Here is a 57,600-nt window from a genome sequence, read left to right as displayed (position 1 = left end):
CTTTAGGCCTGTTTGGATATGATTTGAAATCACTTATTTGAAGTTGAAATTTTATTTGGACATATCATTTAAATTTTTTAAGTTGTATTTTTTCTCATAAACATAAAAACCCCACAATTTTGTGAAAATTATATATAAAAAGAAAACTCCTACGTATTGTATAATCTTACCAAATGAGCAAATCATAGTTCATAAATCGGAATCTTAAGGTATCGCATTAATAAATCGCATATCTCCATGTTCTTTTTATAAATAAATGCTTGTGATTACATGTTATTACAAACTTTCAGATACACATAATTTTGCTGATCTAATTAATCAACCATAGTAGTAGTAATAGCTTTTCTTTAATATAATCCTCCTACATGGTCAGGGGCAGACTCACCTTGAAGGGTGGGGGGACACGTGCCCTCCCCCCCCCCCCCCCCCCCCTCGTAACTTCGAAAAAAACCCTATATACATATATTTATATACCTTGAAAAATTATCATATATTATAAAAGGATCCCTCAAACATAATTGCTAAAGTAGTTCAATTGGTAGGAGAGCCCCTGAGCTGATGCTCACCAGTTGCGATTCGAGTTCAAATCTCGGCTCCTACAATTATTATTTTTATAAATTTGTGCAGTAAATTGTTGTACAAACCTGCGTTTAATGCAGATTCTTAATTTTTTTTAAATCTTTTTATCTATAAGGCGGAATTTGGTGATTCAAAATGCTGTGAAAAGATAAGAAAATTACGCACAACTTTCGTGTTTTGCAAAAGTCTAATTCCTTTGTTTACTATGTCAAAAACGCACTGCAAGGCAGCATATAGCTGTTGTCCAGAATTTTTTCTACTTAAAACTTTGCAATAATGGTGACTTATTTAGTCCCGTTTTTGTTCGTCATGATTTAGCTTCTATATCGTTAAACTCTAGACCTTAAGTGAGTATTCCATTGTGTATTTAAGGTACAAGAGGCTCTTGTAAAAGCTAAGGAAGTCGATATAATGCTTGATCGTTGCCTTGGGAATTGTAACTTCTTGGTGTTTTTCTTTGAGCTTTAGAGGTACTAAAGCTCCAAGGTTTGCACATATTATTGAATTTCACATTTTATTTAGTTGAAGTATGTTGAATATCTTGAGCTTGGGTAAAACTTTTCTTTACTTTAATTTGCTATTCTATTCGGTTATTGCTAGTTAAATTCTTATTTCGCTATGTTTAATTGAGTATGAACACTTTGAGCCACTCGGCAACTTTGAATATCATTTGGTATCATGTGGAATGCTTTGTAAGACAAACTAACTCGCCCACATATACGGATTGCTTGAGCATTATCGCATTCTCGTTGGGACTTTGTCCTTCTTGTGATAGTGACTTGTCACTTATGTTTGCATGCCTCTTGAGATTTATTCGGATCTTGTCCCATCTTGACTGTGGATTCACATATCATTTTAATTATGGATCTTGGTCCATCTTAAGTATGAATGGGGAAGCCATTTTCAACATGATTCTTGATTCTCTTGATTATTGGGTGACGACCCTACTTGATTTGGGACTTCGGTCTTTCTTGTTATTCGATTATGCTTTGATGTGATTGCATGATATATGTGTTGGGCGAAATTAACAAAATGGTGAACTTTCTTGGATTTGCTTTGGAAAGCTTCTTGATATTTGAGATTTTAAATATTGATATCTTGAACTATTTTAATATTTGATATTTTATTTTCTTGAAAGGATTGTACCTTCATTTAGTTCTTGATGGTGATTTTGACAAGCTTATTCCTAGAATTTATTCTTGTACTCCTTACATTATATTTTTATTCTAAGCGTTAGTTAAGTTTATATGTCACTAAGCTTTATGCTTAGCGATAGTTAGTTACTTTCGTAGGTGATGTTTCGAAAGAGACTTGAGGATGGATATTTGAAGTAAACTCTTTGGATGCTTAGATGAATATCACATTTGCATGAGCACGTTCATTTTGTATACTTTTGGGGACTTGTACGTGATCCATGTGATACACTTAGATATGCACTTTTGAATGAAATTGGGATCATGATGCTAATATTTTGTAACTTGGTTTTAATGAATGACTTGACTATTTTGGGAGTGTCCATGCTCAAGTCTTGTAATGTATCAAATTTAGTACTTGTGTTAAACTTGGGAACTTAACTAGTTTGTATTTGAGATTGAGAGTTGAATTTCATGCTTGGTATGAGCCTTGGATGTTGTAGCATGAAAAATATCTCTCTACTAAATGTTTGATAAATTCTAAAGTGTTGATTTAGCTCAACATAGGTGTTGTCCATTTTTATGGTTGGATATTTCTATTTTGTTTTAGGAGGTTTCTTTTAGATCCTACTATGTTGAGATGTCGTTTTTGGAAACTTGTTCACATGGGCCTATTTTCACTACTAAATTATTGCGAATACCTTATTAAATAAATTTCTTCTGAACATTGTAAGTATGAAATTTGCTTTTGTTTCGTAAGTGGCATCCTCCCAAAGGGGGTGCTACACTGTCCATTCTGAAACCCTTCTTCCCTTATTCCATTATCAAGTTTCTCACTAATCACTAAGTTAGGAACGTCACCCATAGTCGAATCTATTGTCGATATTCATTAATTAATTTCTCCGGCAATCAAATTCGAGCCAATGATTGGACTTCTCTTACGGTAAAGCTTTCCCTTCTTTTTTAGTGATTAATATAGATTACTTATTATATAACTATATAGTAGTATTTAATTACTAGGAATTGAGGAATACATAACTTTATAGATTTAATTTAATAAAAATTTGTATTATCTTATACTAAGCCCTAAAATCTTATCATATTCTTAAATTTGGGATTTTGTACAATCAACTTAAAAGTCAGGTTTGTTTTTATTTTTCAAATGGATTTGGGAGAAGTTTATTGGTTATTTATCCTCTTTTTAATAATATAATGATGATAATGAGCTTAAGATGAATTACGTAATACTATTAGCTAGTGATTTTTTTTTTAAATAGTTGTTTAGTTTGTTACTTTGAAAAGTATTTGCAACTTTAAGCAATGATCCTATTATTGACCATTTTCAAAAAATGAAAATGCGTCGAGTTCAAGTATGAGTTGATGATGTACTTTTGTTATATTAGTATCAAATTAATTATATTTGATAATATTGAAGTTTGTACTTTGCTATTGTGATCAATAAGTTTTTTAAGAGTCGCACGTCTAACTTTATTGCTAGTAATTGACGCACTAAAGATAATGGTGCCCTCGTTGCGCTCAAATTCTGGGTCCGTCTCCGTACATGGTACAAACAATCTCTTCACGTTGAGCATGTGCTTTTTTTTTCTTTCTTTCTTTTTGCAAAATTTTAACATGACGAGTCTTTTTTTTTTTTTTTTACAAAGTATGAACTTATGAGTCAAGTTTTACATTTAAAAAAGTTGAAATCATAACTTCTACTTTTTGGAGAATTTAGAATTTCAAATCATGATTTGAATTGATGTTGAATTTTTTGTTCACATTTTATAAACAAACGCTTGAATTCAAACTAGTGAACTTACCGCGCTTCGCGCAGAGATGAAGAGATTGAATTTATAATCACAGGTCGATGGTCTCTTAAAAATGGGTAGATATAGGAGAAGAAGGATGTATCTAACCTAAAGTTTGAAGTAGGAGAATGATTTGTTAGTAAAGTTGAAGGGAATATGATTGCCACACATTTTAACTGTTTGATTTAAATTAAAAAAACACAATCCTATGAAACTGTTGCACGTTTCTTCTTTTCCTTCTTGAACAAATGCCTTTCTTTTTTAAATCGAATTATCCTGATCAATTTTTCCCTATACCTATGTTTTCTAAATTATATGTCCAACTCTAAGACTAGATATCTTAATTTGCATTAGTGGCCAGGCGATCAACCATATATATCAACCATAGAAGTTTTAATTTTTTTTACTAAATTGTTTATGGGAAGTTGAATTCATAAGTTGAAAAACAAGGTAACTGACATGTCATAACCCATAAATTCACGGTCACACTATAAATTATATAAAGTTAACTTACTCCTAGTTGTTTTAATCTGTTCAGGATTTGCAATTTGCAAAGTGAAACGAATTAATGTAGATTCATGAGCTGATGGCTTAAAAGATCATGTTATAAATATAATGTGCACATAACTACAATTGAGAAAAGAAAAAAAGAAAAAAGAAAAAAAAAGTGATAACGGAAATTAAAAACATGCAGTTTCAATTGTGGAGCAGCGTCCATCAACTTTAAAATGGAGATGGTGATCCATTAACTATTAGGTAAATGGTGGCGAGTCTGGCTGAGGCGGTAGCTCAAATGGCGGAATAACTTCAACTGGTGGCGCTTCCTGTTGTACTGGTGGTGCTGATACGAAGGGTTGTTGTGGTAATACTGAACTTTCTGGTACATCAGGAACCAATGGTGGTGCCATGAAAACAACAGGAGGTTGATCTGGGACCACCGGTGAAGGGACAAAAGTTTCTGGTGGTTGATCAGGTATTACTGGTGAAGGAAGGAAATTGAATGGTGCAGGTTGATCAGGAACCACCGGTGACGGCAGAAAATTACTTGGTGGTTGATCAGGAATCAATGGAGACGGCAGAAAACTACTTGGTGGTTGATCCGGAACCACCGGCGATGGCCGAAAAATATCTGGTGGTTGATCAGGAATCAATGGAGACGGCAAAAAACTATTTGGTGGTTGATCAGGAATCACTGGTGGATCGTCTGATGGTGGAAAAATCGGGACAAGTGGTGTAGCTGGCGGAGAAAATATGGGGACAAGTGGTGTAGGTGGAGGAAAATCTTGTTGTGGTGGAGAAAATATGGGGACAAGTGGAGTTTCTGGTGGAAAATCTGGTGGTTGATCAGGTGTTGGGATTGGGAAATTGGGTACTAATGGTGGAGGAGAAACTAGTGGGAAATTGGGAGTGTCGTCAGGGTCAGGAGGGGACAACCAAGGGAAGACAGGATCATCTGGTGGAGGTGGCGAAGACACTAGTGGTGGTGGGAAGATTATAAATGGTGGAGATTCTGGTGGAGGTGGAGATGGAACTAAAGGTGGTGGTGGAGAAGACGGTGGTGGCGGAGATGGAAATAAAGGAGGAGGTGGGGAGGCCGGTGGTGGGGAAGCTGGAGGGGAGGCTGGTGGTGGGGAAGCTGGAGGGGAGGCCGGTGGTGGTGATGGAGGCGGAGAAGCGACTACGGGTGGTGGTGATGGCGTTACGACTAGCGGAGGAGAGGAAACAACTGGTGGAGGTGATGGTGATGGTGTAACGACCGGTGGAGGAGATGGAGTTACTATTGGAGGTGAAGGTGTTACTGTTGGAGGTGTAGGAACGAGTGGTGGTGGAGAAGCGATAAGTGGTGGCGGTAGAACTGCTGGTGGAGGAGAGGGAATTAACGGAGGACGGAGAGGTGGAGTTGGGCGGCGAGGCGAGGGAGAAGGGGAAATTGGTCGTTGAAATGGGTTGTTTGGAGAATTACGAGGGAAAGGCCATTGACCACAATTTCCAAAGAGGTATGAATATAAAGGATCACAACCCGATGATGGTGATGAAGACCCTCCTCTTGATCTTCTTCTGCCACTGCTTCTTCTACTTCTTCCTACGCCCCTGCTTCTCCTTTGACTTCTTCTCTTCTCTTCTTCATTCCTAGTTCTTGCTTCAACTGATAAGATTGAAGTAATCAAAAGCAGGGCTAACAAACACAGTATAACAAGGTTTATTTTCATCTCAATCTACTAGTACTAGTTTAAATGGTGCTTGTTCTTATTAATTTCTCGAATAGTTCAATACGTGTCCTTCATTTTCTGTACAAAGTATTCGATATCATGCAGGTTCATATATATACGGGTTTGTAGTCTTATTCAGGAAATGGAATTTGTTAGTGGCACATAAGACTGATCATATCACTGCTTAAATGCGCCCCATGCAACAACTGAGCAACAGTAAATCAATGCATCACAAATATCGATAAAATGTGAATTTGGCCAAAGTCTATCCGATAAGGTTGGCATATTCAGGTTAAGCTTATGTTGAAGATGTTTTTTGAGGATGCTTAGGTAGAGTTTAGTGTCATTTAATTGTTGAACTTACTGCAAATGTGGGATTTGAAGGGATGATTGATCAATGAATATTCATGCAGGGGGTACATTTTGCTGTGTAAGAGTTGGCAGAAAAGGCGGCAATTGAATGTTAGAAATGTCTTGTTTTATGTGCCACCTTTCAGCAAACAGTTGACCAAAACCAGATTGAATGTAAAAGAGAGGAGTAACTGCTTACTAGAAACGTTATGTAATTAGTTTACCTTCCCGCGTGACATTTAATTTTCATGCAGGCTATGGCAGAGTAGAAGGATAAACCATGCCTTACTACAACTCGATAAGGATACAGCAGAAACAATCAAACAAGTGTTATTGTTGGTCTGGGTTGTTTCTCTACTATGTGTTGAGAGGCCTAGGCCTAGGCCTATGCCAATGTTAGGCCCAAGCAATTGGATTGGCAAAACCAAAAATTGAAACTTCAAACTGCTATCTGTTTAGCTCTCCAATTAGTCCTTGATGGACTGCTATTGTCATCAAGAAGCTTCCAACATATGTAACTACTAAATGAGCGCATTTTTCCTCTGTTTTGCCATAGTTGGAGTAAGATCTTAGCCTTTTAATTTGGGGGGATTTTCGCAGTGAATTTGCCCTTGATTTTTGTTAGAACGGCCTTAACCCATAGCTCCTGTAATAGGGAAAATAATGGATCTTTATTGTCTAGTGCGGACAAACACTAATACCAATTGCTAAAGACAAACTCACACATTATTCAAGTAGAACAGATAATTTGTATCCATTTATAATTCAATCTCTCATTTGTTAAGCTTGACAACAGTTTTTTGTTACCATGCGAGATTTATTGTATGAGCAGGATTTATATTGTTTGTGAAAAAACTTGTCTATAAGTCTATAACAAACACTTCAGCAGGCATTATAAGGAAAAGATGTATGGTGAAGAATGTGTATTACTGTACAAAAACATCTTATGGGCCCACCCGACTTGGAATGTACAGAAAAAGCCCAACACACCCAAATTGGACAAGGTAACCAAGCAAATGGAACAGTTGGGAGTTGTACAATGTGGGGATTAGACATTAATCGTCAGAAATGCGTGTGAGTGGGTCTGACTTCTTTTTCTTGTTGTTTTATGTTGAAATGTGCATTATTTGAATTTTGAATTTATCATGGAAGGTATAAAATTTCTAGAATCCAAGTTTAAGAATAAGAGCTTCAAACAGCTTATAAGTTAAAATAAATAAATTGGGGTAGTCTAATTTATTTTTTTAGCTTATAAGCTGTTTTAGATAAGTTAAGTCAAATGGGCCCAATTATTTTTTTGAGCTTATTTTAAGCACAAAATGACTTTAAGCTGACCAGTCAAACACTAAAAAAAGCTGAAAACAGCTTATAAGCAACTTATAAGCCAATCCAAACGGGCTCTAAGAAATGCTTTGACTTAACAAAACATTACCCAATACTTCACAAACCAATGTAGTAAGCTGACAAAATAACTGATACGCGCGTGGGAACAACACCAAACACAACGAGCATGCGTACCTCCAATGTTTGTTTTGTTTTGATTTGTTATATTAAGCTTTTTCTTTTCTTATTCTTTTTCTTCTTTAAAAGAAGGTCAAGATCTCATGTATCCAACTTGATTACTCCATCAGTTATTACTGTTACATTTTTGTCGCGTCACAACTATTGGTATAAAAACTGTACGTAATTGATTGGACAATTATGATTAAGTTATGAGGTCTAATTAATGTATGTAACGAATTTGAGAGTAAACAAGCGATGGCTCTATGTGAATCGCTCGGTCCAACAATTCAGTAAGTAGAAGAAAATAAGAGTGGGAGATAGTCCAGAATAATGTATGCATGCTTATTTATTTGTAGTTTGGTTAACTAATACACAGCACACATTTAAGTTGCCAGCAGTCATAAGCTGTTAGCCTGTTACTCTCGTGAGGATTATGAAAGGCTGCTTGTCGTCTTTCTCAAATTGCACTTACTGAGTAGCACACAATTTATCAATAATGCATCCCTTAAGTAGTCTTCCTTTTCTTTTTTTTTTTTCTGGAAGAGGAAAGGGGGCAAAGGTCAGTCAGCAAGGAAATGCGTGAAACTAAATTCTAAACATTTTTAAAAAAATTTAAACAAGCAACACTCATTCTTATCTTCCTAATTTTGGGGTCAACTTTTTCTTTTCTTACCCTCTCGTTCATGAAGAAAAGATTCATGTGAAACATTTCCCCAAGTGCACATCGAACTTTGAAAAGAAATAAAAAATAAATTTGTTTGACTCTGGGAAAAAAAATTTAATTCAATGAATAATGAAGAAATGGTATAAAATGATGGTTACAATTTAACTAGATAAGATTTAAACAATTCCATTTATTTTATAATATCAATCTCCTATCGTACCGCTAATGAAAGAACCGGTTAAGGGACTTTAGAAACGTATTAGTTGTAACAATATAGTAACATAAGTATACCTGTACAATCTAATTACACTCAAAAGGTAGTCCACGCAGTTCATATTGATTTCAGTTGGAGACACCTTTTTATTCTTTTTGTTACAATAATGCAATGGACGAAAAGGGATAAAAGTAGATTTAAGCCAAAGTGCATTATAGCCTACTAGTATAATAATCAGTGGAATCCATCCAAAAGAAAGTGCTTAAGTACTCCCTCCTCCGTTCCCTAATAAGTGTTATTTTTAGTTTATGCATATCTCTTATGAAATTGCTCATTTCTAAAAAATTATGCGTGTTTTTACTAATTTACTCCTAATTAATGTCTAGAAAAAAAAAGCTACTTAATAATTCTTGATTATGTAAATAAGGTTAACTTTAGAAGAATAAAGTCAATTTTTTCTTGAAACCTAAAACACTACTTATTTTAAAATAAAATAAAAAGCCTAAAACATCAATTATTATAGAATGGAGGAAGTATTTTAGATCCTGAATGCTACTCAATTATGAACTATCACTATCAGATCAGATTGTTTTTATATTGGTTAAAGTCTAGAAGTTGTTGAGGGGTTGCATTTTTCTTTCCAAACAAGGAGGTGGTTTAAATAAAATTATTAGTCACAAGGGCCATATGATAATTCAAAACTTCCTTTGTTTCATCTAATGTGTCATAATTTAATTGAGACATAAAATTTAATAATATTAAAAAAATTGAATATTTGTATTTTTAAATCTCTAATCTCTCGAGTAAAAGTTTTCACGAACGATTGACCAAAATAAAGATCCGAAACTAAATGCATATAACATATTGAAAATATCTTTGAATCTTTTGATTTTAAAGATGCAACGACATTCACATAAAAGATTCATTAGATGAGATTGTCAATAGAATTAAAAAACTTACTAAAAAGTAAAAAAAAAAAAAATTATCATTAAAATTTCAGACATCTAAATTAAAGGGGTAATAATTTGACAGTTGACACTATCACTCTCCTTTCCCTAATCCCCAGTACTTAAAAGGGTGTCAAAGCCCCACTATCACAATCTCCGATATACAGCCACTCTGCCAACCATACTATAATACGTGAATTTCTAACTCTCTTAAAAGGATTTTTAAATAAACTTTTGATAACTGCCACGGGATTGTTGTGTCTCTCTTCAGTTGCCCCCCCCCCCCCCCACCTTCCTTTTTAGCTTTTCCATGTTACAAAAAGAAGTGCTTTTTTCCTTTTTCCTGACTACCATCCTGCTCCAGTCTTTTGTCCCTTTCTATCTTTCTTGCATTTTTTCTGGTAAAAAGCAAACTGACGTACTAACCCATTTTCCTATCCACATTTCAATTTTCAAAATTTGAGTCTTTCTGGAGAAATATCTCAAATCTTAGAGTTTTTCCAGTGTTAGTTTTGTATGACATTTGAAATCAAGAAAGGAGATGAAGATTTTGATTTTGCTTATTCCTATTTGGGTTTTTGCAACTCCTTTGTTGTGTGCTCCAGTGGATGTAACTCCACAGTCTCCTAGTGCAGACCCAGTTCTTCCTACTGAAAAAGGTCCCGTTTTTCAAATTTCTTCTGATAAGGACGCTCCTCCTCCTGGTAATTCAACAATTCCCGATTTCCATCTTATTTTTCAGTTTATCACTTATGAATCATGGGATTTGGATCGGCTCATTTGCACTTTTGCCCATATTTTGTTCTAGTCTGCCACTCAAGACAAACAGCTATTTCGCGGGGCATAAGTTTATATTTTCGCATCATATCTCACTGAGTTATGTCCGCTCCCTTAGAGAACTTATGCCCGCTAGACATTAGTTTGCTTGCTAAGAGAAAAATTAGAGACCAGCCCGTTTGAAGGGAAAACTGTGCAATTTGGATCTAGTCCACTGCATAAAATTTCTGGTCTGAAGGTGCAATTAGTTAAATTATGATGAAGTTATTCAAATTAGATAGGAACTTGCAAATTGACACTTAGATTTATTACTTCCCTCCTCACTTTTTTTGAAATGATTTGTAGAGTACTTTTGCTTTTTAAAATTTTGCATTACCCCTTTGATGTCAGACATAATGATGCTCTCAAGATAAATATATATTGAAAAGAACTGCATTTTTTTTGTCTTTCAATGGGGAATGATTGGAAAAGGGGCATTTCTTCATTTGCTTCTTTACAATCATGTGTCTCTTTTTGTAGTTTTAATTGAATTTCCTCTTATTTTCAAATCAGGAGTCGCAGGGTTGAAAGTGGTTCACCACCAGGATCTGAATAAGAAAATTTTGATTTCACTTATTGTTGCTTCAACGCTCCTTGCTGGAATTCTGCTGTTTTCATCTTGCTTTTGGATATACAGACTGAAAACGCTGAAGAAATCCGCTGAACAAGGCGATCAAAAAGCAGGTAGTAACTTTGTTAGCAACAAGTCACTGTTTTAAGGATGGTTGGAGCTAATGTCACTTATATTTAAGGCTTTCTTCATTTTTGTGCCGTCGACCGAAATTAATTACTGGCGCTAGCCAAAATATACAAAGCCTATACACTAGTCATGTATGTTATATGTATATTTATACTTAATATACAAATCCTATACATTTGCTGGCTATTATTCTGTTGAGCGGTCCAAAAATGTAATTATACCTATTTTTAATCGATCATTTTCTGTACCCAAGCTTACACATTGTTTTATTTGTCCAATTTTATGATGTAGAGCCTGTGAAGGGGCTTTCATGGGGTCCTATAATGACCAAGTTCCCTTCTTTAAAAACTGTGGGTAAGAAAGGACTAGTTGCTGTCGTCGAATACCAGTCATTAGTAGCTGCAACTGACAATTTCAATGAAAAGAATGCTATTGGAGAAGGTAGATTAGGATGTGTGTATAAAGCTCAATTCCGCAACAACGTCCAAGCGGCTGTTAAAAGAACTCATGGCAGGGAACAGGATGCTGACAAAGAGTTTGAGGTAGTCTGATAGATTTTGACTCAAAAATGTACCCATAACGGTAATTATTTTGTGCTTAAAGAGATAACTGATTGATTTTCAGAATGAGGTCGACTTGTTGAGTAAATTTCAGCATCAAAATATTATTTCGCTTCTTGGGTATTGCATTCATGGTGAAGCACAATTCCTGGTGTATGAAATGATGCAGAATGGATCTTTGGAATTCCAATTGCATGGTAAAAGCCATTATCTACGTCCTGATATAAAGTACAAAAGAAAACAAGTATCTATATGCTACTATCTAAATTATTTTCCATATTCCATAATTGAGTTGACCTGCTTGATCAGGACCTCCGCATGGATCAGCTTTGAGTTGGCATCTTCGCATGAAAATTGCATTGGATGTGGCTAGGTATGTAATGTTATGATTTATTAATGCTAACTCTTTTTTCTCACCCTTAGTTCTGTGTTTTCGGAAGTTAATTGTACAGTTATGCTGTTGACATTGACCAGGGGACTAGAATACCTCCATGAGCGCTGTAACCCCCCTGTAATCCATAGAGATCTCAAATCGTCTAATGTTCTACTGGATTCCAACTTCAATGCAAAGGTAAACTAGCAATATAATCATAAACTAGCAATATAATCACACAGATCTCACTCAGTTGCTTCTCCTTTGTGAAACATTTCGTATGGTTTGTCTTGTCTGAGTTAATCAATTTTTACGTTTATCAGCTTTCTGATTTTGGCCTTGCTATAGCTGGATGGAACCTAAACAAGAGCAACATAAAGCTTTCAGGAACTCTGGGTTATGTGGCTCCAGAGTACCTCGTAGATGGTATGCCAGACTCCCTATTTTATTGCAATTAGCTAAATGAAGAAGATGCTGCTGTTTATTTGCTTGAAGGTGCCTCATCTAGTCAACGGTCCAATTTACTTACCTAGTCTTCTGTTTTGTGTCATAGAAGTAGCTTCCAAAAATTATTCTCATGTTGCTCCTCTAGGTTCAGAAAATATTGGTCCCTCCTAGAATTCATATATCTATGTGCAAAAGCATATACAAAGAAGCACCATCATCCCTGAGCTCTTGATGTAATTGCTCTCGCTACAGCCTACATATTTTATTTATCAACAATTAGATTATATGAAGAGGATAGGCTTCTCTTCTTTTGCTTACGAGATTCTCATTTCGTTGTATGATGACGTTGATCCTCCAAGATATATCTGAACTTCGCATCAATCTTTTGACTCCCTTGTGATGCACCATTTTATCTTCAACTTTGTTTCTTTGTCACGATGAACAAACAGGGAAAGGGAAAATATTTACTAATATCTTGAGGTTGATATTTAGATGTTATATATTCGTTGACTAATTTATTCCAAAAGGCTAAGTTCAGTTCTGTATTATTATTGGCTGTTCTCCATCTAGGTTGAAAAATAGCCCAGTACTACCTAGCTATTTGCTAATTAAGTTGAAGTGGAAGGAAATTGCAGATACAGATCAAGGACACTCTAAAGAAGTTGCAAAAGCTTTTACCTAGTCCACAAACCACCGTACTTTGTATGCTAATGAAAAAGAAAAGAACGCTAAATTTCTTTATTCTTTTGTCTCAAATTAAAAAAGTAGATGTTAAATCATGTTTTTCACACTCTCCTCAAATGAATTAAATCCTAACTGGAAGTCTGAAAGTATAACATTCTTGCCCATATTTTTGCTGCTTTTCAGGGAAATTAACTGATAAGAGTGACGTCTATGCTTTTGGCATTGTACTTCTTGAGCTTTTGCTGGGGAGAAGACCAGTGGAGAAACTAGAGGGATCTCAATGTCAATCTATAGTCACATGGGTATGTTATGCAAGAGATAGTCTAATCATTCTGAATGTTATCTCTAAATCTCTTTGAGCTCATGCGATGCTGACATTTCAATAATTCCATGACAAACAGGCGATGCCACAACTTACTGACAGGTCAAAGCTTCCAAATATTGTTGATCCTGTCATCAGAAACGGAATGGACCTCAAGCACTTGTATCAAGTGAGAGCACCCGGCTCTTTTGTCAAATTATTACTACTTCCATTTTACTGTTTTAACTTACAGAATCAAAACGGATGATTTGATAGGTTGCTGCTGTAGCCGTGCTATGTGTACAACCAGAACCAAGTTACCGACCACTGATAACAGACGTCTTGCACTCCTTCATTCCCCTTGTGCCAATTGACCTTGGTGGGTCCCTGAAAGTTACGGATTCTGCACTATCTATTAGCGCATAACAAGATGAGTTGCTTCGTTCAAATTTTACTTTGGGCACTGAAGCTGGTAATTGAATGAACAACTTGACCTATGCTCTTCTTTTTTTAATCCTTGGTTTGTTATTTGTCTAATTTATTTTTTTGCTATGAAATTAGAGTAGGACCACTCACCAAAAGAAAATTTATGCTGTGTGTATATAATTGTAAATTTGAGGTAGCAAAAGCTCATATTTCACCAGTTCCTCAAGTTTTTGGCTTTTCATGTTTGTTTTCTGTATTAAGAGGAATTGTTATGCTTCTACTGTAAAGAATGACTTACGAAATATTCCAGTATTTTTGTGCATACGAAAAATTTCTGTTCTCCTTATTTCTTGTCCATCAATAACTATTGCGTATGGTTATAGCTGGCAAGGGTCCAATTTCAGGCCTTTTTCTCCTACCTCTTGCTGGCATGTGGTTATAGTCCGCCTTTTAGCCCCTTTTTTCCCACGTAGTTGGGCTTCACGTGCTGACTTTTCTGTATACACAGGCAGATAGGATAACAATATTGTCTCTCATTCAAGCAGTTGACTTTGTATTGTGGTATCATCTTATTTGCCTTTTTGGCCTTTTTCTACCTCTCCAATAAAGAAGATAAGTGGATATGTTTATGAATACCCTCATGTGTAGCATGGCCTACAATTTTTGTGGATCTGGGACCATAACAATGATTGCATGTGGCCATGCTAAAAATGATACAATGCCATACTTTTTAAAGGAAGGGTCCTTTCTCATCATCCACTTGCTAGATTGAATTTGAACTTAAAATAACAACTCGAGAGGTATTTATTAAGTCTTTAATTCTTTATCCATAGAGGGGAAAAAGATTTTCGAGTTCATTGCCTTAGATAGTTACTACTTGTTACTCCTTCCGGTTCATAATAAGTGTCCATTTAACCTTTTTATTTTGGTTCAAAATAAGTATCCACTTACAAAATCAAGAAGGGATTATCTTTATTTTTCCAGATTTGCCTTATTAAGTATTAAGTGATCATATCCCAACGTGTCAATTTAATAGTAATATGCAAATTTTAATTAAGGGTATTTTAGTCAAAATACCTAATTTTTTTCTATGGGTTAGTATTTTTTTAAGGGATGTGACTAAGTGGACACTTATTTTGAACCGGAGGGAGTACAATTTAGAAGTATCTGTTAGTGAAATAGCATTCACATTCAGAAAGACAAAAGGATAGCGTCTTTTCTCCTAGTTTGAAGAATCTCCTTCTGGAAAACCAGCTTCAGTAGCATGTTTTCTTGAAGTTTTCAGTCACAACAATTGGGAGGAAATTGGCTACCATCGGGATATCAGCTGTGTTTCATTCACATATGCATGTACAAGAAATGGACTAGTTATTTCCTTTGTCAATATCCATACCCCCAAAATCCAACTTTCTTCCAAAGAACGAAAAATACAAAATCCTGCTTGCTGGACGACACACGAAGGAATTTATTGTTTACTAGTAAGACTCTGTTCTTAGTAACCTTACATCGACAGTAACGAAGGATGTCTAAGCTAAACACAATAATACTATAAAATATGCTCTGTTTCATTAACCATCCCAGCTCATCCCTTAGTTTTGGTGATTCTACTCTACCCCTAGGCCTGGCACCCGATAAAAAGGAATGTAAAGGAGACAAATTTGGGTTATATGGTTCAAAATCATGGCCTTATCAAACTGGATATGCAGTCGTAATACCAAAAACATGTTTGTGAAAATTGTTCATCCAGGAGGGCATGTAGAACTTCACGATAGGCCTGTTCTTGCAGCAGAGATAATGAACAGAAACCCCAAGAGTTGGATTTGTCATCCAACGGTTTTCCAGCAGCCATGGGCCATTCTGCCACCGGAAACTACCCTCATGCCTGGCCAAAAATTCTATGTTGTGCCTATAAACACTATTAAAAGGTTTCAATCCTTCGCCTTGAAATCCTCTCCGGCTCGCATTCATAAACTTCAGAAACAAGCAAGTCTTAAAGAAAACACATCAGATAATCAGGAAGGCAGTTTTTCTAACTGCTGGTTGTTTTATAGAAATTCAACCAAAAATTCAGAGGTTCCTTATTCTTCTCTGAGACAAGAAAAAAACAGAGAGGTGCAATCGCAGGACGATAATTGCTTTACGTGCTTGTTAACAGGGATCAGGATTAATAAATCAGCTAGCGGAGATAATGTAATAAGTACTGAAACAAGATCATCAACATCCAGCTTGGGATCCTCAGAAACAAATTTCTTGAATAGAAGACAGAGAACTGTGGATTCTAATGACACTTCAACGGGAGTTTCACCCACAAGGCTTTCGTCTTTTGATCAGTGGCATCCCAGTTTAGAGAGCATCTCTGAGGAATGACAAGTTTTTGCAAATGCCAAAATTATCAAGCATGTTTTTTTAAAAAAAAAAAAAAAAATTATTTCAACTGTTTGTTGTTGTGTCTGTACATGTGTGTCAGTTTGTATGCACTTAAATGCAATTCTCGCAAATATAGAGGACCAAATTCATGTGTACTAAAGAGTCATAGTGAATCCACCCCTTTTAGTCAGTAGCTTCTACTTATTTTACGGGTTGAATTTGAAAAAGAAGCTGACAAAATCAAACACGTACTATGAAAGAAATTGGATATAAACCGTACGTCTGTAATTTAACTGAAAGCTGCGGCTATAAATCAATGGACGTGAATCGTGATCAAGACAAGCCTAACTTTAATTAATTGAAGTAGTTAATTCAACTTTGGGCCTTCCATTCAGTTAACCTAACAGCTAGCACTACGACTACAACTACAACGACGACAAATAAGGGCCTGTTTGGAAAGCCACCTGGTAATTGGAATTGGTGTAATTACTAGGGTAGTAATTACACAGCCTAGTAATTACACAGTAGTGTAATTACAACGATCTGTTTGTTTGTCATAACGTAATTACAGTGTAATTACAAGCGTGCTGTTTGGTTGCACAAGTGTAATTACACAGTCAGTTTAATTTAAAAATAAAATTTAATTATAAAAAATTTAAAATTAATATTTAAAAAATATTGTCTTTATAAAGGATATTAAATTAGTTATTTAATAACACATTGTTTCTTGAAAATATATTAATTAATAATCATATATTTGTAATTAATATTGTAACAAAAATAATTGATATATATTTTTCAAATTAATATTTAATTTTAATTAATTATAAAACTTAAAAGAAGACTTTTTTTGTGAGAACGTCATGGATTGGATGTTTGACAAAAAAATAATATTAATAAATATAATGCCATAACATTATTCAAATGTTTGACACAAAAAATCCATCAAATGTAAGTGAAAAATAAACAACATGCAATGTGAAAGCAAATAACTTAAAATTGAAAATATAACCTAAATTCAAATCCAAAAGAAAAAGTTCAACATAATACTCTTATGTCAAATTCCAACATTACATAAATAAGTTCCAACGTAACTTAAGTAAGTAATTCAAAAGAAAGGAAAATATAAGTCTATAACCCCATTCACAAGGAAATTCTACTTTAATAACGTCACCAGTTATATGTCAAGTTTGTTAATAACTCATTCTTTCCAATATTAAGAGGTGTGGTTTCAAATATTAGAATAATAACACGGTTATGCTAAATGAATAAAATAAAAAAATAAAAAAATACGAGCAATTATATGGAATCACAAGAAGTAAAGGTTGGGAATGAAAAGAAAGAAAATGAAAAATAAATAATATAAAAAGAAAAATACATTTTAAAAAATAAAAATAATAAAAAAGTAAAAATAAAAAAGAAATAAAAAATATTAAAAATAAAAAAAATTAAAATAATAGAAATAAAAAAAAATTAAAAATAAAAATAAATTAAAGTAAAAAAATAAACAAACTAAAAAGTAACCCTGTAATTACACCCAATTCTCAGCCCCCCCTTGAGAATTGGAGAGTGTAATTACACCCTGTCAATTACACCCAATTCTCACCTAACTGTGTAATTACTTGGTCAAACAAACAGGTCAAACTGTGTAATTACACCCAATTTCAATTACCTGGGTGGCTTTCCAAACAGCCCTAAATAAGATCCTAAATAGTTGCGATTATTCTGGAACAAGTCCAAAGACTGTGACACGGCGGCACTCAACAACTAAAAATAAGAATAAAAAAGATCTTCACCAAAATCTCTCTCTACTATCGGATTTCAACAACAGAATTATAGCATCTCTCTATTCTGTGGCATTTATATTACTGGATTCGTAATTGATGAATAATTGGAGTTAATCACAAGATTAATTTGGAAGTTTCTGGAACGTCATGGAATATGGTGAAGCTGAAAGAGTACTTGAGCCGCTTCGAGGAGAATATACAAGTGAAACAGTATCCGACCCGAATACGTTCCGCCCGCTTCGCTTTGATGGGGCTGTCATGGATGGAAACTCCAAAGCCAAAGGTAAATTTAAGCTGTCAGTAAACTGCTCCCTCTATTTCATAATAAGTGACTTTTTAAATTTTTTATTTTATTTTAAAATAATTAGTGCTTTAGGATTTCAAAAATAAATTGATCTTCTTTTTCTAAAATGACCTTTATTTACATAATTAAGAATCATTAAGCCTTTATTTTTTAAGTATTTAATTAAGAGTAAGTTAATAAAAATACTTTACATTTTTTAGGAGTGAACACTTTCTTAAGGCGTATGCATAAGCTTAAAAAGTCACTTATTATAAAATGAAGGGAGTATTTCTACTTGATAGGTATTGAGATGATCGAAATTTAAGGGAAAAAAACCTGAAATTTTTGGAGTTGGTTGGATAGTGGTTTCTATGGGATCAATTCCTCTCACTAGCAGCCTTTTTATTGAGCTCGTTGCACCAAGCTTATCCTGTAGGTTGGTAGCTATTGCGCTATTGCACTGTGAAAAAGTTACCCGATGCACCCAAAGAGTATCGATTGCAGGTTTCTAGGATTCCAAGAAAAAACATGTCACAGGTATTTCTTTAAGGATTAAATTTATAATTAATAAATTTATAATTAATTATTTTTAGAATAAGTATAATTTTTTTGGGACGTGTCACATAAGATTTTTGGAGAGAGAAAGGTGTAGTACGATTTATCTCTTCTTAAATTAATTAGATGAATTTTAACTTTTTTTTAAAATGTCAGGTAATTTGGAACAAAATCCATTTTGTTCATTATATGTTTCAAAATTTTGAAATGACGATATATGGTAACTCAACTTCCTTGTCCCATTCAAAAGGTTATCGTATACTACTATGGAAGAAGATGATGTCCTTACTATTTACTTGCCAGTTGTCACTTGTGTCAACTACTAAGAGATTCGTGAGCAATATCTTGAAATGCACTTCGAATTTTTTTATCATATTAACAGGAGTGATAAGTTATTCCAAAAAGGGAAAAGGGTCAAATTTACCTACCAAGTATGATTTATAGTTTAAATTTATTCTCCGTTAAAGTTTGGATCAAATTTGTCCTCTCCTTCAAAGTTTGAGATCAAATTTGCCCTCCCTGTTCGGATACTTGATAAATTTGCCCTTATATAGATAGAAGCCTGACTTGGACTCCACAACACAAAAAAATTAGCCACGTCGGATCTACATGGGCTCCACGTAGACTCCCAATCCCAATTCTCTTTTGAAAATGCCCCTGCAACATTTGTTTTGTCATAGTGAAGGTTTCTCTTCATGAACTCTTCAGAACATTTCTGAACAGAGGAAAACATTTTTTCTCAAAATACATTCCTTAACGTATACCAAAAGTAAGATCAGAAAAGCTATGATCCTGCAAAAGTGATAACAAGACAACAAAATAAATTTGTGCAGTTCAGCTTTGAAAATCCATTCAGTTTTCTTCAACTAAAATTCATTTTCAGTGCTTGAATAGTTTTTGAGAGATTCTGACAAGGAGGCAACAACAATGAGTTAATATAGCTCCGTCGAAGTTCACCTAAGATAGATGTTGTCACACCCCATTTTAACCGGGGTTAAAGTAGAAGTATGACGTATTGGAGATTCCTGTTTTTTGTTTGTGTTAAGGAGTCGCCACCTAATTATTTATGGTGAATTAGGACACCTAAAGTTTATTAAAGCTATTTTCTAAAGTTAGTTCTGTTTAAGGTCTGCGAAACTTAAGATTCTAGGTAAGGGTTCATTAGTCTAAATGGAAGGTATTAGGCATCCTTTAAGACCCATTAACAATGGTTAACCGACCAGACTTAGTATTAAAGCTAAAAATGCAAATAGAGTATTGAAATTTTAAGAAAAACAGCTAGGAAATGTAGCTAAAGTTTTAAAGAAAATATAACAATATTGTTAAAGTAAAGTTCACAGAAAATATAATAATTTGCATAAAAGAGTTTAGTTGTAAATAAACTGAGAAAAGTGCGGGATGTATAACGTTTTGTAAATATCTGCAAAAAATTGAGTCATGCCAACTAACAAGTTAAAAGAGTTATTGTAAGATTAATATTAATAAGATTTAAAAGGTTTCATAGAAAGACTATTAGTTTAATGTATATTGTACGAAGGTTGTTTCAAACAAATATGTATTTCAAGTGTTGGAAAGAAACCAAAGTGGAATAATTACCCACGAAAAATTAGTTCGTTTCTCTTATTTCTTAAAAAAAAAAAAAAATGTTAGCGTGTAAAATTTATGACGCTTTGGAAACATATTTTTCCTTCCAACTAAAAAAAATGCCAAACTTATGAGGAACAATTAAACTCACTTGATTTTTAAGACCTAGATTTACTAATTAAAGCATCCTAATATGAAATAGGCTCGATTAAACATAAGCGGCTAAGTATTCACCATAATCGCACAGCTAGGTAAATGTTAGTCATACGAGTCATTTAAGTCACACCAACAAATAAACAAAATGATACGAAATGATTTTAGCCATTTCGGCTTTCACGAAGGGATAATGATGCTCGACAATTCTTCGTTTAGGCAAAGTGAAAAAGCGAAGACGGTAGATGATATGCGGACTCCGTAGGAAGTGTCGTTGAGTCTCAAAGTGAAACTCTTCGGCTCCGGTGTACATGTAAAAAAAAAGTGAAACAAAGAAAATTAGGAGCTATAACTTTAACCAATAATACACGAAAACTGAAATGAAGCAACAGTCACTTGCAAATTTAGATTAGCCATCACATTGTACAGTCAAAGGATAAAGATCAACTGATGCAACTTTTTCAAAATTTGCAACCCAAACAAATGTTAAAAAATAACATGCCATACTTGATAGGGAAACATTTTTTAAAGCTCTGATCTTAAGAATCAAACGATGAACACCCCAAAGGCATGCTTAAAAAATGGATTTGCTCCTCAATGGGCAAACAGTACTATTAATTCATGTAGCAAACAGATTTTTGTGAAACAGTGGTTCCTATGTGCATAAGTTTATCTATCAGATTTATCAAGCTTTTGAAATATTAAGTTATTTTATGGAGATTTCAAATTTATTCTTAATATGCCTCATTTTGTTTTCTTTCTTTTATATAGGATAACAGAGCTGTAAGTTCCGATATATGTAGATTTTACTTGCAACAAGAGGCCAAAGCTAATCGATATGGAGGACATGGAGGTCTGTGAAAGAATTCCCTTTGAAGTGGCTGTGATTACAGCAGTTCGTGACCATGAGTGAAGCAAAAAAAATGGCTAAAAGGTAACACTTCATGGCCCAACGTAAAGCAGCAATATGGCTAAAAGCGCAGCAGCAGTTTGGTTAGGGGTGCAGCAATATATCAGTCCCAAAATGAGGTGAAAATAGCCTAAAACACAGTAGAAAATGGCCAAAAGACGCAGCAGTAAATGCAGCCACTGTTTGGCTTAAATTAGTCCCCAAAGTGCAGCAACACTAGGTATAAATTGCAGTAACTGTTTGGTTGTAATTGTATCCTAAGAATGTGGCCTTTTCAGCCGCAAAAAAAATGCAGCAATCAGTTGGCCAAAATGCAGGCAGGTCTTAGTAGCATACTCATTAATGCAAAAACATCATTCTTTGGACTAGATTTCATCCATTTTAGACTGCATTCAAATAGACACCTGTTTAGTCTGTCAATTGTCCGAAATAGCAAAGCAACTAAAACAAGACCAAACCTCACGATTAACCAGGAAAACTACTCGGGTTAGGCCATTTAGGCTTATGGCAAGTTCAAGCATATGTCCGGATAATGGACAGTAGCACATAAGTGATAACTAAGCTTATAGCGGAGGCATTACACAGCATAAGTTTAACTTTTGAAGGGCAGCCCGTGAACTAGCTTTAACCATATCAACATTGTGGGATTCCAGATTACCATGGGTATGCCTAGCAAACTGCTTCAGGAACAATTGAAGTAAATTCATAGAGACACCCCTCTAACTCAACTAAACCACTGATCGAGTTTCAATCAAAGAGTTCTACAGGTTTTCCAACTTTAAACTAGACAATGCTAACCTGAATAATTTATACGATAATCAAGTTTTAGATTTAAACCAACACTCATATCCATACTGATTCTGTTTAGCTATATAATTATACGACAGAGGTAGACAGCAGTAACATGACACAAGTTATATGGACACTAGCTATGCTAACTAGACAGCATGAACACGTGAAAGTATTGACTGAAAATAGACACTATCAACGTAGTCATCCAACATAAGCATACAGATACTTCAGGACTAACATTGCTTTATACTAAGGTATGATCACTAAACGAAACAAAGCCTAAATACTATGCACGGGACTAAACTAATCTACTAATAAAATGGCCATGATAAAACAAAGTCCAGCAAACAGAGCCCAAGAGCACATAGAGGAAAGTGAAAAAAAAAATACATAAAACATAAAAGGGAGTAGAGTATTAGGCGACACAAAGCATATGAACACTCCCAAACATTTGTCGAACACTCATACTTTAGACGATATACAGCCTGAAAAGATGGCCTTAAATTTAGACGAATAAATATGATTCTACGGCATTCGAGAATACAAATCCCGTAAACAGAATTTCCTCGTAATACTCCGACAACATGGTTCAAACATAATAAGAAACCAGATTCTGAATTAACCAAACTAAAACAAAATAGTAATCATGTTTCAACTTATTATTTATTTCATTTTGCCACAGCTCAAACGGAAGACAGAATTAATTGTCATTTCGAACTAAGGTTAACTAGACTAAACTCATACAAATTTGAATGAAAACTGGGAGAAGAATTTCACATTCAGAAACTCCACAAAACAGAGCTAGACATAATCTGGTTTATAAAGCCTTCATAAAATATATCTAAATATTAATAAATGGTAAAAAAAAACTAAAACGCCAACCTTAATATCTACTTATCATTCGTCAACTACAGCTACTACGCGAAAAGAAACACAAACAAGTGTCGAATCACAAATGGCAACAGCAAGATATTAAACATGATTTCTTTTATACTAACACAAATTAACAGAACGATGAGTCGAAATGGCATCAAATTTTACCTGTTGGTGGTGCAGTGAAATGAGGCGTCGACGACGTCGAATCTACTCTCTCGTTATGAATAGACCCGAACCTTGAGCCAAACGGGTTCGAATGAAAGTATTGCGGATTTTTTATGAACTAAAGTTTTGTATTCACTTTTGGGCGAATTGAATGAAAATGCTAGAAAGTAGAAAGTAAGGATTGCTATCAACAGTGTTGTTTTTTTTGTTTGTAACCAAAAAAATACCTCCTCGATCAGTGGCTTTCCTCCCCCTTTTATAGGATTGTGCTTAGCGTTTTAAATGGAAGAAGAAGAGGGGCGGGGTGTAGCGAGTGGGGAACAAGGGTGAGTGGAGGAGAGCGGGTAACGTGGGGGACAGGGGAGACAGAAGTGGCAGGGAATGAGGAAGGTGGAGAGGAGCGTGGGAGAAGAGAGAGGAGAGGAGAAAGAGAGAGGGGTGAACGACGGTGGTGAGTGGAGAAAAGAAGGGATTAGGGTTTTAGGGGTTTTAATTGTAGTGGGCCGGATCGGGTCAATTTCGTTTGGGCTGGACCGGGTAAAATGTGGGCTGATTTAAGTTTAATCCAATGGGCTGGTCTGTTGGGTTGAAAATATTGTGTTTGTATTTTGGGCCATTAATTTGGCTGAGAATTGTTGATCCTTCCTCCGCTATTTAATTAATTTTGGGCTTCTAATTTAATAACTAGTACAACATATACTATGTAAAGACAATTAATAATCAATATGTAAAAAATAAAGATTTTACAAAGTGTTGTCTCGTAATTAATTCAACGATTCCCAACCGGAAAAAATGAAACGATGACGAACATTTAAAATTTATGATAAAGTAATGCTCATAATGTTGAAAATAAAAGTAGTGATATTAATAGTAGTAGCAATAAAATATTGTGAAAAATAAAGTATTTAGCTCGTCAGTAAATTTAGAAATCCGAGTAAATTAAATAAAAGAGGGACAAAATTGGGTGTCAACAGATGTCATGTTCAAGAAAGCTTTGCTGGTCAGATAAATTCTATGCTTCTGGAGAGAACGACGAATCCTTGGCCGTATTAAACATTTGTTTTTGCTGCTGCAGAAATTTTTCTTACATGCCTCTTATTTTATCACATGCATTATGTGTGTACCTTGATGCAATTAAAACTCCGGCTTTTCACATTACTACATGGTGCCTTAGTGTCAGCAATAGTCTAGACGGGTTAAGAGAATTGAGATTGAGAAACGAGTTAAAAAGAGAATTGGGTTTGGGAGTCTACGTGGAGCCTATGTGGATCCGACGTGACTACTTTTTTTGTGTTGTGGAGTCCAAGTCAGACTTCCATCCATATAAGGGCAAGTTTGTCACACCCCAAGCCCAGAGGGGCATGGCCGGCACCCGGTGCCATACTCGGCCTGAGCGAACCTTACTGAGCTTGAAATCTTTAGAGGGATAACCCTCAAGTTAGACCGACAAAGTCTACCTATAACAAAAAATATCAATAGGGCCGACAAGGCTGCACAAGAACTATCCACAACACTTAGTCATCAAGACTACACGAGGTATAAGCCAATATATATATATATCTGCTATGCCGACCGACGAGGTCGTCATCAGTCCGACAACACCAAAATGAGTACATAAAGGGCCGGCAAGGCCAAGACTCTACTACTATGCAAGACACGTCTACAAGCCTCTACTGAGTACACAACTGTATCATAGTCGGGACAGGGTCTTGACCTACCCATCACATATATACATTACAAAAGAAGACTCTGAGTAGACCTGGCAACTCCAGAAAGAATGGAGCTCACCGGTCAGCTGATCTCTCGTCTCGTCTACTGAGGAGGTCTATCTGGCTGTTTATCAGAACCTGCAGGCATGAATACAGCGCCCTCGGCAAAAGGGACGTTAGTACGAATAATGTACTAAATATGTAAGGCAAAATAATAACTGAAATGAAATAACAAGTTGTACTCTGGACATATCAAGAAAGGATCTGGAGGTTCTAGGTTGCCTCTCATCTGAGGCAAGATAACATAACTCTATAGATATAACTCCATGACCCGAGGGTCAGGCATAGATTAACTCCATGACTCATAGGCCAGGTATAACCAACTCCATGACCCGTAGGTCAGGTATGCGCAACTCCATGACCCCTTGGTCCAGCAACAACTCCCTGACCCATAGGCGAGGCATATACATACATATAATGATAACTCGAAGGCAACACAATAGCCTATAAGCAACATATACACTAGTTATACCTTATGTCATTCTATCATCTTATATAGCTCGACTATTCTTATACTCGTTCTTAACTAGAGAGGAGTATTACAATAAGGTCATGGCAACCTAAATACAATCTTCGTGAATAGCACATTCTTGTGCGAATACTCAAAGGTGGCTTGATAGTAGGAATCATGCCAATGAAAAGAAGGAATAGCCTTAACATACCTGGTCTTAGCTCAACGGCTCAAGTACTCAACTCGTATCTGCTCCACGATCTATATTATAACAATAACGATGCTATCGTTAATTATACAAACCTCTTAATCGTATAACAAAAATTTAACTTATCCTAAAACAAAATGGGCAGCATCTCCCCCGTTCTTCTCATTTCCCCAAACTCCATATATCAACAACAACAACCAGAACTATCCAGCAAGTGTATACATTAATAATAAGATACCATGTAGCAGCAACAAGTCATAAACATTTCACGACGAGCGATAAGCCCGGATACGATTATCAAACACGCTTCTCCAATTTTCTTTCCTTCAAAATACATATCAATGACAACAACAACAATATACTTAATTTATTCTAGCAATTTCTAGCCACAACACAACCCAAAAATATACCTCAAATCAGCCCACACAACAACAACAATAACTTATCCGATTTCTCGCAATTAATTCCTTATTTCTCATCCCACAATTTAGCTATGACCTAGACGAACTTTAAATATATTTAGTAGAGGAGAATTCTTACCTTCTATGTCAAAAACTACTCTTCTTCCACCTCACTTCACTTTAAAGAAATCTCCAACTTGCTATTATTAGAAGGAAACCAATAACGCAATCTCGTAACTGACGAAGACGTAGCCTCCAAGTGGTTCTTGATATTTTTTTGTACGTAGGAGCTTGATATATTTCTTGAGCAGAATATCACTTTCCCTTCCTTAATATAGAAAGACCTTGTTGTATATATCCTTTTTGGATCTGATATGATGAAAATGGTTCTTCCCATATGTAACTTTATATGGAATATTAATAAAGTTCAATGTTGAATGTCCCTTTGTTCCCACGTGGCTTTATGCACTTCAAAGTGCACTTGACTCATCATACTCACATATAAGAATACAGTGGCATTATATTGTGTAGCCACTGCCACGTACTGGAGAGGTGGCATTTATTTAATTTCTATGCCTCCACTTATAATCAAACATTTAATCAATTGTATTCATAATTAATTTCTTGATCTCAATTCACTTAAATAGTAATTATTTTTAACACACTCCTTATCATAATCATGTGGTATAGTCTCTTTATGCAATAAACAAATATTATTTTCAATCATCGTTGTCATACTTTTCCGTCTTAAATCATTTCGGGACTTCATTCTTTTTATACACCGGGATCTTGATTTGCATGATTGAATATGACAAAATCTTCCGAGCTCGAGTAAATTTGCTCATGCTGGATGGTTCAATTTCCTAGTCCAAAAACATGGGGTATTATAGCTTGGACCGTATTTCATTCAAATAAATTTCGAACCTTGACGAATGTAACTTCTAATCCTTACGACACATCTATACCATCACTCTAACCACATATAAGCTTGGAGGATAACCTCGCTTTCCGTTACTAATGTCATTTAACTCGCACGCTTTCCAACGCATGAAAACACGGGATGTAACAAAATTTATCAAGTATCCTAACGGGGAGGGCAAATTTGATCCCAAATTTTAACGGAGAGGGCAAATTTGATCCTAAACTTTAAAGGAGGACAAATTTAAACTATAAACCATACTTGAAGGGCAAATTTGACCTTTTTCCCTTCCAAAAATCATAAAGCATCACTGCAACTTGAACAAGGGGCTGTCAATAAGTAGAAAAAGTACGTTTGATTTTTCTAATGGAGCCTATGCTTTTGCGTGTTAACAATTTAAGGTACTCAAAATAAGGGCTCCACCAAATCACATTTGTACGAGATTTGTGCGGTAAATCATTGGAAAGCACCTTTATTTGAATGTTGCAATGTGGAAGGTCCTGATCACCATAAGTTGTAAGTTCATTCGTATTCCAACTTAAAAGTATTACTCCTCCGTTTCAATTTATTTATGATAAATATTATGATTAATTAAGTCTTTTGTAACTTGTGGCCTTAAATATGTGATACTATTTGATGTACTATTGAGCATAGCTTTTAAACATAATAAGCTAAAATGCAGGTTCACGTTCAAGGTAATTGTGGAAACAAGAGGACCTCGTACAACAATTATAGAATGTATGGGCAATCCACATTCAAAAAAGAAATCTGCAGCAGAGAATGCAGCTGAAGGAGTATTGTGGTTTCTAAATCAACCGGGTTATAGATTGAAGAAGTACTGAATTAACTTCCTTTTTTTGTTTTTTTGAATGGTTAGGGAATTGTGATTTCATAAACAGAAAGCAAAAGAAAGGAAGTTTATAAATTACTAGAGTACTTACTTTATTACAGCAACTGCCAGATGACGCAATCGTTCAAATCAAAGACAGTCTTAATGCTATGTAACTTAAGTGTATGAAGATGGTATTGTAATTAAGATTCCATTTATATATGCGCCTACACTACTTGATTCGGTGTGATTATCCCTTTCATTATCGTTCTATGAGCCATCTTAGATAAGGAACTACCTTAATTCCTTCATTAGCTTTTGTTGAAGAGGCTAGCGTGAAAAGATACTTGTCCTAAATTCAAGACGAGCCTAATAAGAATAAAAAATCTTCATCAAAATCTCACTCTATTCCTTCAAAATTATAGCATCTCTCTCTATTTTGTGGCGTATTACAGGACTCATAATTGATGAATTGGAATTTATCACAAGATTAATTTGGATGTTTCTGATGCAAGAATTAATAAAGGAGTTGTACGTGAGGCTTGCGGTGTTGTACCTAGCGGTTTAAAGTCGTTAGGGGCTGCAGTATTTTACTAGGTTGGATTGTTCATTTAAGTCCCCGTCTATTAGCTAGTAGAAGTTTAGGATTGGACACTTAGGTCCCGTAAATTCTGGAAATAGGACATTTTTGGTCCTCTTTGATTTCTACCTTTGTACTGGAAATTGCCAGCTGTGGCAGATGGTCCAGCTTTGCTTTGCCTTTTAGAGCTATGTAAATGGCCTTTCTCTTAATTATCAATGACAATATGTTTAGCTAGATGTAGAAATACCTTAGCTTACAAGCTTATTCTTTGCCATTTATCAATTTTTCCGTTGCAATTCTTTCATAATTGCATCAGTTTCTGGAACATAATGAAATATGATGAAGCTGAAAGAGTTCTTGGGACAGTCATGGATGGAAGCTCCAAAGGTAAAGATAAGAAAAACGTATTGCCTTGTGTTTATTTGTACACCCCTTGGAAATAAACATTTTTTTTTTATTTTTTTTTTATTTTATTTTTCCCTCCCATTTAGGAGGATTTATAGTGTTTCCACACTTCCCCTCCAGTGTGACTCGAACCCAGGACCTACCGGTCGTGGGTGGAGGTGCTTAACCACTGAGCTATCCCTCACTTGTCGGAAATAAACATTTAAGCCTTAATCATAAAAACTATTTTTAAAAAAATTTACTATGAAATATTTCTTCAAAAGCTACTCTCATCTCATTTTATGTGTGAAGATTTTGACTGTGCACCAAGGCTAAAAAAGGATGTGACATTTTTTATGTAAAATATGTCCTAGACATTTTCGTTAAGAATTAAAATCAGAAGTTCATAGTCAATTTTTTATATAAAGGTGTCTTTTTTTGGGGACAAAAGTAAGTGTGTCACATAAAAATTGGAGAGAAGTGTATCATTTATGTCTTCTTAAAATAATAAGATGATTTTTTTTTTAAACGTCAGATAATTTGAAAAATCAATTATTCGTTAAATGTTTTAAAATTATGAATCACAGTTATATGGTAACTCAACATCCTTGTCCCATTTAAAAGGTTATGGTCTCTTTACTGTTGCTGTTATACTTGCTAGTTGCTAGTTGCCACTTGTGTCAACTATACTACTGGCTAATATCAATGATTGACAAAACTTAGAGATTAGTGAGATATATCATGAAATGCACTTCGAATTTCATAGTAATAAGTTATTTCAAACTCATTAATAAGTGGAAGAAGTATGTTTGATTATTTTTCTAATAGAGCCTATGCTTTTGCGTGTTAACTATTTAAGGTACTCAAAATCAGGGCTCTACCAGATCACAATTGTACGAGATTTGTGCAGTAAATCATTGGAAAGCACCTTTATTTGAATGTTGCAGTGAGGAAGGTCCAGATCACCATAAGTTGTAAGTTCATTTTTATTCCAATTTAAAAGTACGCAGCCGCCTTTTCAAACACAGGTTCATAGTATAGTACTGATAATGAGAAGCTAAAATGCAGGTTCACATTCAAGGTAATTGTGGAAATAAGAGGACCTCGTACGACAACTATAGAGTGCATGGGCAATCCACATCCAAAGAAGAAAGTTGCAGCAGAGAATGCCGCTGAAGGAGCGTTGCGGTTTCTAAATCAAGCTGGTTATAGATTTGTGCTCGACCAAATGACATTTGTACGACATTTGTGCTCCAGCAAATTGCATTTGTACGACATTTGTGCAGTAAATCATTGGAAAGCACCTTTATTTGAATGTTGCAGTGAGGAAGGTCCAGATCACCATAAGTTGTAAGTTCTTTCCTATATTCCAGTTTAACATACGTCACTGTCTTTTAAACACTGGTTCTTAGTATAGCACTGAGCTATGAATAGATTTTTAAAAGTATAATGATTAGTGAGAATGATCGAGAAGCTAAAATGCAGGTTCACTTTCAAGGTACTTGTGGAAATAAGAGGACTTCATACATCAACTATAGAGTGTATGGGAAATCCACACTCAGAGAAGAAAGTTGCAGTAGAGAATGCAGCTGAAGGAGCATTGTGGTTTCTTAACCAAGCTGGTTATAGATTGAAGTACTGAATTGACTTCCTTTTTCGCTTTTTTGAATGGTTAGTGAATTGTGATTTCATAGACCATTTAGATGAAAGTTTATAGAGTAGTTAGTTTATTACAGCAACTACCAGATGATGCAATTGCTCAAATCAAATATATTCTTAAAGCTACATAATTTGAGCACAAACAGTATAACGTATGAAGATGGTATTGTAACTGAGATGCCAACTATATATCTGCTTACACTACTTGGTTCTTTGTGATCCATCTCTCTAGACAAGGAATTGTCTTATCTCTTTCTTTATTGTTCTATTGATCGATCAGTTATGAGCCATCACTTAGATAAGGAACTATTCTAATTTCTTCATTATCTTTTGTTTATTTCGGAGACTAGGCTAGCGTGACGCGAAATAATACTCAAGCTAACATTGTTCTCTTTGAACCAGCGAGCTACAGCTCAAATCCTTGTTAAATTTTGATTCTAATCTTACGAGTCACCTAGCGGGATTCTGTCCTAGTGGTATGAGAAAAATGGATCATTAACAGTAAGGATATGTGGGAAACAAATACAATGAACTGAAATGCTGCAATTTGTAAAACTGGCTAAATACCATTAAAATAGTTAAAACTAGTAGAGCATACTAGTACAAGCTAAAAGCAAAACTGTCTAGCTCTCTTACGAGACCTCTGCTTTCCGACCTTCTTTGCTGGATTATTCCCAGCATATATCATAAAAAACGAAAGGAAGGGAAAGAGGGAACCCAGAAACAGTTATCTAATTCTTATTTCTAACTCTTTATTTTGAACCAGTGGAACTTGCCAACTTTTTCCATCACTGTTGCTGTACTAAACCGTGTAATGTTGCTGCATTGTCTCAATGTCAAGTCCCTTAAGCTTCACCACTGATTCCACATGCCCCTTAAGTGTATGAAGCTCTCTTAGCCTATAAACAAATGCATAAGAATCGAAATCAGAAAACCGTTAAGCAGATGAAAAATGACCCCTGCAGACTGCAACATGGATATATCAATCAGAAGTACCTAGCAACTTCAGCACGACGCTTGGCCTGTTCAGCTATGTCAGACAATTCCTTATAGCTTTTGTTGTCATACATCTGTGCAGAATCAGGAGGGTGAAGTCCGTGCAATGTGCGTTGAGCCAATGCCCATTGTGCCTCTCTTTCTCCCTTACCATAATCCTTCTTGCTCGTGAAGGCAACCTGCATGGTGTGAAAAAGGAGGAGAGTGTCATAAGTCATTACATGTTAGGTGGATTTTTTATTTTGACGTGAATGTTGATGAGAAGTACCTTGTTCTCAATCATATTATTCCAGGCCCTGCCACTCAAAATGTATCTGATTGCAAATTTTAAAAAATCCAGAGGTATGTAGAAAATAATACTGTAAAGCCAAATAATACCAGCCCAACCCCAACCAATACCATGGATCCTAGCAAAACCCCAATTTGCATATACTGCAATTAAGGTGGCAACCTGAAAGATATAACAAATAATCATTAGAGTTGAAGGAAACTACAATTGGTGTTAACTGCCAATCGGGTACTGGAATCTAACCAACTTACTAGCTGTGCTATAGCAAAAGCAGCTAGCAGAAGAAGACCAGGTCGTTCCACGTAAGACCAACTCCTTGACCTAGTTACAAAAATGAGCGCCTGACTAACGATGCTGACTTGAAGATACAGAGCCGCATTGAGCTCGTGTACATTGTCTCTAATCGATCTTACACCAAACTTATCCTGCAAATACAGCACCCAAAGTTGAAGGAGGGCGTTTTTACCAAAGTAAGCGAATAGTACTAACATTTCAGTTATATTGTTTGTTAATGTAGTAGTGCACAAATTACTTACACTGAAGAAATTTGACTGGTGAGCAGCCCAAAAGAAGATAACAGTCATCACGGCTAGGTAAGTGCCAAGAACTATGCCAGTAGCAAAGATTTCTCTCAGTTTCCATGAGTCAGGCATGGGTGAAGGCTTCACCTTGTCTTTAGATATGGTCATGATGGTTCCATCATTGAGAATGGCAATGATAAGAACCATGAAAGGTGAGAAATCAAACTTCCAGATTAGTGCAATGAGCATGAAGCCTAGCACGATTCGGATGGTTATAGAAACAGCATAAATGGTATAATTCTTCATCCTCTGGAATATGGCTCGGCTCGTCAAGACAGCACTCACTATCACACTTAATCCTGGCTCGGTGAGAACTATGTCAGATGCACTACGGGCAGCATCAGTAGCGTCAGCCACAGCTATGCCTATATCTGCTTTCTTCAGAGCAGGGGCGTCATTTACACCATCTCCTGTCATACCACAAATGTGCTTTCTTTCTTGGAGCTTCTTCACGATCTCATATTTGTGCTCTACACAGTTCCAACAATATTGCACAAATAAAAATTAGAACAAAGATTGTTACGTAATAAAAATCAGGAGGATGGATTACTAACAGTAAAATATAGGGATAATTACATTTTTGGACCACTCAAAATAATAGTATCGGTTTTGTAGATTGTATAAATATACATATCGTATACACAAATATACATACGTATAATATACAAAATCAGTGTATAGGTTTTGTGTATCTTGGCTAGTGCTTGTAATTAATTTCGGCTGACGTGCCAAAAATGAAAAAGAAAAACTAAAATATATATGGGAAAAGAGGACGGAAATAGTTAGTTACCTGGAAAGACACCAGCAAAGCCATCAGCCGTTTCAATGAGTTCCTCCACAGGTAGATTAGCAGTATTTTCATCCTTGTGTTGCCCCAGGAGGGAGGAGGAAGGATACATGTTTGTTCCCATTCCAAGCCTACGACCAGTCTCCTTGGCTATGGCAAGCTGATCACCAGTTATCATTTTTACATTGACACCAAGGACAAGGGCACGCCTAATTGTCTCTGCACTATCATGCCTTGGAGGGTCAAAAAGAGGCAAGAGCCCTACAAAGACCCAAGGCCCTCCTGGACTTTCCTTTGTCTTCTCTGGTACTGTCTGTGTTTAGAAAGAACATAGTCACTGGCTTCAGTTTGATGCAAAAAAAAAAAAAAAAAAAAACCAATACTACAGACTTTGCTGTATTAAATTTTACCTGTTGAGCCACTGCAAGAGACCGAAGACCACGCTCAGCAAACTTGTCAATGATGGAGTGAACTCTCTTCCTTACATCCTCGTTTAGGCCACAAAGATCAACGATCTGGTAAAAGAGTATAAATGATCAAGCAAACAACCAGCTCAGTTATAGACAGAGAAGTATCAAGTGTTATTGCTTACCTGTTCAGGTGCACCTTTGCTAACCCTATGCCAGTTTCCATTGGAATCTATGTAAGTAATAGCGGTTCGCTTATCGACAGGGTTGAAAGGCAGGAAATGCACTTCTTGGATTCCAGCTCTAGCCTAGAGAGAAAACATAAATAAAAAAATCAGGTACAAGTAATTTGATGCACTTTTCTAATGATAAAGTTGCTAATGATGCCTATCATAAATTCAGGAATAGATTTGCCTCAAGCACGGAAAACACGTGAAATTAATTGGTAAAACAACATTATTTTGCGAAGGTAACTGAAGTGTTCAATTAGGAATTTGAATTGATACTACTTTTAATTAGTACCTCTTTGGCATCTGCCAGCATTCCGACGATGCAAGCATCAATTGCATCCTGGTTTTCGACCCTTGAAGCTCTGGCCCCAAGAAGAATAACAGTATCTTGGTCAATATCCTTTGCAAAGACCTGCACCACCTCCCCAAGAAGACAATCTAGTTAGCTTACACTTTGTCTTATCGCTTCAAATACTAGAACGTCGTGTTAATTCACAAACCTCGATTAAATTTTTGTCTACTTCAAGCTTGTTTAGTGTAAGAGTTCCTGTCTTGTCACTACAAAGGACATCCATTCCAGCCATCTCTTCTATAGCAGTCATCCTCTTTGTGATGGCACCTTGTTGTGACAACTTGTGGGATCCAATTGCCATAGTGACTGATAATACAGTAGGCATGGCTATTGGAATTCCTCCAATGAGAAGAACAAGAAGATTATCAATTCCATCTCTGTACTTTCTGTGCTGAATTGGGTACATCACCAGTATTTCTATCACGATTCCAACTAGAATGGAGCAAATGCAGAAGTTCCCGATTGCTGTCAACACCTGTCAAAATCATTTAAATCAGCTGGAAGGCAGATAAAGAAATAGTGAAAATCTTATACAGTTCTAATAATCTTATCAAGTAAAGTTGAAGTATAAACTGAATAAAAGTCGTCAAGTTTAGGGAGGGTCCCGATCTATTCAGTCATTTTAATAACAGTTCAAGAATGGGCAGGACAATTTTATTGGTCTTTCTGAAAACATGGTTTGTTGAGCACTTAACATGAAATCCAACTTTTCAATCCAGTGTGGAGATAATGTCAAATTTACCTTCTGGAAGTGGCCAACATTATTTGTACTATCAACAAGATGTGCAGCTTTTCCAAAAAAGGTGCTGATTCCAGTTGCAATGACAACAGCCTCAATTTCACCTTGTTTACAAGTGGAACCGGAGTACACTCCCTCGCCCGGGTGCTTTGTCACAGGTAATGACTCACCTGTGAGAGCAGATTGATCAATCTTGAGGGGATCTCCATCAAGGAGACGAGCATCAGCCGGTATGATATCACCCAACTTAATACTTATCACATCCCCTGGTACTAGCATTGCTGCATCCATCTCCATCCAGCTACCGTTTCTCAATACCTTTTGAGGAAACAAATTTGGATAATAAGAACCAAAAACAAGGGAAATAGCTTTACTATAATGGAATTGTAGGGGTTTTTACTTTTTTTTCTTTGTTAGTGATAATTTACCTTTGTCTTGGGTGCAAGGCCTGCCATCAAGGCTGCTGCAGCGTTGCCTGCATTGTTTTCTTCGATGAAGCTGACGGTGGAGTTGATGACAAGCAATATCAGAATTCCAAGGAAATCTTGCCAATCTGGAGGCCTACCCTGCATTTGATCGTTGCAAACAGTTAAGCTCGCTGATAGAAACAGATTAATAGCCTGTTTGGCCAAGCTTCCACGATCTGTTTTTCGAAAAAGTACTTTTGGAGAGTAGTAGTTTGGTCTGTTCCAGAAGTGCTTCTTAGGAAAAACTTCTTTTTCAGCTTATGTAAAAGAGCTTATGCTACTACCAACAAACACTTATTTATTTCCTAAAAGCGTGGATAAACATCCAAACTCTCCAAAATTTGTACTTTGACTTCCCAAGAGCTTGGCCGAACAAAATGACACTACTATTAGATATGTGTACATAGTAAGGATTGTGCGTCAATTGTTTTTAGACGGAGAACTAACCTGTCCATTTGCCAATACAATAGCAATGATAGCTGCAATTTCCATGACCCATGACAAGGGATTCCACATGAAACCCAAAAATTTTAAGATCTTGTTTTCCTGTTTCATTACGGCAATTCGAAAAATTAGGTGTCCAAATTCTAAACACCATAGAGCAAAAGAGGAAATAAAAAGCAGTGAGATAAGAAAGTTTGCCTTTTTCTCCTCAAGTTTGTTTGGGCCAAAGACTTGCAGCCTTCTCTCTGCTTCCGCTTGTGCCAAGCCCTCCTTGGAACTTACCAATATCCTAAATACATCATCCACTGCTATTGTTTCCTGTATATCACAAAAATTATAAGCACAAAAAGCTCTAGATTTCATGAAATATATCAAACATCTCTATCTGATAAAAGCTGTCCATACACAAACTACTTAGCATTATTCAAATTGGAATATTATAAATTCAAAGGAACGCGAAGAATTTCTGAATGTTAGAAACTTTTCCAGGCAACAGGATCTGTTCTTAATTAGTAATTACACCAACATAATACATACACACATGACACATGTATAGTGGCGTGGAGCAGTGGCTGAGTCCGGATTTTCATTAATGCGACTCAAACAAATACACGAATAAGACACGGGGATTCAACATACATAATTTTGTCATTATATATATACTGTAATTTTTCGGTGAAAGGGATTCTGACTAAAAACATTCACTTTGCCTATCGCAAAACATGATCCTACTAGCAAATTTATCTCCAGAAAAGCAAAACTATAAAAATCAAAATTTCAGAGGAGGAAACTATCTATATTCATATTGTGCATGCAATATTAACATCGTGCATATCCTTGTGCAGAATTAACAGAACAATGCAGCAAAAAAAAAGAACTGCTGTTACGTACGAGATCGACGTTCTCCAGACTCTTGATATCATCCAAGCTGACGGTTCCCTTCTGATCCGCCATTTTTATTCTCTATCAACTAAACACACTATATCAGCTACAACGAACACACACAAAATATCGATCATATAACAATTGCCATTGTGTATTTCTTGCCAGATTGATGGAAGTTTGTGCTGGTGAGACTAGTTCTCCTTTTATAATACTTCTAGTAACATGTGCCAAGTTGTGCGGATTTTTAGATTAGATTAAGGTTTGGATTGAAGCAGTACACTTATAGAATTGTTATAGTACGAGGAGTCCCATAATTCAACTAAGTTTACTAGGTTGTAGTAACTTACTCCCATCCAAGTATTCTAAACCAACTAAAATTAGTGGTATTAGTTACTTCTTTCCCTTCTGGTCTCTCTTTCTAATATACACTTTTCATATTTTAAATCATCGCCCATTACTTTTTTCTTTTCATTTTTGAAGTCTATTCGAATTAGTACACATAATATTTACGGACCCTCCTCTACATTTACATCTACATCTACGTGATCTACTACTCACAATTTGAGTAGAGAAAAAAGATAATAGGCTGAGCAAGAGTTTTTAGTTTATTGGTGATGAATCACAACTCTTATTGGGTTCTGGATAATTTTTTTATTTTTTTTTCAAATACAAAGTTTGAGACTAAGCAACTAGAACATAATTAATACGGGTTCATTAATATAAATTTCGAAAAGAGGAATGAAAAAATAAAAAGAGAACTAATAATACTTGTCGAAAACTTTGTCCAATTTTGCTACCTTCTTTCTACTTCCCTAAAAATGATGAATAATGCGAAATAATGGCTTATAGCCTGTTTGGCCAAGCTTATTTTTCCCCCAAAAGTACTTAATTTTTCAATAAGTGCTTATTTTAAAAAAAATGAGGTGTTTGGCCAAGCTTTTGGGAGAAAATAAGTACTTTTGGGGAGTAGTAGAAGCAGTTTTTCAGAAGCTAAAAAAAATAGTTTTTGTCCTAAAGCACTTTTTTGAAAAGTACTTTTGAGAAAAATACACATAGAAGCACTTTTTAAAAGCTTGGTCAAACACTAATTGCTGCTCAAAAGTACTTTTTAAATTAATTGGCCAAACACAAACTGCTTTTAGCCAAAAGTATTTTTTTGAAAAGTACTTTTGAAAAAAGTTTTTTTTTTTAAAAGTACTTTTTAAAATAAGCAGTTTTTAGAAGTTTGGCCAAACAGGCTATTACTTTACGGATATAGTTGGCTTATCCTTTTTCTAGATAGATTCACGCTAAAAATTAAAATCCTATACGAATTGGAAAACCAAATATCAAGTATAAACCAAATTAAAATTAACTGAACCATGCATATTATTATCCAAAAGGAAGTCAAAAACTCTTCTAAACGACGCATTGGAGGTGAAGAGTCCTAAACGAAAAAGTTATGTCCAAAAAGAGTTACAGTATATTATACTCCATCCATCCCAATTTATATATGTGGCACCTATTATACTTTTCCGTTCCAATTTATATGCCACCATTCGGATATTGAGATTCAAACAAATCTTTCTTTGACATAATTGTTCTCATATATCTTTTAAATATTTTGAATGTTAAATCATGGTGACTTAATTTCAAAAAACATAAAGATTTCATGCCCGAATTTATGATCAAAATTAAATTGTTTTACTCTCAAAATGCGAACTATGCCACATAAATTGGAATAGAGGGATCTTCGATTGGCTTACACGTGTAATTAAATTGAAAAAAATAACAACTACATCCATCTTTAACTTGCTTCATTGATAAATATTTAAAGGCGTAAAAGTCGATCTGCGCCCCTACTTATAAATATCCTATGCAATTCAATTATTTTCTTACTGATCTTCCGTGAAAAAGTGATACGATTAAATTTAGTATAGAGATTAGTGAATCCTTCTCCAAAACATTATAGACACACCCCGTCTCTCCTTACGTTTACATTTGTTCTAGCATTTGTTATGTTCTATTTTATATGTCACTCCCTCCGTCCCAATTTATTTGAAGGTTGGCCAGTTTGATAGTGAAACAGCTTTTTCTTTGATTTAATGTTAAACATATATTCTTCGAATATTTTATAATAATATTTACATATTTGAAAACTACATAAAAAGTACTATAAATCTGTATAATTAATAATTCACAATATATGAAAATAGTTGGAGAAAATCGTAGTTAAAAAAAGAGATGTTTGACTCCCAAATTGGTCAAACTTCAAATGAATTGGGACGGAGGGAATAGTACATGACTGAAAATTGTGAAGAATAATATATTAAAAAATGATACTAAAAATTTATCGACCTAAAAAGAGAGTATTATTGAGAGCGTGTTATAAAATGAAGCTAAAAGAGTCACAATAGTAAAGGATGAACACAATAGAAATAGAGAGACAAGAGAGGAGAGATTTCTTATTCATCCAAATGTGTTCAAGTATATCCCATATGAAAACTTATGCCTCTATTTATAGTGCTACATATGCATTCAATATATGAGAAAATGGAAGAACCATTAAGATGGTGGAAGATAATGGAAGAACCATTAAGATGGTGGAAGATCCATTAAAATGGTGGAAGATAATGGAAGAGGCATTATATTTGTGTAGTGGACATCCATACTCTATATTTACTATATTTCATAACACTCCCCCTTGGATGTCCATATATGTGCCTCGTTACACATTATTTGCTGCCTCGTTAAAAACCTTGTCAGAAAAACCCAATGGGATAAAATCTTGACCAAGGAAAAAAGAGTGCAGCGCGTATTTTCTCCCCCTGATGAAAAGATCACTTTAATTCTCGAAGACGACGCATTCCAATCTTGTATATCAGCTTCTCAAATGTCGAGGTTGGTAATGCTTTAGTGAACAGATCCGCCAAATTATCGATCGAGCGAATTTGTTGAACATCTATCTCACCTTTCTTTTCAAGATCATGAGTAAAAAAGAACTTTGGTGAAATATGTTTTGTTCTATCTCCTTTAATGTATCCTCCCTTCAGTTGAGCAATACATGCAGCATTATCTTCGTACAATATAGTTGGAATATCCCTTTTCAAAATAAAACCACACATTTCCTGAATATGTTGAGTCATTGATCTCAACCAAACACACTCCCGACTAGCTTCATGAATGGCTATTATCTCCGCATGATTTGAAGAAGTGGCAGCTATTGTTTGTTTCATTGAACGCCATGATATAGCTGTACCTCCATATGTAAATAAATAGCCTGTTTGAGATCGGGCTTTATGTGGGTCAGATAAATATCCTGCATCTGCATAACCGATCATATCTGACTTGGATTCATAAGAATAAAATAATCCCAAATCAATTGTTCCTTGAAGATATCTGAATATATGCTTAACACCATTCCAATGTCTTTTTGTTGGGGAGGAGCTGAATCTTGCCAATAAACTTACTGCAAAACATATATCTGGTCGGGTATTATTGGCTAGATACATCAATGCCCCAATTGCACTGAGATATGGAGTTTCATCACCAATGAGCTTTTCATCATTATCCTTAGGTCGAAATGGATCTTTATTTATGTCAAGCGATCTCACAACCATCGGGGTACTCAACGGATGTGATTTATCCATGTAAAAGCGCTTTAAAACTTTTTCAGTGTATGTTGATTGATGGACAAATATTCCATTTGTCAAATGCTCAATTTGTAGGCCAAGACAAAATTTTGTCTTACCTAGATCTTTCATTTCAAATTCTTTCTTCAAACACTCTATAGCTTTTGAAAGCTCTTTAGGAGTGCCAATGATGTTCAAGTCATCAACATACACAGCTATTATGACAAATTCAGACCCATATCTTCTTATAAAAACACAAGGACAAATAGGATCATTTTTATATCCTTCCTTTAGCAAATATTCACTAAGACGATTGTACCACATCCGCCCTGATTGTTTCAATCCATATAAAGATTTCTGAAGTTTTATTGAACAGGTTTCCTGCGAACTTTTGTATGCTTCGGGCACTTTGAATCCTTCAGGGATTTTCATAAGAATTTCTTGGTCCAATGAGCCATATAAATAGGCTGTGATAACATCCATCAGTTGCATATCAAGCTTTTCACGAACTGCCAGATTTATTAGATACCTAAAGGTAATTGCATCCACCACAGGAGAATATGTCTCCACATAATCAATGCCAGGCCTTTGCGAAAATCCTTGTGCCACAAGTCGTGCTTTATATCTTACGACTTCACCTTTCTCATTTCGTTTTCGCACAAACACCCATTTGTACCCCACTGGCTTGACATCTTCAGGTGTTCGGACTATTGGTCCGAAAACTTCACGTTTTTCAAGTGAAGTCAATTCTTCTTGAATTGCGTCCTTCCATTTTGGCCAATCATTTCTCTGTCTACATTCATCAACAGATTTTGGCTCAAGATCCTCATCTTGTTGCATTATCTCAACAGCAACATTATATGCAAAAGTATTGTCGACCACAATATCATTTCGGTTCCACCTTTTCCCCGCCGAAACATAACTTATCGAGATCTCTTCACTATCATTATTTTGAAGTATCTGGACCTTCTCTGTGGGCTTATCATTTATTATGTCTCGGGCCTCTTCTTGAGCAATTTCCCTCACAGGATGATCATCTTGATCATTTATTTCTTTTCTTTTTCGAGGATTTTTATCCTTGGAACCGATTGGTCTACCACGTTTCAGACGTGGCCTGGAATGATTTGCATTAACCGTTTGTCCTACCGGGACATCAACTCGAACTGGAGTATTTGCAGCTAGAATATGAGATTTAGTAACTCTTGGAAGATTAGTAAATGCATCTGGCAGTTGATTTGCGACACTTTGCAAATAAATCATCTTTTGAACCTCTTGCTCACATTGATTTGTTCGAGGATCTAAATGAGATAGTGATAATGCATTCCAATCTATCTCCTTTTCCAACTGCTTATGTTCTCCCCCTAATGTTGGGTATACTGATTCATCAAAATGACAATCGGCAAATCTTGCTGTAAATAAATCACCAGTCATCGGTTCTAAATATTTTAAAATTGAAGGAGATTCATACCCAATATATATCCCCAACCTTCTTTGGGGACCCATCTTTGTGCGTTGTGGTGGAGCAATTGAAACATATACCGCACATCCAAAAATTCGAAGATGGGAAATATTTGGCTCTTGACCAAAAGCCAATTGTAATGGGGAGAATTCATGATAACTGGTTGGCCTTATACGCACAAGTGCTGTTGCATGCAAAATAGCATGTCCCCATACCGAAACAGGAAGTTTTGTCCTCATTAGCAATGGTCTAGCTATCAATTGTAGGCGTTTAATCATTGATTCTGCCAGACCATTTTGAGTATGAACATGAGCAACCGAATGTTCAACTGTTATTCCCGTGACCGTACAATAATCATTAAAGGCCTGAGATGTAAACTCACCAGCATTATCAAGACGAATTTTCTTTATCGCATTATCTGGAAATTGTGCTCTTAACCTTATTATTTGAGCCAACAATCTCGCAAAAGCCATATTGCGAGTTGATAATAAGCACACATGTGACTATCTTGTAGATGCATCAATCAAGATCATATAATATTTAAATGGTCCACATGAAGGGTGAATTGGCCCACATATATCACCTTGTATACGTTCCAGAAATGCGGGGGATTCAATCCCAACCTTAGTTGCTGATGGTTTAATAATCAATTTTCCTTGAGAACAAGCAGCACAAGAGAATTCCTTAAATTGAAGAATCTTTTGGTTCTTCAAAGTATGCCCATGTGAATTCTTAATTATTTTGCGCATCATACTAGAACCGGGATGGCCCAACCGGTCATGCCAAATGATAAAATCATTAGAATCATTAAACCTTTTATTTACTACAACATGTGTTTCAACCGCACCAATACTTGTATGGTACAACCCGGAAGAAAGTGCGGGTAATTTTTCATGCACAAACTTTTCCCCAGCTTTCATTGTAATAATATAAAGGCACTCAACTTTTCCTTCATTGGCAGTCTCAATGTGATAACCATTTTGGCGAATAACCTTGAAACTTAATAAGTTTCTTCGAGACTTGCTGCAATATAGTGCATCACTAATGGCCAATATTGTTCCTCCAGGTAGTAATAAGGTCGCTTTTCCAGAGCCCTCAATTAATTTTGTACTACCAGATATTGTATTAACACAAGCCCTTTTCATAACCAAATGAGAGAAATATTTCTTTTCTCTTAATATAGTGTGAGTTGTAGCACTATCCAAAAGGCACATATCTCTATTACTCATCTTGGATCCAATTAAAGACTGGGGAATTTTATTTATCTTCATAAAAACAAAAATACATCGTAAGAAATACGGAAACTAACAATATAAAACTTAATTACTAATCCAGAAGATAAAACAACATAGAGAATTTAAGTACTTCTCGAAAATAAAACAACATAAAGACAACTTAAAACACATAAATAAAAATAATAACATAACACATTCCCCAGTGAAACGATCAAATCTCAATTTCGATCTCCAAAGAAGTCTTCAACTTCCAAATGAGTAATATCATCAAGCCCATCAAAATCATCATCTTTCAAAGCCAAATTAGCTTCAACATTATCATCATATTTTCGTGAAGGCCCTGCCTCATCGTTATTTTTAAAAGTCATGTGTGACTCCACCCGGGCATTAGCAGAAGAGGCACCACCTCTATTTGCCTTTCTTTTGAAGGAATTTTGATAAAGCCTGACAAAATGTTCAGGCGCCCGGCATTCATTTTTCCAGTGACTTTTCAAACCACAACGATGACAGTTGTTCCTTGAAGGATTGTCTTGATAACCCATATTGTTCTCCCTTTTATGGTGACCACCACCACGACGATTATTATATCGTCCCTTGCCCCTGCCACGCCCACGCTCATTATTATGGCCTCGATTATTTTGTCTTCTTTCAGTTGGGCCATGTGTTGCTACCACATTCGCTTCCGGGAATGGAGCAGTTCCAGTGGGACGGGCTTCATGATTTTTCAATAAAAGGGTATTGTGCTGCTCAGCCACAAGAAGACATGATATCAAATCAGCATGCTTTTTAAAACCCCTTTCACGGTACTGTTGTTGTAATACCAAATTGGAGGCATGAAAAGTCGTAAGAGTCTTTTCCAACATATCCTCGTCAGTTATATTATCCCCACATAATTTCAGTTGGGAAGTAATTCTATAGACAGCAGAGTTATAATCACATACAGTTTTAAAATCTTGTAACCGTAAGTGAATCCACTCATAACGAGCCCTGGGCAATACCGTTACCTTAATGTGGTCATACCTTTCCTTCAAACCAGTCCACAATTCAAGTGGATCTTTCACTGTCAGGTATTCAACCTTCAATCCTTCATCCAGATGATGACGAAGGAAAATCATTGCCTTCGCTTTGTCCTGACTTGATGTTGTATTATCCTGAGTAATAGTGGCACCAAGACCTTTGGCGTCTAGGTGAATTTCAGCATCAAGTACCCATGATAGGTAATTCTTTCCCGAGATATCAAGTGCCACAAACTCAAGCTTTGACAAATTCGACATGATGATCAAAACTATCATAAAAATATTTGAGTTAGAAATAATAAAAATAACATAATCTCAAAATAGTATTTTTATTTCCACGAACCAATAACCCTTTTTCTTCCACAAGCAATATGCACAACCAAAAGTAAAAATTACTCGTACGGTTAATATATCATGTGTGTTTTAATCCTCATAATCATTTTGCAATGTCTGCTGAAAAACATTGAAGCTTAGATATTCTCGATGCACAAACATCTTCTGTCCTATCTAAATAAATTAGGTGGGCTAAGTTTAGACGGGCTAATCCTTTCATTCGATTTTTTTTTTTTTTTGTATATCGAAATGACTTCTTACTGCTCATTATTTGTCATGTGATATATGTAAAGCTAGTTATGTCCCCTGATGTCATCTTATAGTGATGTTGCAATTATCAGTTTTAAAATTGACATGGTGAAGTGCTGACCAGCCCGTGCTATGATATGTTGTCCATTCTGCATTCTCTATTAGTTTTTGTCTACTTTAACATTTCTTCTTGGCGTGGTTTATCTATATCATCGAGTACGGCTGTTGTTTTTAAATGTTCTCGTCACTGTTAATTTGTCCATATCCTCATACTTAAAGATCATGTCCCCTTCAATATTTTCCTGTTTCATTTTTTTTCTTCTCCAATGGTCTAGTAAGAACATATGATAAAAACATCAAAGAGAAGCAAAGTTTTGAAATTGCTTTGATCCTAGTATCTTGGTATGAGTGATTGCATCTTGCCAATTTTTTGTGTAGGTATGTATCCTGGTGATTAAGACAGTGATCAAACTCTAGTTAACTTTTATAGTTCTTAATCTTGCCTTTTGGCTTTCCTTCTAAAGCACATTTGTAGATTTCTTAACAAACGAATAGTATTGTCATCTTTTAATCAATTAAATGCAAAATTTATAGCATAACCTCTCTGTATAGGAAATAAAGGTGAGAGATTCTTGCACAATTAACATAACATGGTGGTAAAAAATATCTCTTTTGAAGTTTCAAGATTCAGCGTGTTATCCTTTTTAGCTTAATATTAATCTCAGTGTATGTGTCACAGAAAGATCACAAGCCACAAACCAAATGTAAGTATGTTTAAAACAAATAAATTCGCCACTAAGTATTTATCGAATCTTAACAGATAAATAAGACTTCACCTGAAAGAAAGCCGAACTCGAACTAACGATGCAAATAGAATTAGAGAACTTCGTGCTGATAACGTGTTATAAAATGAAGCTAAAAGAGTCACAATAGTAAAGGATGAACACAATAGAAATAGAGAGACAAGAGAGGAGAGATTTCTTATTCATCCAAATGTGTTCAAGTATATCCCATATGAAAACTTATGCCTCTATTTATAGTGCTACATATGCATTCAATATATGAGAAAATGGAAGAACCATTAAGATGGTGGAAGATAATGGAAGAACCATTAAGATGGTGGAAGATCCATTAAAATGGTGGAAGATAATGGAAGAGGCATTATATTTGTGTAGTGGACATCCATACTCTATATTTACTATATTTCATAACAGAGCGTAGAGTGACTGCAACTTACAATCATACCTAATTAGTGGAGTATTAATTAATTAATAACAGGACCTATCTAGGGTTTTCTCAGTTAGATTTGTGTACTATCCTGACTTTGCACGTTTCGGTAGATACTTTTCCGCATAGGAGTGAGTTGGGAAAATGAGCTAAAAGGGCTCTTTGATAGTGGAATGAAGAATAGGGGATTTTTATTTCTTTTTCTTTTTCTTTTTCTTTTGTTATAAACATTTAATTAGGGGTTAATTATGAAGATCCCATGAAGAGATGGGGTTGAATTAAAATATTTATAAATTTAGGGTAAAAAATTAAAAGGGACTCTATCCCCCTAAGTTTTTTTAATTTACACAAAAACCCAAAAATAAAAGCACTTTTTACCAATAAAAAAAAAATTGTACGTTTTTCTCTTAAAAAATACGCAAGCAACTATTGGTTGCTTAAACAACTCCTTGTTGCTTATACAATAACCTTGTATCTCATTAAAACTAGGTAAACAACTAGTAGTTGTTTAAATAAATAAAGGTTGCTTATAATAAACAACACGAAGTTGTTTAAGCAACTCATTATTGCTTATACATGAACTCAATTGGAAATTAATTGATTGATCACAAATGAAAATTAACTAATATAAAAATCTTGTTTCTTGTAAAAACTAGTCATTTGATGAGTGATTAAATCCAACTTATTAATTTTATCACAATTGATAGCAAAATTGATTGACTCAATTAAAAGATCAAAAACTTTTAACAAAACCCAAAAAGTTGCTTACAATAAACAACAAAAAGTTGTTTCGACAACTCCTAGTTGCTTACAACAGAACCCCAATTCTTGTGAAAACTTAGCAAACAATCGATTGTTGCTTAAGAAAATAGTAGTTATTTATGTTAAACAACACGAAGTTGTTTATGAAACTGTTGGTTGTTTACATTAGAACTCATCGAACGGGTCGTTGGATGTTCAATTGTTATCAAGTGAATACGTTGATGTTCAAATATCCATATAATCAAACAACATTGATTCCATTATCACTAGATTAGTAAGTTATTGTTAAACTATTGGTAGAGTCAATCAATTTTGCGATCAATTGTGATATTATTAATAAGTTGGGTTTAATCACTCATTGGACGACTCGTTTGATATTTAATTGTTATCAAGTGAATACGTTGACGTTCAAATATTCATATAATCAAACAACATTGATTCCATTATCACTAGATCAATAAGTTATTGTTAAACTATTAGTAGAGTCAATCAATTTTGCGGTCAATTGTGATATTATTAATAAGTTGGGTTTAACCACTCATTGGACGACTCGTTTGACATTTAATTGTTATCAAGTGAATACGTTGATGTTCAAATATTCATATAATCAAACAACATTCATTCCATTATCACTAGATCAGTAATTTTTTGTTAAACTATTAGTAGAGTCAATCAATTTTGCGATCAATTATGATATTATTAATAAGTTGGGTTTAATAACTCATTGAACGACTCGTTTGATATTTAATTGTTATCAAGTCAATAAGTTGATGTTCTAATATTCATATAATCAAACAACATTGATTCCATTATCACTGGATCAGCAAATTTTTGTTTAAACTATTAGTATAGTCAATTAATTGATGATAAAATTAATAAGTTGGATTTAATCACTCATCAAATGACTAGTTTTTATAAGAAACAAGGTTTTTATATTAGTTAATTTTCATTTGTGATCAATCAATTGAGTTCATGTATAAGCAATAATGAGTTGCTTAAACAACTTCGTGTTGTTTATTATAAGCAACCTTTATTTATTTAAACAACTACTAGTTGTTTACCTAGTTTTAATGAGATACAAGGTTATTGTATAAGCAACAAGGAGTTGTTTAAGCAACCAATAGTTGCTTGCGTATTTTTTAAGAGAAAAACGTACAGGTTTTTTTTGGTAAAAAGTGCTTTTATTTTTGGGTTTTTGTGTAAATTAAAAAAACTTAAGGGTTTTTATGTAAATTAAAAAAACTTAGGGGTTTTTATGTAAATTAAAAAAACTTAGGGGGATAGAGTCCCTTTTACCTAATTTTTAGAACTTGAGTCCTAAATTCTTAAATAAGTAACTCAAAGTCTCTTTTAATAAAATGCCCCGAGTGAGTTCCTTGTTTTAATTGGACTTGATAACTAAAGGAGATTGCGGAAAATATGGGCTGAATGTAACTTGGCCCAAGGTTTGGGCGATAGCCAGCCCAGCATCTTATGATTCTGGAGTATCTCAGGTCCAACAAGAGAATAAAAGGTTGAGAAATTGGGTGATTTGCAGTTTTGACCTTATATCGTGCTTGTCTTTAATTTATGTCCCTCATGACAAATACAAAATTCGCAGCCCATAAATTTATATTTTTGGATCATCATATCCACAAGTTATGTCCTGACATGTCTTCACTTTCTAAAGAACTTATGACGCACTAGGCATAAATTTGATTGCTAAAGGACAAAAATTAAAGACTAGTCCATTTAAGAGCAAAAATTAAAGACCAGCCCATTTACGGGGAAAATGTGCAATTTTATGGAAATAAATTGAAGGCAATTTTGCATTTAAAATGGATAATTGATTTACGGGGAGAAACTAGCTAAGGGTTCCAATCAGCGGGGAGAAACTAGCTAAGGGTTCCAATCAGCTAACAACCTTTCTTGTATGAATATTTATGTTAATAGGATAAGAATTTTGTTGCAGTTTCTTTTCTTCTAGATCTTTCTTGAATTTGTTGTGGCCAGGAATCATTTAGATGAGTTAGGGCCATCTCTTTTTTCTTTTTTCTCCTATCTCTTTGACATGGCAGCTCAATGTTAACATGAATAGATGTATCTCTTGTAATTATTCTAAATGTCCCGTGCGAGTAAGTTTGTTTTTTTTATCTTGCATTGTCGTGTTATCCGACACATAAACATAAATCCGTGTATTTGTATTATATCAAAGGGAATAGGAGAAGAGACCAGAGATATATTAAAATACAATTCCTCAATTTCACTTTATTTGATAGTATTATTTCCTTCTTAGTCCAATATAAAAAGAATGATACATTTTTATACTCTCTTGATGAGATCAAAATTTTCGAAAAGCTCACACAAATGTTAAGTGGATTTTCTCAACATTCTCTTAAATTTGTCAGTATATTTCAATTCGTTTAGTCTCTCGAACTACAAAATGTCCAATTGAACATCTGAGCACATTATAAAGTGCTCCTATTTGGACACTTCCCAGTCAAATTCTAGAAAAACTTCTGCGCGTGTTCTCAGATGTCTATTACGTAGATAAACTAATCATTTAGAACGTCACATTCTTAATTAATTATACACTTTAGCGTTAATAAGCCATAAAACTGCATGTCTATTCCAATATCTTTGTACCATGTTATGTCATGACGTGTCCCTAATTGTTAGTAACATAAAAGGAAAAGAAAACAAACCTGTTAGGGGAACATGGTGCCTGCAAAAGGAGAAAAAATAGAGGAAGCAGCATGTGCAAGAACATCGTTGCAGCCACTTTTGAAGTTTTGGATAACATGGTTGAGCATGGGACGGGATGGGAGCCAAACAACATTTGCCCAAGGCACTGTTCATAATTAGTCATCAGTCTTTGTACCAATTTCCTTTCAATTTGCATTTTTTTCTTCAAATCTTATAAATTTCTCACCAAACAAAGGCCTCCGTCTTTTATATATCATAACAGTATTACTGATGTGTATTCACCTATATATTTCAAATTTCAACTAATTTGATATTGTTCCAAGTGGTAGTTCAATACTTATGAGGTCATAATTCTTATCGCAAATATTGGTCAAATTCAATCATATTAATTAGGCATTCAGCTTATTATTACCTATGTGAAAAAGTTCGAGTCACAGAATCAATACTTCAGAGTAGGGTGATTAAGGTTTTTCCCTTAAGTTGCGGCCTTTCTCAGAACTTAGTACACCAAATTAACTTCCCTTACCAATGTGAAAGCAAAAACTAACTTGATCTAGTCAACTTTGCTTTGCGTTTCAAATTCTTTACATTAGTGCCTCCTCTTTTATATTTTTTGGTTTTTACGTAGTATGTAGGCCCATTGCACAATAGGATGCATATAATAAGTTAGTATAGCAAATTAATATACTCTTCTCTTCAAAATAATAGAGTATTGACCAGCAATTACTCAATCTCTCTTGTTAAGAAAAACTTGTAGAATAATGTTATGACACCCATTTAAACCCTTAGCGAACAAAAACCGATTTGTCCACCCTTGATGATAAATGTCCTTTTATGGAGTGATGAATTACTTAGTTTGTGAAAAGAGTAAACAGTAAATTGTAATATTATATGTATATATAGATATGGACAGCTAAACTAAGTTTCAATGTTTACAACTAATTAAGCTAGAGACGAGAGAGAGCGCGTGCTATATTGTGAAGATGAAGAAAAGCAATCAAGTGTACTTTAACTTTCATTTCATTAATGTTATGAACACAACACACAGGAGCAGATCTAGCTAGAAGCCCAGACACAATTTCACGTGAACCCAATAGCTTTTGCACATACTTTTTATATATGTTAAAAAATTTGTTAAATAGTTATAAATGTTTGACAATGAACCCAATTATTAATTATCGTAGCATTAACACTCATAACATTAGCAAAGTAAGGAAGTATAAGAAGATTAGAAAATGCCTAAAGCGTTAAGTTCATTGAGTATCAATATATTGTACGTTAAAATCATCAAGGAGCTAGTAGCCTAGTACAACATCAATACGTTATGACTTCCCTAATAATTGACATGGGAATTGTACTACGAAAAATTGAACATGGTTGCGAGCTGCATGTGACCTTATTGTGAAGGCAAGATTTGTAATACTCGCAATTTCCACAATAGCCCGAAGTCTCTGCAAGGAATCTTTTGTTGTGGATCCACCAAATAGACATCTCGTCCATACAGTCCAAGGAAAAACGAAGAAAGAACCAAACTTTGCCTTAAAACGAGCGTGAGATAGTCAAAAAGTTTGGAGCTTTCCCAAGGAAAGGAATCCGTGTCAGCTTAGTTTCAGAGTTTTGTAGAAAAAAAAGATGCAAGTCACTGCCAAGTAAAGGTGTCAACCGGTTCATTGTAACCGGTTTTAACCGGTAACCGGACCGGTTAAACCGGAACCGGAACCGGTATAACCGGTTAACCGGATATTAGTTTACCGGTCCGGTTCCAAAAATTTTTTAACCGGAACCGGACCGGTTAAACCGGTTAAAATTAAAAAAAAAAAAAAAAAAAAAAAAAGGAAAGAGCCGTTGGGCCTCGGTAATGGACCGTTGGCAACGGTCCATTTGCAAAAATGGCCGTTGCCAAACAGTCATTTTCTTAATTTTTGGCCCCCAATTTTTTTTTTTAACACTTTAACCCCTCCCCCACCCCTATATAAACCCTTCTTCATTTTCATTTCAATTCACTCTTCTTCATCTTTCTCTCAAATCTCAATCTCTCAATTATAGTTACTTTGCAATAATTAGCCACAAAGTCTTATTATAGTTTCAACTTTCAATTATTAATTTTGCAATTATAATATTGTTGGTGGAGTTGGTGATTTTGCAACAATCCGAAGTAGCTTTGGTGGATTTGCAATTCTAGCCGTCTTCGCTTTGTTGGAAATTAATTCGGCAATTTGGTACCTTCGTTCCAACTCTATTTTTAATTTTCGCAATTTAATTCTAGCAATTTATTTTTCGAAATTTAATTTACGCAATTTAATTCTAGCAAATTTAATTTGTTGTAATTTATTTTCTTGTGATTTATTTGATTGTGATTTAAATTATTTCTATTTAATAATGTCAAAGAGATTAAGACGTGATGCCGGTAGTAGTAGTCGTACTGTTAGGGGTGCGCTTAATGAGGAAACATTTGTGGAAGAAACACCTAATTTAGGTATTGATGTTGGTGGAAATAATCCACTTTTAGGTCATGAGGCAATGCAACAACATTTTACCGACACTTTTAATGAAGACTTAGATGATGATGATGATGAAACACAACCCCCCGAAAATCCCATAGGAGATACAGGTCCTGCACAATCACATACACAAGACAAACCGCCTAGAACTCGTAAGCCAACAACTAAAGTTTGGAAATTTATGACTAAGGATAGGGAAAACCAATCAGTTACGTGTACCCTATGTGCACAAGTATTTAGTTTTAAGCAAGGAACTGGTAAGGATGGTGGAACGGGTACACTAAATGCTCATATGAGAACCAAACATATGGATATTTGGGGAGAACAAACGGGTTCAAATGTGGGGGGGATTCAAATGACGATAGACCCACGAACCGGTAGAAATTTTAAGTATGACAAGAAAAAAGAACGCGTAGAAATAGCTAAAATGGTAGCTTATGATTGTTTACCATTTTCCTTTCCCTCGGGTTTGGGGTTTGTTACTTACATTCAACGTTGTTATAACTCGTTATTTGAGGGTATTCCTAGAAGTACTTGTAGAGCCGATGTTATAGATTTGTTTAAAAAATATAGATTTTATTTGCGCCATGTATTTAATTCTTTAAATTGTAATGTTTGTCTTACCGCTGATTTGGGTCTTAGTATTAACCATTTAGATTTTTTTGCTATTACATGTCATTGGGTTGATGACAACTGGGTTATGCAAAAAAGAATTATAGCTTTTTTATACGACGAAGGAAAAGGTCGTCACGATGGAAAATTTTTAGCCGATTCAATGTCTACTATAATGAGATTTTTTAACATTTATAGAAAAACACTTTGTATTGCTTTAGATAATGCTTCTAATAATACAAAGGCAATTGGTCTTTTAAAAAGAGAAATAAACCCTCCTCTAAGAAATATTTTTCATGTAAGATGTAGTTGTCACATTTTAAATTTAATTGTTAAAGATGGTCTTATGCATTTTGATTATTCTGTTCAAAAAGTTAGAAATGCTGTTGCGTTTCTTTTTTGTAATGCTAATAGGGGAAGAATTAGAGATTTTAAGAATGCTTGTGTGGAAAATAACCTTAGACCTAGAAAAATTCAAGTAGAAATTGAGACTAGGTGGAACTACACTTACATTATGCTACAACAAGCATATGAGTATAGGATTCACATACAACAAGTTCACAACAAGTATAATATTGATAGTGAGGATTGGTTAACTTTTAGGCATTGGAAAGATGTTAAAGAATGTATTGAACTCTTAGAAATTTTTTATAATGCAACTCTTGCTTTTTCTAGACAATTCTATCCCACGGTAACCGAAATTTTAGCCTACTTAACGGAAATAGCTAGAGTTTTACAAGAGTATAAATATAAACCCGATTATCAAGTGGCTATTTTTGAAATGATAATCAAATTTAAGAAGTATTTTTTTTCCATCCCAACTTTATTTATATTGGGTTCCCTTTTAAATCCTTGTTTAAAAGTGTCTTATACTAAAAATTTGGTTAGTCAAATTTATACATTTTTAGAAATTGAAGAGGGAGTTCAACCATCTTTAGCTGAAGCCGATCTCGCTATTGATGATGAGTTTAGAAGAGTTTTTACTCATTATTCTAGTTTGGAAGAACGTGCTACACCCGTTGCTCCACGCCCTACTACTTCTCAGAGTAGCAAAAAGGGCTTGTCGGGTTTAAAAGTTTTACATTCACAACCAACGTCTTCTTCTACTGCAAACTTTGATGAATTTAACTTTTATTTGATGCAGCCAAATGTGGATATCAAGGATGACTTGGACGTCTTAGCATGGTGGAAGAAGTACAAGGCAAGCTATCCGGTACTTTCAAGAATGGCTCGAGATATCCTTACGGTTCAAGTATCAACCGTGGCTTCGGAGAGCGCATTTAGCCAAGGAAGACAACAAATTGGAGACCATAGACATTCATTATCCGGCTTTAGCTTGCAAGTACTAGTGTGCATTCGAGATTGGATTAGATCGGAGCGACGCAACCAAAACTCAGAAGCGGAGCAAGGCGAAGAGGAAGAAATTGAAGATTTGATAGCTAGTGGACCGGACCAAATGGAAGACTTTGAAGATATTTCCATGACCGAATATGATGTGGGGGAAATTAACGAAATGGTTCAAAATTGGTGATTTTATTATTCTACTATTTTTGTATAACTCATGTATTATTTGCAAGTTAAAAAAAAATACAACTTGCAAATAAATGTTATCCAAGAATGAATAAAATATATGGCTCATTGAGCTTTCTTCTATTTACTTGTGTTCATATTTTTACTTTTATTAAGTTAGGAATATAAGTAAATATAGTATATAAGTAAGTATATATAGTATATAGTACATATATACAAGTATATATAAGTAAGTATATATACTATATATATTAAGTTATACACATATATAAGTATATATAGTATATAAGTATATATAGTATATATAGTATATAAGTAAGTATAAGTAAGTGTATATAGTATATAAGTAAGTATATATAGTATATAGTACATATATATAAGTATATATAGTATATAAATATATATAGTATATATATTAAGTATATATTGTATATATAGTAGATATGTATATATAGTATATATATTAAGTTATACCTATATATAGATATTAAGCTATACCTATATATAGTATATATATTAAGTTATACATATATATAGTATATATATTAAGTTATACATATATATAAGTATATATATTAAGTTATACATATATATAACTATATAAGTATATAGAGTATAGTATGTAAGTTATACATATATATGTGTACGAAAAGCACTATTCTGTATTGCTGACTTGCTGTTAGGCTGTTAGTCAGTAAATATTTAAACTTTAATTATAAAGTTGTATAACATATGTAAATATACCTATAATATACAAATAAATACTATAATATATATATATATATAATACAAAAAACAAAAAAAAAATATTTTAACCAATCCAAACCGGACCGGTTCCGGTTTGGACTTTAAAACCGGTTAACCGGAACCGGCCGGTTTCCTAACCGGTTCCCGGTCCGGTTCCGATTGGAACCGGTTGACAGGTCTACTGCCAAGTTAGAGACATTTTGAGAATACGTTCGTCTCGAGTCTGAAAACCTGTTCATACCCGCTCCTCCCGAATTCGCACTTCCTTGCAATGACAATCCAGAAATTCTGACAAGAAATTAAAATAAAGACAAATCCGTCTCTAGATTTGAAATTGTACTTCTTTTATGCTAATTATAAAGAGCTTCAAAAGTTTATACTCTATATACAATAATAATTATGTGTCAGTTCCAAACAAGTTGGGGTCGACTATATGAAGACTTACTTCTTCATTTAAAAGCTTATTTCATATCATCATCATATTAAACAAAATAAAGTGAAAAATACATTAATAATAGAATTCTCTAACAAATCTAAACCCTTTTCTCGACTAGTAGGGTATCACTTATAGATTCTTTTTCTTCCATAGTGCCCTATTATGTACTAAAAAAGTTTATTTTTACATTATTTGCACAGTATAACCTTCCGATGAACAGGGTTCAATTGTGTGTGGCTCCTCCATTAAGTCCTTGGGATTGATTATTGAGCGACAACATCACCATGCAAACAATGATTCAAGATAATTCATGAACATTGATCGAGGAATCTCTAGAGATAGTAGGTTAATTCAGAAATGTGTCGTTTTATTATATGATTTTTTTTTATGTGTATCCATAGTTCTGGTCAAAAGCAAGTGAACCCGGCCATAGATTCATTAGTCCACGGAAGTTCTTTTTTTCTAACAAAAAAGAAAATAACATGCACCAAAGAAATCGTAAACTTAGTCAAATTATGAGCAACAGAATTAAAAGTTCTAGGAATATATACAAACACGACAAGATCTGAATGTAAGGACGAATATGTTCCAAATATCTTCACAAGCTACATTCACATCCCAAAGTAGCCTTCACTTTTTTTTGCACTACATCTACTAGACCTTCCGCATAAGAAAAAATATATATTAATTCTCGGACCATTATGTATCGCTTTCTCGATAGCTTTTTTAATTGCAAACGCTTCATCAATCATGGCCTTCCCGACTAACTGAGTGACAGAGTGAGTTAGAGAGACAGAACGATTTCCATTTGAAGCTACTTAAGCAAGTAATGCTTGTGCATTTGTATTGAGTCTCATTCTTGGAGACAGGAAGAGAGCTCAATAGATCCATAATCAAGCAATTCCTCAATCATCTGCTCTATATGCTCATCTTCTAGTGACTTGAATTGTTGTGCAGTACTCTCACCTTTATCCACTGCCATGTCGACGCTCATGTCGAAATTTCCCCTGTTCCTAAGTGGGGATATTTGATGATCTTTATTTTCCAGTTTTGTCGTTCCAGGTTTTTTTGACATAGTGAGAGATGTCATGTGGCATCTTTGAAGTTTAGCTATTAAAGCAGAAGACAGAAACCTTGTAGATGATTGCGACTCGGTGGCATTGTAAGGGAAATTAGTGCGTGCTGTTGGACCACACATTAGTCTTGCAGCTTCATCATATGCTCTTGCAGCATCCTCTGCTGTCTCAAATGTTCCAAGCCATACTCTTGTTTTCCTGTTTTTGCATAACACCAAACGAGACAGTAATTAAATTCAGCCAAAAAGAGCTAACAAGGATAAAAAAATTTGATCAAACAAACTGTAACAAAGAGAGAAAGAGTAAGAAGAATTACAATGAAGGATGGCGAATTTCGGAAACCCAAGATCCCCAATGCCGCTGGCGAACTCCTCGATATCGTTGTTGTGGTCGAGACATGGGCAAATATAGAGACTATAGTCTATAGAAGTGGTTGTGATAAATCTATAAAGTGATAGGTCTATATTATGCTCCTATGAGAGATGCAGGGGAAGGAAGTTGAAGGCTTTCAGGGGGCTTTTGTAAGCGCTCTTTTTGGCCTTCAGCTGGCAGGATTTGGGTCCACAAGGCTTTCTATAACTTTCTTTCTTTAATTCTACTCTGTTTCTTAAAAAAAAAGTAAAAGATAAAAGTAGAAAAGAGAAGGTGTTGTGCGGGTATAAGAATATCGATTTAGTAGGCTTTTAGCCATAGAAATAAAAAATAAAACACTTTGTTGGAATTTTGGAATTGGAGTTGGAGCTGTGTTTGACCATAGTTTTTGAAGTTGTATTTTTTGTTGAATCGTAGTTGTTTTTGTGAAAAAAGTGAAAAACTTGAAAACAAATTTTTGTTATTTTTCAAATTTCGAAATACAACTTCAAATTGTATTTGAAATTTTCATGACCAAACGCTGATTTCGAAAAAAGGTGAATAATTCTTATGGCCAAATGGGCCCTTAGTCTGTTAATTTCTTTGTTTTGGTGAAGGATAGTATCACAATGTCCAAATTAAGAATAGAGAGTTAGATCTCCTAATTCTCATCAGTCATCAACACCTATCAATTAACATTACAAGCCTAACAGGTTTTGAAAATTAAATTACGTAATATTTGTAGTGAGTGAGTGAGTGATTTGGCAATATGAAATTCAGCTAGTCCTATACCTATACAACTTGAATCACAATTTTACGCAAATCATTAGTTGGTCTTTTTCGAAGTCTACTGTTGGTTATTGGTACGTAGATAATGTAAGATTATGGATAATTAACTGACCTGGTTGCTCTCATCGATAATAATATGATTTCAAAGAATAGGTGGAGTGTAATTAAAGCTAGGTTCCTAATAGGAGAGGAGCAACACGATGGCTTATCACCAAGTCCAGAGGCGAATCCAGGAGCAACGGGATGGCTTATCACCAAGTCCAGAGGCGAATCCAGGAGCAACACGATGGCTTATCACCAAGTCCAGAGGCGAATCCAGGATTTTAAGAGGATGGGTTCACCATTATAAATAAAATTAAAAAAAAAAAAAAAAAAAAAAGGAAGTGCATTTAGCTGGGTTTGATCCCAAAACC

At 34.9% G+C, this 57,600-nt stretch overlaps 8 protein-coding genes and 2 long non-coding RNA genes across 12 annotated transcripts; 3 read left to right on the top strand and 7 right to left on the bottom strand.

Moving 5' to 3' along the window:
* Positions 1–3,991: 3,991 nt before the first annotated feature.
* On the bottom strand, positions 3,992–5,896 carry LOC132633047 (leucine-rich repeat extensin-like protein 3). Its single transcript, XM_060349243.1, has one exon. It carries the CDS (start codon positions 5,728–5,730, stop codon positions 4,273–4,275), a length of 1,458 nt encoding a protein of 485 aa, XP_060205226.1. The 5' UTR covers positions 5,731–5,896; the 3' UTR covers positions 3,992–4,272.
* A 3,791-nt stretch (positions 5,897–9,687) lies between these two features.
* On the top strand, positions 9,688–16,243 carry LOC132633048 (probable receptor-like protein kinase At1g80640). 2 transcript variants are annotated; one of them, XM_060349245.1, is made up of 11 exons: positions 9,688–10,113; positions 10,739–10,909; positions 11,217–11,467; positions 11,550–11,682; positions 11,795–11,858; positions 11,960–12,056; positions 12,182–12,284; positions 13,173–13,291; positions 13,391–13,480; positions 13,567–13,762; positions 15,872–16,243. In XM_060349245.1, the coding sequence occupies exons 1-10, from the start codon at positions 9,951–9,953 to the stop codon at positions 13,714–13,716; spliced, it is 1,341 nt and encodes a 446-aa protein (XP_060205228.1). In that variant the 5' UTR covers positions 9,688–9,950; the 3' UTR covers positions 13,717–13,762; positions 15,872–16,243. The 2 variants fall into 2 exon arrangements, with proteins under 2 accessions (XP_060205228.1, XP_060205227.1); XM_060349244.1 differs by lacking the exon at positions 15,872–16,243 and having other exon boundaries at positions 13,567–14,062.
* A 551-nt stretch (positions 16,244–16,794) lies between these two features.
* LOC132633044 (ribonuclease 3-like protein 1) lies at positions 16,795–27,992 on the top strand. Its single transcript, XM_060349242.1, has 3 exons — positions 16,795–18,153; positions 27,338–27,452; positions 27,619–27,992. Exons 1-3 carry the CDS (start codon positions 18,018–18,020, stop codon positions 27,776–27,778), a joined length of 411 nt encoding a protein of 136 aa, XP_060205225.1. The 5' UTR covers positions 16,795–18,017; the 3' UTR covers positions 27,779–27,992.
* On the bottom strand, positions 20,390–24,577 carry LOC132633046 (uncharacterized). Its single transcript, XR_009579530.1, has 2 exons — positions 23,189–24,577; positions 20,390–20,739 (listed from the first exon to the last, which is right to left on the bottom strand). It is a non-coding gene; the product is annotated as an uncharacterized LOC132633046 (long non-coding RNA).
* Positions 24,728–26,469, bottom strand: LOC132633045 (uncharacterized). Its single transcript, XR_009579529.1, has 3 exons — positions 26,157–26,469; positions 25,620–25,669; positions 24,728–25,035 (listed from the first exon to the last, which is right to left on the bottom strand). It is a non-coding gene; the product is annotated as an uncharacterized LOC132633045 (long non-coding RNA).
* A 556-nt stretch (positions 27,993–28,548) lies between the features above and the next one.
* LOC132634304 (uncharacterized) lies at positions 28,549–30,595 on the top strand. Its single transcript, XM_060350574.1, has 4 exons — positions 28,549–28,735; positions 29,592–29,706; positions 29,801–30,082; positions 30,218–30,595. Exons 1-4 carry the CDS (start codon positions 28,564–28,566, stop codon positions 30,372–30,374), a joined length of 726 nt encoding a protein of 241 aa, XP_060206557.1. The 5' UTR covers positions 28,549–28,563; the 3' UTR covers positions 30,375–30,595.
* Positions 30,596–30,937: 342 nt separating this feature from the next.
* On the bottom strand, positions 30,938–36,808 carry LOC132633043 (plasma membrane ATPase 4-like). 2 transcript variants are annotated; one of them, XM_060349240.1, is made up of 15 exons: positions 36,575–36,806; positions 35,882–36,001; positions 35,687–35,785; positions 35,201–35,338; positions 34,776–35,090; positions 34,182–34,508; positions 33,974–34,093; positions 33,637–33,759; positions 33,455–33,559; positions 33,048–33,357; positions 32,213–32,727; positions 31,928–32,101; positions 31,656–31,838; positions 31,388–31,566; positions 30,938–31,290 (listed from the first exon to the last, which is right to left on the bottom strand). In XM_060349240.1, the coding sequence occupies exons 1-15, from the start codon at positions 36,635–36,637 to the stop codon at positions 31,194–31,196; spliced, it is 2,868 nt and encodes a 955-aa protein (XP_060205223.1). In that variant the 5' UTR covers positions 36,638–36,806; the 3' UTR covers positions 30,938–31,193. The 2 variants fall into 2 exon arrangements, with proteins under 2 accessions (XP_060205223.1, XP_060205222.1); XM_060349239.1 differs by having other exon boundaries at positions 31,928–32,727; positions 36,575–36,808.
* Positions 36,809–42,141: 5,333 nt separating this feature from the next.
* On the bottom strand, positions 42,142–42,867 carry LOC132631479 (uncharacterized). The gene has a single exon (XM_060347056.1). The coding sequence runs from the start codon at positions 42,865–42,867 to the stop codon at positions 42,142–42,144; it is 726 nt and encodes a 241-aa protein (XP_060203039.1).
* A 224-nt stretch (positions 42,868–43,091) lies between these two features.
* LOC132631478 (uncharacterized) lies at positions 43,092–44,147 on the bottom strand. Its single transcript, XM_060347055.1, has one exon. The coding sequence runs from the start codon at positions 44,145–44,147 to the stop codon at positions 43,092–43,094; it is 1,056 nt and encodes a 351-aa protein (XP_060203038.1).
* An 11,390-nt stretch (positions 44,148–55,537) lies between these two features.
* LOC132634303 (ethylene-responsive transcription factor ERF003-like) lies at positions 55,538–56,586 on the bottom strand. The gene is made up of 2 exons (XM_060350573.1): positions 56,364–56,586; positions 55,538–56,245 (listed from the first exon to the last, which is right to left on the bottom strand). The coding sequence occupies exons 1-2, from the start codon at positions 56,444–56,446 to the stop codon at positions 55,825–55,827; spliced, it is 504 nt and encodes a 167-aa protein (XP_060206556.1). The 5' UTR covers positions 56,447–56,586; the 3' UTR covers positions 55,538–55,824.
* Positions 56,587–57,600: the final 1,014 nt, after the last annotated feature.

The sequence above is a fragment of the Lycium barbarum genome, chromosome 3 (assembly GCF_019175385.1).
Source record: "Lycium barbarum isolate Lr01 chromosome 3, ASM1917538v2, whole genome shotgun sequence".
NCBI lineage: Eukaryota > Viridiplantae > Streptophyta > Magnoliopsida > Solanales > Solanaceae > Lycium > Lycium barbarum.
The sequence above is the reverse complement of the archived record's forward strand: the minus strand, read 5'-3'. Positions and strand labels throughout refer to the sequence as shown.

Bases quoted from the DNA above. Each gene is read 5' to 3' on its own strand.
- LOC132631478 (XM_060347055.1), bottom strand. From the start codon at position 44,147: ATGTCGAATTTGTCAAAGCTTGAGTTTGTGGCACTTGATATCTCGGGA.
- LOC132631479 (XM_060347056.1), bottom strand. From the start codon at position 42,867: ATGAGTAATAGAGATATGTGCCTTTTGGATAGTGCTACAACTCACACT.
- LOC132634304 (XM_060350574.1), top strand. From the start codon at position 28,564: ATGACAATATGTTTAGCTAGATGTAGAAATACCTTAGCTTACAAGCTT. The intron at 28,736-29,591 runs GTAAAGATAAGA...TAACTATTTAAG, and splicing joins CATGGATGGAAGCTCCAAAG to GTACTCAAAATCAGGGCTCT. The intron at 30,083-30,217 runs GTAAGTTCTTTC...GCTAAAATGCAG, and splicing joins GGTCCAGATCACCATAAGTT to GTTCACTTTCAAGGTACTTG.
- LOC132633047 (XM_060349243.1), bottom strand. From the start codon at position 5,730: ATGAAAATAAACCTTGTTATACTGTGTTTGTTAGCCCTGCTTTTGATT.
- LOC132633048 (XM_060349245.1), top strand. From the start codon at position 9,951: ATGAAGATTTTGATTTTGCTTATTCCTATTTGGGTTTTTGCAACTCCT. The intron at 10,114-10,738 runs GTAATTCAACAA...TTTTCAAATCAG, and splicing joins TAAGGACGCTCCTCCTCCTG to GAGTCGCAGGGTTGAAAGTG. The intron at 11,859-11,959 runs GTATGTAATGTT...GACATTGACCAG, and splicing joins ATTGCATTGGATGTGGCTAG to GGGACTAGAATACCTCCATG.
- LOC132634303 (XM_060350573.1), bottom strand. From the start codon at position 56,446: ATGTCTCGACCACAACAACGATATCGAGGAGTTCGCCAGCGGCATTGG. The intron at 56,246-56,363 runs GTAATTCTTCTT...ATGCAAAAACAG, and splicing joins GAAATTCGCCATCCTTCATT to GAAAACAAGAGTATGGCTTG.
- LOC132633043 (XM_060349239.1), bottom strand. From the start codon at position 36,637: ATGGCGGATCAGAAGGGAACCGTCAGCTTGGATGATATCAAGAGTCTG. The intron at 35,091-35,200 runs GTAAATTATCAC...TTTCCTCAAAAG, and splicing joins GCCTTGCACCCAAGACAAAG to GTATTGAGAAACGGTAGCTG. The intron at 34,509-34,775 runs GTAAATTTGACA...TGATTTTGACAG, and splicing joins ATGTTGGCCACTTCCAGAAG to GTGTTGACAGCAATCGGGAA.
- LOC132633044 (XM_060349242.1), top strand. From the start codon at position 18,018: ATGGAATATGGTGAAGCTGAAAGAGTACTTGAGCCGCTTCGAGGAGAA. The intron at 18,154-27,337 runs GTAAATTTAAGC...TAACAATTTAAG, and splicing joins TGGAAACTCCAAAGCCAAAG to GTACTCAAAATAAGGGCTCC. The intron at 27,453-27,618 runs GTAAGTTCATTC...GCTAAAATGCAG, and splicing joins GGTCCTGATCACCATAAGTT to GTTCACGTTCAAGGTAATTG.